The sequence below is a fragment of the Sebastes fasciatus genome, chromosome 7 (assembly GCF_043250625.1).
Source record: "Sebastes fasciatus isolate fSebFas1 chromosome 7, fSebFas1.pri, whole genome shotgun sequence".
NCBI classification, from domain to species: Eukaryota; Metazoa; Chordata; class Actinopteri; order Perciformes; family Sebastidae; genus Sebastes; species Sebastes fasciatus.
This window is the reverse complement of record NC_133801.1, coordinates 17792314-17849188: the sequence shown is the minus strand read 5'-3', so window position 1 is coordinate 17849188 and position 56875 is coordinate 17792314. Positions and strand designations below refer to the sequence as shown.

At 40.8% G+C, this 56875-nt stretch overlaps 1 protein-coding gene across 6 annotated transcripts; it reads left to right on the top strand.

Moving 5' to 3' along the window:
• Window positions 1-1803: 1803 nt before the first annotated feature.
• Window positions 1804-56190, top strand: septin4b (septin 4b). Of its 6 annotated transcripts, XM_074641964.1 has the most exons (12): window positions 46027-46137; window positions 47041-47373; window positions 47790-47886; window positions 48009-48095; window positions 48212-48335; window positions 48510-48644; window positions 49476-49593; window positions 49754-49855; window positions 50966-51062; window positions 51319-51481; window positions 52611-52710; window positions 54425-56190. In XM_074641964.1, the coding sequence occupies exons 1-12, from the start codon at window positions 46042-46044 to the stop codon at window positions 54491-54493; spliced, it is 1521 nt and encodes a 506-aa protein (XP_074498065.1). In that variant the 5' UTR covers window positions 46027-46041; the 3' UTR covers window positions 54494-56190. The 6 variants fall into 6 exon arrangements, with proteins under 6 accessions (XP_074498067.1, XP_074498070.1, XP_074498071.1 ...); XM_074641966.1 differs by lacking the exons at window positions 46027-46137; window positions 47041-47373 and adding an exon at window positions 1804-2096; XM_074641969.1 differs by lacking the exons at window positions 46027-46137; window positions 47041-47373 and adding an exon at window positions 7779-7783.
• The last annotated feature ends 685 nt before the right edge of the window (window positions 56191-56875 follow it).

The following is a 56875-nucleotide window of genomic DNA, read 5'->3' as shown; positions in this document are numbered from 1 at the left end:
CATTGTTAGTTTTGATATTTTAATATTATTTTTGGTCTTATTTAATTTTTTTTTTTTTTTTACACAAGCTGTGAAAACAATTCTGCACTTTAATCCTGAACGTGAACATTTAGACTCTGAGGAGGCGACTGCTTTTTTTTCTTCTCCTTTTGTCACAGCTACAAATAAAACTGTTGCTTCTAAAACAAACCAAAGGCTCAAAGTGTTTGTACATTAATGATGATAATCTCTCATATTCGTTCTATCACTTTCTTCTACATTTGTAGCACACAGAGAACAAGTATGACAGCTCCAATAATATGTGCAAAATCTGCTGAGTTCACACTAGAAGAGCACTGCGTTATTGGCAGAGAAAATGTGTGGGTTACATTACAGTGATAAAAAAAAAATGTGCTTGCATTTGCTTGGAAAAGAAAAGGTGAATTCATTAGAAATGTGTTAACAAATTGACCACCAGATGTCACTATTCATCTTTGCTGTTCATTTCTATGGTGAAATGATACATAAGAAGTAAAAGAAAAACACAAAATACAGCTGCTCATCTCTCAACCTGATGGACAGTATGAATATACTCTGGTGTCCTTTATTCTACTACTCCAAAATTGCAGTACAGAGGTATTATCGGCAAAAATATCGTAAAGTATCAAAAGTAAAAGTACTCGTAATGTCGAAAAATGTCCTGTATATTACCATATTTTATTTGATTACTGTTATTGAAGCATTGCTGTGTAAGAAGAATTTGTAATGTTTTAGTTGAGGTGAATCCATTTTATTTTTATAAAATGCATCTCAATTTTATAAATTTGTTATATATTTTATTTGTAAAAATCTATTTTGATTTCAAAATAAGTAGTAAATAAGTAGTAAGTGGAATGAAAAAGTAGGCTAAATGAATATAAAGTAGTGAAATGTAATAAAACGAAGGTAGGCTACTCAAGTCAATCACAAGTACCTTAAGAATAAATAAATAAATAAAAACATCAATATAAAGTAGTGAAATGTAGTAAAATGAAGGCAAACTACTCAAGTAAATCACAAGTACCTTAAGAATAAAATATATATATATATATATATATATATATAGTAGTGAAATGTAGTAAAATGATGGTAGGCTACTCAAGTAAATCACAAGTACCTTAAGAATAAATATATAAATTATATATATATATATATATATAAAAGTAGGCTAAATATGGCGATTGCCATAATCATTTATATATTTATTTATTTATTTATTTTTAAGGTACTTGTGATTTACTTTAGTAGCCTACCTTCATTTTACTACATTTCACTACTATATATGTTTTATATAGCCTATATATATTCTTAAGGTACTTGTGATTTACTTGAGTAGTCTGAGTAGTATACAGTAGTACTCTCTGTATTATACATATATATATATATATATATATATATATATATAAATATGCTTCAATAGGGGGATAATATTGAAGCATATCAACATTAATACATAGTTTTTTTAGCTGTAGCCTTAATGATAAATCATAATAATACTCCAACAATAACCCTGTAAACGCTGCGTGTATAGAGATCAGTAATAGTATTTTCTTAGTATTTATTTATGCCTCTAATGCTAACAATTATTAATTGTCGTGAGGAACGGTGCATTTATTTCCTTGCAGGTGCACACTGACCCCTCTCCCATCGCATCCACGTGCGATTGTTTTCATTCCGACGCTGCTGCTGCTGCTGCTGCTGCAACGGCTCGTGACGTCAACGGCCTGGCTGGCTCGTCAGTTCTGCTAGTGTGTGTGTGTGTGTGTGTGTGTGTGTGTGTGTGTGTGTGTGTGTGTGTGTGTGCGCACAAGGGGGACGGACAAACACAACACACGGGCTGTCATTTCATTTCACCGCAGCAGTTGTGTTCAGGATACAGACAGAGAGGAAATTAAGGAAATACCGAAGAAGAAGAAGGAGAAGAAGACGGATAAAAAGACTCCGTAGTAGAAGAAGGTCTCAACGGCGGGCGGTAACTAGGGTAACTAGTAACTAGGGTAACTAGGGTAACTAAGTTTAATAGATGGATCACTCGTCCAGCAACAACAACCGGTTTCGGTCCGCAATCTTCAACCACGGTGAGTAACGTTGTCCTCACTAACATGTGGGACGTTTTATCACTCCGGTGTGATGCTCTTCTCTTTACGTTGAGCTGACCTTAAATTAAGCCTTAAACCGTCCCTTTAAATGGTGTTTTTATTCATTAAAGGGGCTGTTAACGCCTAGCATGCACCACTTAAAAACACATAAACTCGTCCTGCAAAGTCCAATTATATCCAGATATCTAGAATTATATCCAGATTTGTTGTAAGCCGAATGATACAGATTGTTAATGTGTGCAGGGAAATTACACTCTCGCTGGACCAGAGGGTACACTTCGTTCTGCTAAACGAAAATCCCTGAAAAGCCTGGTAGTTTGAGCAGCAGCAGCAGCAGCACTGTATAATCTACAGTTATGCAAGAGTGGTACCACCAAAGGCTAGCCACAATAAACTATTTCTGGACCACGAAGATATATAATGTTAGCTGGATAGCAGCACACTGCATTAAAGACTCGCCCCATCACCACCCAGTTGGCTTATTTACCCTGCAGCATGTGGTTAAACAAGCACTTCTGGCTGGGTTTGTTGTGCCAGGAAGCTTTACACACATACCTCAATTAGATGTTTTCACTGCCTCACTCACATGCTACTACAGCCTGACTACTACTGGATTTTTACTTGAGGGTTTTTATCAATCAGTTATTTATATATTGGCCATTTTTTAAAAAGGAAAATCATAACATAAACAAACATTTTAGATGAATAAAATTAGTTTTGTTTTTTCAAAGATTTGTGATCATAGATAGATAGATAGATAGTAACTTTATTGATCCTCAGGGAAATTCAAGTTTCCAGCATCACAGTTCCATAGTGCAAAACATGTTAGTAAAAAGGCAGTAAAAAAGTTTGTAGTGCAAAGTACAAAAAAATATACCAGATATAAAAATACAAGGAGATGAAGAAAACTGTTAAAACTGAATATAGTGCAGGGTGACAGCTGTGATACAGGACTATTAAAAAAAGTGAATGTAGTGCAGAATAGAGTGTTAAAAATGAGTATAGTGCAGGGTAACTCCAGTAGCTTAGTCTATGAAAGTGCACTGTGTGATCATGATATGCACTTAATGGAACATTTTGCAGGTGAAAACTAACTTGTCAGTGTTTTAAGGTGGATCATTTCTTACTCTCTTTCTCATTCAGTATATAGGCTACATACACTCCTATGATGTGTCCGCAACAAGCTAATATCAGTTGATATATTGGCCTAGCCTATTAAACAGGCTAGATCAGCTCCATACTACCTGTCTAGTGGCAACAAAGAGATTTAGTGTCCTCTTTCAAACTGTATGTATTGTCCATAGTTAATCGCAAATCAATCGCACATTTTTTAGCTGTTCAAAATGTACCTTAAATTGAGATTTGTCAGGTATTTAACACTCTTATCAACATGATAGTGAGCAAATATGCTGCTTTATGCAAATGTATGTATATATTTATTATTATAAATCAATTAACAACACAAAAAATGACAAATATTGTCCAGAAACCCTCACAGGTACTGCATTTAGAATAAAAAATATTCTCAAATCATAACATGGCAAACTCAAGCCAAACAAACAGCTGTCAGTGTGTCAGTGTGCTGACTTGACTATGTGACTTGCCCCAAAACTGCATGTGATTATCATAAATTGGGCGTGTATGTAAAGGGGAGACTTGTGGGTACCCATAGAACCCATTTTCATTCACATATCTTGAGGTCAGACGTTAAGGGATCTCTTTGGAAATGGCCATGCCAGTTTTTCCTCGCCAAAATTGAGTGTATGTTTGGAGCATTATTTAGCCTCCTTCGCGAAAGGCTAGTATGATCTTGTTGATACCAATGGATTCCTCAAGTTTTTTCTAGTTTCATATGATACCAGTATTTTCACTCTATCCGTAGATCACAGATCACCTGTATCTTCTTATCGTGTTAAAACTATGTCAACTCCCACCCATTCCCCATCTTATGAGCTAGAAGTTTATTTTCAGGCAAATCAGTGTCATGATATGGAGCACTGAAACCTCTTGCTCATTGAAACTGTTGTCCTGTGGTACTGTATATACCACTGTTGTGTTGGAGACTAAAAAGAAGGAGAGGAGATTGTGGGAGGTGATGACAGCTCTCACTATGCAGATAGTGAACAAAGATAGTGCTGAACCTCCATGTGGTTTTCTTTGCATGTACTGATCATGTATTATGTTACACTTCAGATGTGATGATTATGTTTTTTTACAAACACAAAACAAAGTTGAGAGAGAGCTCAAATGCTGAAAAATCTGTGGTAGAAGTTTGTAATTTGTCCATTTATGTGTCCAATTGCTCCCTTTTACTCGCACACTAGTCCTGTATTCATAAATATGACTAAAGTACATGAATAGATCTAAATATAACTATTACTGCATTGGTTTAACCAGAAACCATGAAAATACCATGACAAACGGACCTATTTTAGATCCATGTTTGGTCGTCTTATCTTTTCTTAACCGTCAAATGAAATTATACGCCCTGAGATTCACCTTTAGCATCTCTGTCAACTCATGTTTTTGAGGAGCCGCTTGAGATTTTACATCTTGGTGATAAGTTCAAATGTTAGTTTTTCCATGTCTGACTTTCATGTCTTACTAATGCCTGTTTCAGCTCACTGGAAAAATATTATCAACATGTCTTTCGTGATATTTCTTTGCAGGACTGTTCACACATATCAGTCAGGGAAATGAAAACGTTGCAAACAAGACATGAAATTGTATTTCTCAACTAAACTAATTTTTTTGCAGCTGAACTGCGCCATGAGCTGTAAGGTGGAACTAGAATCTAGGCCTGCTTCATCAAGAGCCCATAAACCATTTAACCAAAAAAGCAACATGTTCCTTTTCTACACAAGACAACAGCCCAGACTCACTTAAAAACAAAGTCTGTGAATAGAAAGGCACCCAGTAGGAAAGTGAGTGGTGTGGATGGGAGGCACAGTCAGCAGTAGCTCACATTCCTCAGGGAAAGCTTTGTGGAGAGATGCTACCATCCTTCGCCGCTGTCTGTGGCCGCGCTGACAACATCACTGGTGGAAGACCTCAGCATGTAGGTCAAGAGATGAACCACAAGAAAAATTAACAAGTCAAGCAGCAAGTAGCCATTATACTGTAGCACAGCACAGGAATATAACGTTGATCACATGTTCTGTATCTCTGTAATAAGATGTTTTCAGCTCTAAATCTGCAGCCGTTTTTGGAGAGCTGCGGTTGTGGATGTTTAATTTATCTATTCATTTGTTTGCTGTGTCAACAGTGCGCAGGAGACTTATTTGCATGTGGTCCTGCCACGGTAATTTCACTCAAAGTGCATCTGGAGTGATGCATACTGATGCCAGTTCTGTTTTAAAGAGCAGCAGCAGCAATATACAGCTCCTACATTATAAATTGTCCATTTGCAGGGACTACTGCCTGTTCAGCTGTAACATTTCTGCTGTTACTGAAGTGGTTGTAAATGGTGGCACAGGTTATGATGATCTTTCAGACCTGCGTCTCAGCATAGTCTGCTCTGTGAGCTGACAGGCAGTGATGGGTCCTGAGTTTAAAGTAGTGAATCAATATTTGTAATCCTGCCAGTAAGTTTCCCAGGACAGGCAGCTCTGGAGTAAAGAAATTAGTTTTGCCTCTTAAGAACTGAAAGAATCAGTAAATGGCAAACATCATGAATAATTTGGACCAGCGTCTGCTGCTCCTGACAAATTACTGGAGAGGCTATCTGATCTGGAAGTGCCAGACTTTGAGATGAGTGCCAGTTTCATTACTGAGCGTGCCACAAAGCACATGACTTTTACCGTCAGAGTGTGGAAATGGTAGTTTTCCAAGTGTGTTCAAGAAGAAGTGACTAATCTCCCACTGTTAATCTAGGAACCTAACAGGAACCCCTGCACCAATCTATTTGGGGAACACAGTCACGCTCGGCCTTTGGAAGCTAAATTTCACGCACTCTTTGAAGCAAGCGTACTTGGATACTTTTGCAACATAATCACTCAAGCTTTATCACAGACATATATTTAATAGATCTAGGGATATTGAATTTGTTGGTAGGTTGTCTGATAAGTAGTCAATCGCTTAAAGTATTTAATGATGATTAATCACATGATTGTCCATAGTTAATCGCGAATTAATCGCACATTTCTTCATCTGCTCAAAATGCACCTTAAAAGGAGATTTGTCAAGTATTTAATACTCTTATCAACATGGGTGTGTACAAATATGCTTGCTTTATGCATATGTATGTATATATTTATTATTGGAAATCAATTAACACAAAACAATGACAAATATTGTCCAGAACCCCTCACAGGTACTGCATTTAGCATACAAAAATATCCTCAAATCATAACATGGCAAACTGCAGCCCAACAGGCAACAACAGCTGTCAGTGTGTCAGTGTGCTGACTTGACTGTGACTTACCCCAAACTGCATGTGATTATCATAGAGTGGGCATGTCTGTAAAGGGGAGACTTGTGGACTCGTCTTGAGGTCAGAGGTCAAGGGCCCCCTTTGAAAATGGCCATGCCAGTTTTTCCTCGCCAAAATTTAGTGTATGTTTGGAGCGTCATTTAGCCTTTAGTATCTTCACTCTATCTATAGATCACAGATCACCTGTATCTTCTTATCATGTTTGAAAACTAGGTAAGCTCCCAACCTGTCCCCATCTTCACTCTAGCTTTAAAACTGAGCCCGCTTCAACCTAAAAATTGCAAGTTATGTTAATGCGTTAAAGAAATTAGCGGAAATAATACAAATTTGTGTTAATTTTGACAGCCTTACTGATTAGTTAACTAGTTGCTCTTGAGAAAGACATATTTAAGTGAGTCTCCATCACCAGTTAGTGTAAAATACGTTTCTTGGCAGTCTTATTATTGATGAAGCATAGATGGTTTGTTATGCCTCATACTTGTAACTAATAAAGCCTAGGGAGGAATGTACAGACTTAACCGGTCCATGACTTGTTTTTGTGACATGTCTAGACCTGCAACGATTAATCACTTAGTTGTCAACTATTAAATTAATCGCCAACTATTTTGATAATCGATTAATTGGTTTGAGTAATGTTTTAAGAAAAAAAGTCAAAACTCTCTGATTCCAGCTTCTTAAATGTAAATATTTTCTGGTTTCTTTACTCCTCCATGACAGTAGACTGAATATCTTTGAGTTGTGGACAAAACAAGACATTTGAGGATGTCATCTTGGGCTTTGGGAAACACAGATCGACATTTTATAGACCGAACAACTAATCGAATAATCGAGAAAATAATCGACAGATTATTCAACAATGAAAATAATGGTTAGTTGCAGCCCTAGACATGTCTAAACAAGTGGTAGGTTTACCCTTTCTTGAAAAAAAATGATCATGTCATGCAGATCCTGAAACTGGATGATCCAGGTGTCAAACACTATTACCACAAAAAGGTCAGATGCCATCCCAGATGTTAACACAGCGTGTCAGCACCGATCAGTTGTCTCTCAGATTACTACCAGCATGTTATTCACATAATAAATGTTCACCTGACTTGTTTTCAGATGACATATTTTCAACATGTTGACAGTATTGTGTTTCTGTTCCTTTCTTATGTGTGTGACCTCCATTGGATGTGGATTTTGAAATTATTCCTCCTGCGGATCAATCATCCTCCTCTAACCAGACGATGAGGTAAGAAACCAGAGTTTTCCTCAAATCTGCTGCCTGAGACGAAGTAGGTCACTGGTGGAGGGAGATTTGGCCTCGATTGTCTCACCAAAATGAGGACATTGTGGTTTGTTGATGTCAGCCCATTTTACCCCTGATAGCCACTGCTATTCAGGCGGGTGTTTGTGCAGTTTGTGTTCATTTGAGAGGAGTTTATGTTTTAAATAAGTGGAAAAGTCATTAGACCTTGAGTCTTGTGGAAGTTTTGGCTGAAGTCACAGACCTACTGTTGTTGCTTCCTATTCACAAAGTGTCCAAACTGAGCATGTGGTTTTCGCTGTGAATAGTCTGAGCTTGTGTGACTTCTCTGTGCTTATGTGCTTCAGGGTTTTACTTGACACCAAAGAGGAATAGCTGCATGAGAATAGGTGTGTTCTCAAAGCCCAGATTTTCTTGTTCCTTTTCTCGATAAGTGACAGCTCAGGGTTTGCCGTTGTGTCAGCTTTGTTTGCGTACCTGCAGGGTTTCACTCTACATTTTTGTGGTGATAGTTGCCTTTTCTCTTCTCTTGAACATCCTTCAGCAGAGTCAGCAGCTCTCCTGAAGCATATCATAGTGTCAGAGTGATCTGTTATCGGTCTTCCAGTAGCCACCTCAGTGTCAAAACTGCCCCCTCCCTCTTCTCTACTACCCTTCTCCACTCCCCTTCTCCATGTCACTGTCTACTACATCCGAAAGCCCAGCAGCTGTATTTGGCCCGTCTGAGTGGGGATAGGGGGGCGTGTTTGTTTTTAAGCCCAAACAGTTCACAGACGGGTGGAGAGGAGTGGATCCGTATGGGTGTGACGAACCCCGGTTCCTTCCTCAGCAACATTCCTAGCCTATGTGACAAAGCTGCAGTGTGTGCTGACGGAGGGAACACCTTGTGAGGAGACTTTCAACATCTGTCCAAGCCTCAGCAGCAGCCGCTGCTGCTGGCTGGGTGACAACATTCAGTGGTTACTCTCATGATGGTCTGGCACACCTCTCTCTGGGTGTATGTGATTAAACAAGCAGATGTCCAAGTCTACATAAATTTCGTTCCTGCTCTTCAAACCACACCCATTGTGTGATTCTCATTAAACACAACGTACGTATCCTCTCCTCTGAAAGCCATCAGGTTGACATAACTGAAGCGCCCTTCCCTTGCGCTCGCAGCCCCGACGCTGTAAACCACGCAGGACTCTGGGGTGTGGTGGGGCAAGAGGGTGGCTGTGGCTTCCTTTTGTTAGCCTGAAAATGCCACATAACCTCACATACATGTACACAGACAGAATGAAGTCACTGTTCATGGGTAGTGCCAGCCGTGGACAGAGAAGCAGAGGAGGGGATGGTTGTCTCTCTCTCTCTCTCTCTCTCTCTCTGTCTCTCTCTCTCTCTCTCTCTCTCTCTGTCTGTGTCTCTCTGCCTCTCTCTCTCTCTCTCTCTCTTCACCATGGTGCATTCCTCTGTGGCTTTTACTCAACTAGCCATTAGCTTCCTGTGCCTTCAATTGCTGCTTGCCACTGCAGCCAAAGTGTAGGCAGTCTATACTTGGACTTTATTAGCCCATTAGCTTGCTAGCTCCTGCAGTGGATGCCGGTTTTCCCCTTTCCTCCGTTTCCCTTGTAGCCGTGTCTGTTTTTCTCGTTTGCTGCTGTCACTACTGGTGTGTGTACACTCATTGCATTAATTTGCAAACTGGAATGGCAGAATCTGGAGATATGCTGCACCACACCCGTCTGTGCACTGATTGACATTTCATTGTTGACGAGACACATACAGTACATTTTATTATTGTGAACAAAACATTGCAACAAGCCATGAGAATGCCAAATGATGGGTGTGAGACATGATCTGATGACATTTACCACTTCATGGTTCGACACATTGTGTGTTAGATAAAGAGGAATCAACACAGACTCAATACAACTTCTCTCTCTTCTAGGGCTGCACGATTATGGCCAAAATGATAATCATGATTATTTTGATCAATATTGATATCACGATTATTTATCACGATTATTCATGGATTTTAGCAACAACATGTTTTATTGTACTTTCACATTAAAATAAACAGAGCACTGTTTTCACTTCCATGCTGTGCTACATTCCTGCTAATGTACAAATTAGGGCTGCACGATGTTGGAAAAAACTGACATTGCTATATTTTTTTCCTGCTATATATATTTCAATATGAAAAAATACAGGAAAATTCACCCTACCCCTTTATTAGGTATATTTTAAAGTTAAATGCTTCAATCTGGTGCACTTCGAGAGCAAAATTGGCAACAATAAGAGCTAGATAAACAATATTATGCTCTTCATTTAATCATAAACACATTGGTTGTATAGATAATATCTATATCCGAAAGTGAAGCCAACACATCTCGATAACCGGCTGGTGGCTAGCTGTTTAGGAAGCGCTTGATTTTATATACTGCATAGTTTTCTATGAGCAGAACACACATTTTAAACGTCAATATCTCAGGTCATCATGTTCATTTAATTGTTGCAAACCAAAATTGTGATCACGATTAATATTTGATTAATTGTGCAGCCCTACTCTCTTCCTTCACATATCTAGTCATATTCATTATCATGCGAATCTTAACCACCACACAGTATCAGGTGTTAACATTATACTTTTGCCTGTGCAGTGATCCTATCATCCATTACATTATCTCAGTGAGTCCACACACCAACAATAGTGCCACTCTACTCCGTGAGCCATTCAGTGAGGGAGGGTGGTGTATCACTCATCAGTGGAACCTGACCCATCATTTTGTATAACCCTTCACTTGGTAAAGTGTGTGGGCTTTATGCTCTGAGCATGTAGTGAGATCCACTGTGTGGTGATGCAGACACAGAGGCTTTAGCGGCGGGGTTTAGGCCTGTGGGGCTCGGCTTTGACAGGCGGCCCTCTGGGCATTTTCAGTTTGATGCGAGGGCAAACAATCGGGACACGCAACACTTCACTGAATACGAGGCCTCCGTAAGACAACAATAAAGAGATGGTGAAAGATGAGTGCCTAAAGAGGGATTTGTTGTGAACGTTAGGCGCCATCATGTGTTCAGTATTCTTTTGTAAGAGCCAGTTTTTCCACAGGAAGAGAAGCTGTATTGTAAGGTGAATGTACCTTTCAGTCATTGTGAATTATCTAGGTTAATGTTGACTATACTCATCTAACCCCATCACAAGGGACATAATGTGTATACATTTTATTTGTTTTTGGTTTGTTTTTTGGGATGCACCAATTGCAAAATTATGAGCTGATACTAATACCGATGTCATTTATTCCCCCTTTGGTGCCAATGAAACAAAGACATCTTCATTATATAAAAATAACTGAATTGTCTTTACTCTTAAAGTCATTCAGCCCTTCATTCATATCTTGAATCAGCACAAATTAAATCGTACAAGTTTATGAAACAAAAGAACTTTAAACTTTAAAATAACCTTCTTTCACATGAAAATATAACTGTTTCAAAAGCCCCATTAGCCTGTATGCAACTACTACTCAATGAGAGGAATTTATTATTCAGCACTTATCCCAACAAAAACATTTTGTGAAACATAAATTAAATGTAATTAAATCAGCAGCTAACAACACAACATTTAGCCGGCACAAAATGAATGCAACACAACATATAAACATCGGCCACTTCCATCGGTGAATGTCATCTTATTTGCCGATAGGCCGATTGCAGTCAATGAGGCGAAAATCAGCCTAAATTCTAAATAAACAAAATAAATGAATTAATATATTATGTTCGAAAAGGAGTAGGCAGAAGTAAACACTTATAAAGTCCTACACCGGCCTTTTCTATAACTTGAATAACTTAAATAATCATCTTAATATACAAAACAACATAATAAGGTTAGTAATGGCAGTTTCCAGGTCCTGGTATTGTGCATGGTGGCTCACTGTCACACTGTCATGACGTACTGGTTCACTTGAATAGAACAGAGCCATTGTTAATGTTAGTAGTAGCACTTGTGCTTTTCTTACTGTGTCTGCTGTTAAAAAGACGTGCAACAACACCACCAACTACAGTACAGCCTTAAAATGATCATACTGTAGAATTGATGCTTGGTCACACAACAAATAGTCAATGTCAAAACACTTTTACCAAAAATGCTGTTAAAGGAACAATGTGTAGGATCTGGCGGTGTCTAGCAGTGAGGTTGCAGATTACAACTTCTCCAGTGTGCCAGTGTGTAAGAGAACTACGGTGGGCAACGCGGGCTAATGGTCCTCTCTAAAGCCAGTTGTTGTAAGAGAACAGTGCTTAGAGTGTGTGTACGTGGGAAGTGAGTGGTAAAGCAAGATAGAGAGAGAGCAGCGGTGACGGGAGCGAATAACGTTATTGACTCCTGCCCAAGCAGGAAAAGTTAAGTCATTCTAAGCTAACAAAAACACACAATTCTTATTTTCAGGTGATTAAACACTAAAGAAAACATTGTTATTAATATTATTTTCCATTTCTGCCAATAGATCTCCCTAAATGTTACACACTGGCCCTTTAAGAAACACACAAAATCTACACACATACAGACGTAGGCAAAGTTGTCTTTAAACTGACAAAAGTAATAATAAATAAAAATTTACTGAAAATTAACTAATGAAAATCAGCTGTTGCTTTTGAATTGTGGTTCAACAGAATCATTTTAAAAAACAAACTGATGAAACTGGCCTAGACAAAAATGATGGTAGCCCTAGAAAAGATTGAAAATAATTTGACCATAGGGACATGTTAAACTAAGGTGTGTCCTGTAATTAGCATCACAGGTGTCTTCAAACTTGTAATCAGTCAGTCTGCCTATTTAAAGGGTGAAAAGTAGTCACTGTGCTGTTTGGCATCATGGTGTGTACCACACTGAACATGGACCACAGAAAGCTAAGGAGAGAGTTGTCTCAGGAGATCAGAAAGAACATTATAGACCTTCATGTTAAAGGTAAAGGCTATAAGACCATCTCCAAGCAGCTTGATGTTCCTGTGACTACAGCTGCACATATTATTCAGAAGTTTAAGGTCCATGGGACTGTAGCCAACCTCCCTGGACGTGGCCGCAAGAGGAAAATTGATGACATATTGAAGAGACGGATAATACGAATGGTAACCAAAGAGCCCAGAACAACTTCCAAAGAGATTAGAGGTGAACTCCAAGGTCAAGGTACATCAGTGTCAGATTGCACCATCCGTCACTGTTTGAGCCAAAGTGGACTTAATGGAAGACAACCGAGGAGGACGCAAATCATAAAAAAGCGAGACTGGAATTTTCCAAAATGCATATTGACAAGCCACAAAGCTTCTGGGAGAATGTCCTTTGGACAGATGAGACAAAACTGGAGCTTTTTGGCAAGTCACATCAGCTCTATGTTCACAGACGAAGAGATGAAGCATCCAAAGAAAAGAACACTGTACCTAATGTGAAACATGGAGGAGGCTCGGTGATGTTATGGGGCTGCTTTGTTGCATCTGGCACACGGTGTCTTGAATCTGTGCAGGGTGCAATGAAATCTCAAGACTATCAAGGCATTCTGGAGCGAAATGTGCTGCCCAGTGTCAGAAAGCTTGGTCTCAGTTGCAGGTCATGGGTCCTCAAACAGGATAATGACCCAAAACACAGCTAAAAACACCCAAGAATGGCTAAGAACAAAACATTGGACTATTCTGAAGTGGCCTTCTATGAGCCCGGATCTAAATCCTATTGAACATCTGTGGAAGGAGCTGAAACATGCTGTCTGGAGAAGGCACCCTTCAAACCTGAGACAGCTGGAGCAGTTTGCTCACGAGGAGTGGGCCAACATACCTGTCGACAGGTGCAGAAGTCTCATTGAGAGTTACAGAAATCACTTGATTGCAGTGATTGCCTCAAAAGGTTGTGCAACAAAATATTAAGTTAATGTTACCATCATTTTTGTCTAGGCCAGTTTCATTAGTTTGTTTTTTTAAATGATTCTGCTGAACCATAATTCAAAAACAATATCTGATTTTCATTAGTTAATTTTCAGTGAATTTTTATTTATTATTACTTTTGTCAGTTTCAAGTTATTTCAGTGACCATTGTGGGTTTTTCTCTCTTTAACGGAACGTTACCAACAACTTTGCCTACGTCTGTATGTCTTACAGCTGTAGAGTTATTATAGAAAAGGATGTGATTTTTGGCCGTTTAAACTATCCATGTCTTCTACTTTTAAACATTCCCCTGCAAACCTCTCTGGAATATCTGCTTGAAGACTGCTGTTAATAGTCTTTGCCTCATTTTTGTAAACGACGAGCTTTAGAATGGCTTTTTGAATTTCCCTATTTGGTCCTCCTCTGACTTCCTAACTTCCTATGTTCACTGCTTCCTTCCTGTCCCTGCTGGGCCAGCTCACCAGACCCTCAAGCTAATTGGCTCGTGCCTTCGTCTCTGCAGATGTCCCACGTCAGCCCGAGCTAGCCTCCCAACCTCCAGCCTCAGCACTCTGCAGAAGTTCTGGTCAGAGGGCGACCCTAGACATTCCTCTAAAGCCTCATAGAAGTGGCCTCTGCTAAGCCCCCCACCCGTTATAAATAATCTCAGCCCAGTTCCCATGGCCCCCACCGAGGTCTCCGCACTCAGCTAGCAACGCATGATATGCTATGGCGACACCAACCTGATGATGATTAGCTTTCTGGTAGGATGTGTGGCAGGTGTTAAGGTCATGGCAGCGGCTATCAAAGCGGTCTCACCGCCAGGATCAAAGGGAGTAAAGGATTCTTTCTGTATACAGATAATTTGTGTTGTGCTCCAGCTGTTTATTTGAGAGACTTGGATTGTCCGTCTAAGGACTGCATGTCCTCTGCAATGGTGACAATCTGTGATGCAGCTATTGAGCTGACTGCATGGTTTGCATCTCTAGTGTGGCTGTTGTAATTTTGGCATACTCTTGGCATACTACTTTCCTGTTGCACAATTATAGTATTTGCAGCATCCATTTCTAACCTCTAACCCCCGTGGGACAACTCTCAAATTCCTCCAGTTTTTCAATCTGTGGTTTGGAGTGCAGCCATGTCTAATCCTATTGTATTGAAAACATATTTATAGCAGGGGTGTGCTTATAGTTTGGCTTAGTTCATGCAGTCATTAAGCCATAATTCAATATTTGGTGACTACAAGTAATACCATAAAAGGAAAATTCACCACAACGCACTGTAGCTCAGCTAAAACATTAGTACACATATTTTCATTTTGCATTTTTGTATACGGTTCATCGTTTGATGGTTTATTAGTCTTAGTCACACTTATTTGTGATAAGATGTTGAAAAAGTGACACAGTATTTCCACTGCTGCTACTGTGGAGATTAATAAAGGAAAAGGCCTAATAAAATGTCAGTAGTAAACGCCCAAGGTTTTTCACCAACATTTAACAAGCATATGGCAAGTATTCCATGGCACAAGACCTAAAGATATAAACTTCTGACTGAAGGCTCAATAGGCAAGAATACAATGAAGTAGTCTCAAGACATGCGGTGTGTTTAATAAAGGACAATGACTTTTTCTCCAAAGTCACTGTCATGCCAAACACGTTCTCATCCCAACTCCTCACATACTGCCTCTTTGTCACTCCCCTTGGCACAACCTTAGGTTTAGGCAACAAAACCACTTAGTTAGGTTTAGGGAAAAACTACATGTTTGGGTTCTAAACTACTATGTGTGTAAAGTGAAAATGACACTGAACGTTGTGAACACGGGATACGAACGAACAGCTGATTGTAACGTGAAAGTGAAACTTAAAGGTCACATATTATGCAAAATGCACTTTTCCATGTCTTTTAAACATCAATATCTGTCCCCAGTGTGTCTACAGGCCACCATAGTATCATAAAAGACCATCCTCTCTCTTTTTCTCCTCCTCCGTTTGTCCGGAAATGGGTGCAGAAATAAAAATTCGCTTTTTTCCTAGTCTTCTGACGTCATTAGGCAGAAATGCAAGCCATATATGGCTTTCCTGTTTCCAGTGAAACAGAACAGCACCCCCCTCACCCCATACCCCGGCTTGGTAACCCCGCCCACGGAGTAGCCGGCTCAGCAAGCTGCGTCCGCCATTGTTATTTCGACTGTTTACTAGTAAACATGCTGAAAGGAAAACCCGCTTGTTCTGTTGTTGGCTGCAATACTCCACACAAAAGCTTGCACCATGTACCCACTTCGGATCCTCTGAAGACCCAGTGGATGGACTTTATTTTCGCTGGTGCTGTGCCCAGGTTTATAAACTTTATTCTAGCTGCTATCTCTCCACTCGTCTCTCAGAGAGAGAAAGAGAGAGAGAGAGAGCTGCTCCGGGAGGGAGGGGGAGGGTGACGCTGTTGTTGTTGAGGAAGTTTGATTGACAGAAAACGCTGACCAATCAGAGCAGAGTGGGAGGAGACAGGCTGTGAATCAGTGGTTTTCAGACAGAGGCTGAATTAGGCTCTGAGGCAGGCAGACTCAGGCTGCAGTATGAAGAATAAAGGGTTTTTTGAACATTGCAGCATGTAAACATGTTCTAGTGCAACATTAAAATACATCTATGAACCTGGAAATGAGCATAATATGTGACCTTTAAGGCACGGGACATGAACAACGGTCTCCTGGATGAAAGCCCTGTGTCTGTTGGACCCATCCATCTCCCCTCCCTCCCTTAATGTGTCTTTTCGCTCTTTAAACTGAATCACCACAGTCACTTCCATTGCACTTTTCTCTGAATGTTTACTGTTGCCGCGGATGGGTTTCAATGTGGTGGTGCTAAAGGGAGCTTTTGCAGGGGTATCACACGCTGACAAAGCCTCAGTATTTGACACACTGGGAATGAGAGCGGGCTGGACATGCTGTTACTAAAACCTATAGAGTGATGAAGCAGATATAGGCTTGCTCTATACATGTTGAAATGCATTTTAGGAAATGTAGGATATGTCCAAACTCTGAACTTCAGTATATATTGTGGAGTTTTTCTCTTACTGCAGCGTCCCATATTTTGTGTGTTGCAGTGAAGTTCCACACAGCTCAGGCGAAGTATCAAGAAGCCTGATGTTCGTTAGGACGGACAGTAGCCTGGGCCGAGAGCCAAGACGCCTTGATTTAATCTTTGTGCTTCTGGGAGCAAAGTCAGAGAGTTTACGCTAACTGCATGGCACTGTGAAGACAGAGCCTCGCATCAGGCAGATAACAAATTGAGACAGTCGTTAAAATATCGGTATCAGAACAGCTACTTACAAATGGTCGTATGGGAAAGCATCCAATGTTATGTGATATGACGTCTGCAGAAACAAAAATTGCTGTGTTTTCTTACCCAGGGGAGTGATGAAGTAAAAATACGTGTAGGAGTTTATTTTTAGGTGGATAATGTTTTGCAGGGCACATTTTAAGCCCCCAAGACCATAATTTATATAGTAGAATAGAATTATTCCACATCATATTCAACACATGTTAACCCATCAGCAGTAGCAGACACGACATTCAGCCTTTTAGTTATTTTAGTTACTTAAGATTTAAATATTACATGGGTTTGATATGAGTGCTGAAGTCTCTGCATGTGTGTGTGAGTCTGTATATGTGCTAAATGCATAGAGATGACAGTTGTGCGTGTCCAGAGCCGGCATGGTCCTCAGCTGCAGCGCCGTCCACTCCCCTTAAGAAAACACTTCCAGATGCTCCCACCATGCTGCAGGACAGTGAGAGGAAATGCCAGGCAAGCCAAAAGGAAGAGCAGAGGAGATGGTGGAGATCTTCTCGAGGACAGAGGGATGTTGTAAAGGATGGCTAACGTTCCCAGAGGACATAAATCCTTTATCTTGATTCAGTTTGTCAGTGGAAATGAGCCCCTTATCTTCAGGATCTGGGTTTTAGATATAAAAGGATATTGTATAGTCTGAGATAATGTGAAGTAAAAGGGAAGATGCTGTGGTGTTGAAGGGTTTGTTGATGACCCAAAATGTGAAAAGTGTGAGCGGTGATGAAAATCCAGCATGATGGCAGTATAGAAACCTACTGTATTTTTGTATCCACACCATCAGCATCAACACCACCAGCAAGCACACAGACAAAACAGATACAGATGGTGGTATCCGATTCAAGCACTTGGGTGTAAGTAAAGCATGGAATGTGTTAGCATGCTGCGACACGATGATAGATGGAGGAGAGAGGAGGCTGGGAGTTTAAGACACTTAAGACAAAACCACAATATTTAGAGAATGTCACTGTAAGTGGGATTTAGGAAGTGGTTCAGTGAGACGAGGTAAGAGCGAGAAAGAGGAAATCGGTGTTTGCAAATCAATCAGTCAGTTATTTAATCGTGGATGTGGATTTGAATGGCCTTTTGAATCTGCTGTTTCCCTCAACATCACAGACCTCCGGACCGTACGGCCAACATAAGCAGGAGACGCCAACCTGCAGCAGATAGATAGGCACTACACAAACAAACACGGGTAGCTGCCCACACAGTGTGGGTAAACAGTGTCAGTAATGTAATGGGTGGCAGGCAGAGACCAGGTGCACTTTTATTGACCATCAGCTTGCACGGTGTGTGAATTGTCCTTCCTCTGACCCTTTTGTGTGTGTGAGCATGTGTGTGTGTGACTTAATACATATCACTCCACACTGCAGCCCTTTTAAAAACCGGATGCTAAAATAACCATAGCACTGGCACGCCACCATTCAGTAAATATTTACTACTCTTTAAGCGGTTTTATGCAAATATTTTCTAAAGTTCCATAAGTTTCTTTTTCTCCATCTGTACACAGATTTAGTATCCAGTTGAGCAGCAGATGGCTTAGCAGCATTGTAGGTGATACCCATTTGGTGTTTTGTAGAAATATAAGTAGCACGTAATATCCACAGAGAATCAGTTGTGATCTGATCTGCTCCTTCCGCATACTGGTGTTACTACCACGCGCTAAAATCTCTTTCATCTTTCTTGGCATGTCAATCTGTTTTCTTTTAAAAGATCTGCACAACTATGTTTGAAATCTGACAGCTTTATTGAGACTTTTACTTCTTTCGAAACGGCTGTTGGAAAGAAATACCAGCTATTTTTGATATTCCCATTTAAACAGGGTGTCTTGGGAAAAAAAACGAATTATCAAGTAGCCAGTATCGACGAGGATCATCGTATGTTTGGATCATCTCATGACATGTTTGGGTACTTGTCTGGGTATTGATTGGTTTCATGTTGCTTTGTGGTAAATGCTTTCAAATATGAAATGTTTGGGGAACCAGCGATTGAAAACGGTACTGTTGCTAGTGTTGGGATTTGGGATGGAAGCGTCTGAAATGTGCTTCTGTGAGAATTGGGATCATACGAAGTGGGTGAAAACCGCAACAACATGTGCATCTCATTGAAGGATCAAAGAGGAGACTCGTGGCTCCTCCAGCTTCCTTCGGTCCCTAGAGTCTGCTCCCTCTTTCCCCCTTCACCTCTTTCCCCTTTCATGTGCTCCCTTCTTTCTAAACTTGTTTTTTGTCTTCCGGCGTACGAAGGAGCTCCCCCGTCTGTCTAAAATAGCCCGTCTCGCTTACAGGATTGGCTCCCTCTGGCTTCCAGGCTTTCTCTCTTTAACCTCCACATAAACACACTCGCATACCAGTGGCATGTTGACCTTCCTATTATCCAGGAGCTAAAAAACCCACGGGCATCCCTCTTTCTACCCATCTCTTTCCACGAGTCTCCACCCTCTGAACCAAAAGTAAACAGTAAGAAGTTCCGGGAAAGAGCCTGCTTTAGATCTTCATAACTCATGCAGTATGAATGTGATGTATTTTACAGTAACATCCATCAGACAATATCAGAATTCTTCCCAGATGGTAAAAGTCACAATGCTCAAAGATATTTTTTGTCACTTTATCTATATGACAATCTGTCAAAGGTGGGTGCACTGGAAATGTCAACTAATTAAGGCTGTTTTAAAAACACTTTAATCCGGTGATTCTCAAAGTGGGGTCCGTGGCACTCTGCTTTTCAGATTCCTTCATTTAAATCCTCATGATTTTTTTTTTTTTACAAAAGGCTTCATAGTTCAACAAATATTTACATGTTTAAATCTATAGTATAATAGTTCATAAATTAAAAACTATAAAATCTGCAAATATGTCTAATTCATTTCTAATATATTTCTCTTTTGTTGTTCTTTCACATAACTAAGACTATAGATGTGTAAAAAATAGGCATACCTCAAATAATTCCAAGGGACATACATGAGGTCCCCGGTATATTCTCTATCTTGTAAGGGGTCCGTGGAAAAACTATTGAGAACCTCTGCTTTAATCCACTATAAAACAAACACAACACTGCCTAAAAAGATTGATCTTACATCCCTTATACCTGTTGTTCTATTTATATTTCCTAATGTAGGGGAACTCATCGTAAATATACAATGATATTACTTGAGATTTAACCAAAATTGCTAAACTATAGAGTAAGAGAAAAACCTCTGACTGGCAGGATACCACAAACTCATTTACTGCTGCTCTGTGTGAGGTAGTTTTAATTACAGGTGTCTATCTTATCGTGTGTGTGTTTGCAGACATGATCTTCAAAGGTTAAGAGGACACAGAGCATGGATGCCCATTACTGACTGCTTTATGAAGCTGGCCTCGGTATTTAAGCACCATGAGGAGCTAATGACTTCCTTATTTTTACTGTGAAAACCTCTTCCAGTCTCTTCTTTAGACTCCTGGTCATTGAAAGGAAACAAGAAAACATCCGGTAGTTTTAGCACATTAACAGGTTACCACGGGCAACTCTTTATGAGGTGATACACACTGGCAGTGTTAATTCTGACCTTTGTCTGAGTATCTCTAGTATTTGTTTTTATTGGTTTTTTTTTAATGAAACAAACACAGAGAAAACAAGGATTTCACAGCAGGTGGGCCATAGCTTTAAAATGCCTGCACAAAAGAACGGGGTCACATTCACCTCTGAGGATATTTTTAAAAACAGGAACTGAAGAGACACTGAAAGCCGGAGAGACAAAAACATTCTATTTGTCTTAAAATAACTATTACATCAGAATATCTGTGTTGCTGAGGGTGACCGCTTTATTTCCAGCTAAATTAATCAAATCAATTTCCCATAAAATCCAGAGCCCTCCAAGGTCAAACTAATGTTTACCCGTAGAAGTGGACTGTATTTCCAGCCAGAGACAAGTTCCCGAATAGCTGTTAACTATACGGTGCATGTACACCTGCTGGACTTGACCCAGGTTTTTCCCTGTTGCAAGAAAATCTAAATCAATGTCATACTGAGTCTTTAAAGCTGCAGTCAGTAACTTTGAGCAAATATGATAAGAAGTTATTTTTTATAAAACTGTCACTATATCCTGACAGTAGTGCATGAGACAGGTAATCTGTTAAAAAAACATGTTCCTCTGCCTCCTCCTAGTGCTCCTATGGCATTTGCAAGATCTGAGGGGTCTCTACAGTCTCTACAGCAGCTGTAGAATCAAGATTCATATTTGCTCAAAGTTACCGACTGCAGCTTTAACTGACCTCATTAGTCTGTAAATGAGTGCAGATTCATATAAAAAGCCTGTTGTGTTATTCCCGTGATCTGTCTCATTATCACCAGTTCCTTCCTGCAGGGGATAACTTTGAAAAACCAATGCTAAATTGAATTTTAATACGCAGCATGATGTGATAGAGATGATATCATCATAGCGCACCTCAGTCTTTATTCTGTATATGTGCAGAAGAATTCCTTCAAAAGAGTTTGTTCAACCAGAAGATAAGTTGACCTGGAACTGTCTGTCTCCTAAAGATGCCAGGGGAAAGAACAGAAACCAAACTCACTTCTTGCTGGCAGAGAAGCTGGAGGAAACTGGGATGGGATTAAGCTTCTTATTAGCTAATGTGGATAATATTTTAACTACTGGAGGTCCGTTCCCTGCTTTACTGATGCAGTGGCAGCTTCTTGGCTCACCTGCAAAAGGCTAGTAAACTAACATACCTGGAAAGAAATACCAGTGGCCAGATAACTTTTTTCAGTGCAGTGCTACAATTTGTTTTACCAGCAATTGCTATTGATTTTTGGACCCATACTGAATGCTATTGAATGTACTGAATGTATAAGGCTCCTATAGTCTCCCACCACAGAGCAGACCACTGGGCAGTACATAAACGCCCTCAGTGTCCTTGCCTTTCCACTCCACCTGTTAACCACTGCCACAGTAGACTACCAGGCAGCAGCCCTCTCATGCCGCCTGTTTGTGATATTTATGATTGTGAGGAATGTGACATATTTTAGGAGCACCCTGAAGGAGGGGGGAAAGTGTTTAACCTTTGATGATATATTGGATCAAATTACAAAACACACACTGAGGACTTTTGAAAATTGGTGTTCAAAATATGACCTTGGCACAGTGTAACTTCTCATTTAAGCAGTTAAAATGTCTCTCAGAGGTGTTGCATGACATTGTGACTAAAGTAGACGAGTGTGTATTTCAGGCATTGTCAAACTGGAAGTAGTGCAGCTTTCTTGTCATTTTGGTTCCAAGACAACAAGGAGAAACGTTGTAGTTGGACAGTAAGATGTAGCTCTGACACCATGTTTATCTAAAATGACACTTGTGGCCTTTTCCACTCAGCCACTTTGGTTATGACATTGTTTTCACTGGGAAGATTACAACATGAGTGGGCCAGGAAAAAAGATATCTTGACATTGCATAACATCCCAAGACAATGTTCATTATACCAGTCCCCCGGTGCTTTAAAGAAAGCAAACACATCAGTAGGAGTTCCTGTGTGACACAAAGAAGCTTGAGCTGTAAATTTCTGTCACCATAAAACACCAAGAGTCAGTTTATAGCATGACAGAAGTTTGGCGTGTCTCAGAAGCCTGTCAAACGTTGTTCATCTTTTTTTGCTGGATTTAGGCAAGTTTTCGACTGATTTACAACCAGCTCTTGTTAGTGTTGGAGCTGCAGCGCACCAGTATTCTCGTTCTGTTTTTCAGAGTTTGTGGACACAAAAGTTTCCCCACTCTGAATGAGCAGTCTGGTTATGGCATAGCAGCATCTCTCTCGCATTGCTGCCCAGTTTCCCCGGGAGTCGTGCCAAAATGGGTGCCCCCTTCTCTGCAGTATTAGCATTAGAGGGAGATGTTGATGGCTTGTGCATCGTCATGTTTAACCATTCTGCTTAAAGAGACACAGGTTTTATCTCAGTGCAGTAACAGATGTTGATATCTAGCATTGACTTAAATTTAAGATCTTTGCCATGTTTGAACTGTATCGTATATTTTTTGTTGCATTATAATTTTTCTTGTAAACGCTGAAGAATGACAAACTTCAATGAGTTCAGATGGCGATTCGGGAGCCGTGTTTTTCTTTCTAATCAACAGCCTGGTCCATCTAGAGCCAGACTAAAGCAGGGCCCGGCGAGCGAGCTCTGGCTGCTGACTTAGGAGTCTTGCGCTCGCTGGTGTCTGGGCTATTAATAGAGCTAGCCTGAGAATTCAGACTAAGGTCAGCAATCAGATTCCTGCTCCCAACTAGTGGACGGGAACAAGAAGGAAACGTTCCTCCCCAAAATTATGCATTTTTCACATTTCTATTCATGTATGTAAACGTCAACTCATGCAGAAATACTGTGAGGTAGGGGTACCCACCACTCATCCTGCTCTGCCAACTGTTGTGTCCTGCTGCCTACATTAGCTCACTGCTTTAAGCTTTTTATATGATTCACACAGCGGAAAGTACTTTACCCATGGAATTGTGTCCACAGCGTGTCAACTACATTATGTATTTTTAACCCAGGAAGAATAGTTGTTACTGCAGTAATAATTAAATAAAATAGAAAAAATAACAGTAAAAAATAATCATGAGGTGAAACATTTTTATGCACTGGAACTGTTCTTCAATCTCCTTCCTCAATGTCCTCCTTAAAGGTTCTCTATAACAGGGGTTCTCAAGTTTTTTGGGACCAGATACCCCTTACACGGAAGAAAATTTCCCAAGGACCCCTTCATAATTGAAACAGCAATTAAGCATAATGCTTACTACCATTTGTCCTCTTAGATGTCATTGGAACTATTTGTACTCTAAAACTTTTCAAACTAAATACTTCCGACCTGTTTGATAATGATAAACAGAAACCTTGAATCATGTTAATACCACTTTGTTTTGCTCTTATATTCCGGGTGCTTTGTAATCAGATATCACTTTAGCTTGGCCGGCTTCATAGCTTTGTTCGCTAGCACCTGAAGACACATGACACATTGTGGTCTCCCTTCGCTGCTCTCAAAAAAAAGAACTCAACTGATTCATGACATATTGACATGACGTGTCACAATCACGTCAGAGTTTCTATTGGCCCAAAACTAATGTGGGTGGTAGTAATGGACACAATATGCTTGTTTTTTGGTTGCAAATGGTCCTCATCTGTAGATATGCCCTCTTTAATGATACAACACAATTTTATAATATATAGCAAATTATTTCACGGACCCCCTTTGCAGTGTGCCACGTAACCCTGGGGGTCCTTAGAATCACTGCTTTCTACGATATCCAGAACATTAATATAGCAGCAAACAACTATTGTTTATGTAAAGATATTGAGGTGTAATGTTTACCTGAGCAGAGAATGAAGTCGCTCTCCCTCTGTGTGTGTTGTAATGCGAGCAAAGATTGCTTTGCTGACATTGCCGGGCCGGCTGTGTGTGCCTTTTAGTGCATGTTCGTGCATGTGAGCGTGCCCCACACGGTTAGCTCATGACCACCTCTCTCCACTGCTCTCATAGGGCAGTTACAGCTGTTAAAACCATCCAGACCAACAGTGTCATCACGGAAGCGTAGCACCTACCCTCCGGTTCCCCCCCCCCAGGTTAACAATGTTAGCTCTGTCAGCAGTGTTTCCTTTGCTTTCACTGTTAGCACTGCTAGCACCGTTAGCTACAAGCCGGCAGCTCAGCTGTTGCAATGTTGAGAGCCATGCGGAGGCAATCGAAACGCTCCCAATCTCGCATTTAGCACCTTTAATCGCTTTAACATGAGTTTTTGTTTGAGTAGTAAGAAAATGATGTAGATGTAAACAAGCGACAGACGTCTATATTTTGGTTCTGTGTACTACAGGTGCACTCCAATAACCCTGTCAGCCTTATTAGTGAACATTATGGATTAACACCAGTGGCTTAGGTTAGTGTGTTTATAGTAAATTAAATTGACAGCGTGACCAACACTTCCCACTAAACCCCTCTGGAAATGAAGAAAAATCCTTTCCCTGCAACAGTGCTATCAGATATCACTCACACAAGTCAGAATTTGGACTGAACTATAGGGCTGCACATTGTGGAAGTGCACGTCATGTCCTCTGTGTATTTTTGTAAGCTGATGCTGATCTTTCTTGGTGGCATTTTTTAAATGTTTTTCATGAAGGAAATGCCCCCAAAAACCACGGAAAAATATAATAACCTACCATTTATTAGTATTTTTTCATAACGTGCAACAAGTATTTTATTTAACACGTTTTAGTTTTTATTAAATGTTTAGGTACATTATGTGTAGTTATTTAACTTTCTACAGTGTAAACATGCTGTGAATTTACCTTAAAATATATCTGGCAAATGTCAATGTCTTTCAATAATTAATATAAAAACGTTTACAGAGCCTTATAATTCCACTTGTGACGTTAGTGGTTAGATGGCATTTAATGTATGTCTATTCTAAAATAGCTGTGGTTTTCTTTACATTACACAGATCTGGCTGACTGGATTATTGTTATTAGCCCAGCACAGCTGCTGGCTAGACGATGGCAGCTTTGTCAGCAATCTGTCCACTAACACAGAATAGATAAATAGACACACGATCGTCCGTGAACATAAACACACACAGTCACACACATCTGGAGTTTACAGCTTAACTCAGAGCCACACATAGCCCAGCTATCACACACTAATTTAAACAAGTATCAACACAAGACCGCTTATTTCTCAGTCACAGATGGCCTGCATGAACCTAATGTAGTCCCCACCAGATTAATGTCTGTCCATCATGACCCACACAGATTACAACTCACTCAAAATCTACATGTACGATGGGTTAAATAGTGTGCGAGTGTCAGTTTGACCATAGTTCACCATCTTTGACATCATTATCTGTGTGTTTGTTTTCCATAGCATAGTTTAGTGTGTGCCTGTGTATTTACAGTGACAGTAATTTGTTCCATACATTCTTGAGTGTGTGCTTCGGTCACTTTGTGTAACATAAATCTGCTATTTTTGGTTTATAGAGATTATACTCTGAACATCTGGTGGAATGACTTTTTGAGTGTCACAGTGAAGAGCCTCTGCAACAGATGCAGAAACGGAACAGTTTCTAAAGTGCTGGAAGCCTTTTGCTGTGTTCAGTTCATCTATTTTTATGTTTTTTTACAGCCATATTTAGGTTGAACGAAATGCAGGAATGTGAACTCCATCATAGGCAAGCTGATCATTTTTGTCCTTTTGGGGTCAGGCCCTGCGAAGGATAGAGTGAACAGAGCCAAAGGAAAAAAACAACAACCCTGGTGGATTGTTATGAGATATCATTTGATTCTGGGCCTCTGATCTCTGGATATCTGGGCATCAGTCTCTACATTGCTCAAAGCTTTTTCTCTCCCCCTCTCGCTATCTTCCTGTCACTGTTGTTAATTCTTCCCAACTTGCCCTTCACCCACATCCTTCTCTCCACATCACTGTTACGTTGTGCCATGGTGGCTCAGTCCCTGCTGTTCCCAGCAGCCATGAAGACCCCAAGGCTGTTTAACACAGTGGAGTTCATCACTTCATTCAGCTTGACTCACAGAGTGTTTCTGACTGCAGCTCCCTTAAAGAGGCTTCTTACTGTCCCAGATGAGTTGAAAACATCTCTCCTGGAGGTCTGTGCCATTTAACATTGTCCCTATGCCAAATGGAAATTATTTATCGCCCAGGATAAAATTCACTTTATCTCCAAACTCTGCAGCCTTGCCAGGTTTGTGTGTTTGTTTTGGCTGCTAAATAAAATCATCCAATGATTAAAAGAAAAAGTTGTCCTTAGAGCTGCAACCATTAATGGATTAGTTGTCAACTATTAAATTTATCGCCAACTATTTTGATAATCAATTAATCGGTTTTGATAATCAATTAATCGGGTTTTGATAATCAATTAATCGTTTTGAGTATTGCAGATTCTTAAATGTGAATATTTTCTGGTTTCTTTACTCCTCTATGACAGTAAACTGAATATCTTTGAGTATCTTTTGAAGACGTCATCTTGGGCTTTGGGAAACACTGATTGACATTTTCTGACATTTTATAGACCTAACAACTTATCGATGAATTAAATAATACTTGATTTAACTCTGAATTAAAAAAAATAAATCTGAATAATAAATGTTTTTCTCTATCATTATAAAAAAAAAATATCTCAATGTTAATAGTCTGCTCTGCATTACATGTATACTAGTGGTGCAACGGTTCAACAAGCCCATGTTACGATTTGTATTGCGTTTTTTGGGTCATGATTTCGGTTTCGGTTCGGTTTATTTTGCACTTACAGGAGAAGAAAAATGTCCAATGTGTTTGAACTCCAAAATATATAAATTGATTGACTGATTGATTGATAGTAATAAATTATATTTATATAATATATGAAGCCATAACACTGATTTTAAACATGAAATAAGGCCGGCTACTTAATGGTCAAGTAGGCCTATGTTCAGATAATTGCCTCTTCTATCTTCTTCTCGCATTTTATAGTGGTGCGATGGTTCAACAAGCCCACGGTTCAGTTTGTACGTCATTAAACGGTTTGGTTTTGTATCCTTAATGTGTACACTGTGCATGTCCACCACTTGCTGATGCTTTGTGAGGTATTTCCTACCTTTAACCACACTAAATCCTGGATTTACTCAACCATACACAGGTACTCTCGGATGGTGCAATGACCCACTTTAAGAATGCTTTTGATTGTTTCTTCCACAGAAACGTGGCCATGACAGTTATTGACTTACCTCTGGGTGACAAGTAACTCATAATATAAGGCTTGCTTCTGTCTGACATTTAATGCTCAAATATTTTCACATCTACAAAATCACAATGTAAAACTCAGTACATTTACCGGTGGTCAAATCCAAATGTTGATATTGAAACATAATATTTCCAAATTAAAAGTTGGCAGTTGCAGTTAGCGGTTGCCAGTAGAGCAACCACTTAAACTTTAATTCAGCAGATAGTGGTATACATGTTAACTTCAACACAAATGAAAAATAGCCAACATAGATTAACTCTATAATAATATCATGATATTCACAGCGCAATTTACAATTCATTTCCAAGTGTTGGCCCTGGGTTCTGGGTTCATCACGCTGTGTGAGACCCTGCAGGATGTCATGTGTCTCACTGAGTCTGCCATTCTCCTTTTGACGCTCTTCTGACACCTCGTTTACTTGAGGTGTGAGTGCTGCTGATGCACACCATGTGCTGTGCATAATTTCATGCTCTTTGGATTCAAGAGTCGTGCAGCACTCTCCGGAAATCTGCAGCAGTACTCTTCTCACAACTTTGTGTGCACTTGTACTGCTTATTCTTTGGTTCATAGATAATTGAACAGTAAAGCTCAGTGGAAAATGGTGACAGTGAATATTTTAGCACAACTGAGGCTACAAAAATGAACGCGATCCGCAAAAGAAAAAAGGTTCCAGCTCACTCATCACTGTGTTTTACTTAAAAAAATCCAGTGACAAGTTTGAGCTTAAAGGGACAGAAGTGCTAACTTTGATGCTGAAACCATCAACCTCACCCTTAGCTACTGTTCTGTTCATGTGTAAGTGAGGGAGCAGGCTATGCACAGCCTAAATAAATGTTATCATGCCCCACTGAATGTACCCAAACTCTCTAGCCAGGGCAGCAGTTACCTAAACAAACCTGAGGTGACAGCCCTCTCTGCAGCTCTTAAACCATAGTGAGTAAGCTCATTGCAAAAGCTGGATGTAGTGATCCCACCGCAGTAACTATAGACTTTATTATATTCATTGGGTTTCAATTAATCATAAAATGTGTACTGTGTTTCTGAGATGAATTACTTAATAAATAAAGTGGTAAAAAAAATCCCGTCAACACCAATCACAAGTATGGAGCATATGAACAACAACAATTCTTAGTTTCAGGTGATTTTACACTAATGAAAACATAGTTAGATCCTCCCGCGATGTTACACACTGTTCCTTTAAGGCAATGGAACAATGTTAAGTATGTTTTTTGAGCTGTTATAGGGGCTCCAGGACCCCAAACACAACACTAGGGAAAAATGATGATGATGTTTTGTTTGATACTTAAATATTAAGATCAATAGAGTTTGGTGATTCTAGTTTTGTAAGTTAAGTCACAGCAGTGTGTGATACTGCAGCTCCCACCTGTTTTCTTCATGAGGTCTGTCAGTAAGTCTGAACCACAACAAGCTTCTCCTTCTGTTTGACCTTCACACTCAAGCAATTCTCTCCCTTTTTTCTCCTTTCCCACTATCGCTGCTCCTTTTGCAGCAGAGCACCAGCCAGTCAAGCCCGGGATGCAGCGCATGTCCGTGTGCAGCATTACGTTATTAATGTCTGCCTGTAAGACTGTGTAGCTCTGCTGGAGCTGGTTTGTCCGCACAGACCTGCTGGAGCAGCTAACAGTCGGTCGCTGTCCTCTACTGGGTCGTGTGTGTGTGTCTTGGCCATCTGCAGAATGGTAAGTGCAGCGTGTCATCTGCATTGTGATGAGAAGTGAGATGAGCTCAGTTGCAGGCTACCTCTCCCTGTCTGTCATGTGAAGAGGGCAGACACACCGGTCATGTGTTCATCAATCTGCCTTCAGTTTTTGACAGTCTGATGCTCTGACCAGATGTTTATCTGTGTTTCTAACGGCACAGTGTCCTCCGAACCAGTCAGGAGTCTTTTATTAGGATAATAATTTGCTAATGGCTGTCTGGAGTCACTTTGTCTACTCTACCTGCATGTCTTGAGATTGATATGTTCTTGTTGGCAGTGTTACTGAGGTGAAAGCGATGTACAGTAGTGTGAGAGCTGGGGCAGATGTTACTATAGTTTCATTCCAGTTGTGCAGTATTTAAGGCAGCTGTAAACCACAGAGGTTAATCAAATCTCTGGCAAAGGAGTGTGAATCCCATATGAATGGGTTGCATGCTGGTTGTACATTAGTTAGCAGCGTATGTTTGAGCTGCTAAAGTCACTGGCATCACAGATGAGTCAGTTGGCAAGGCATCCCATTCGTATGTGTGTGTGTGTGTGTGTGTGTGTGTGGGGGGGGGGGGGGGGGGGGGGCTACTTGTGTTGAGGTTTCCAAGCTTTTTTGTGGCTCTTGGTGTGTTTGGGCATCAAGATTAGAGAAGCGGATTACATCCGGGAGGAGGGGAACAGATGGAAAAAGAAAGAGGAAGGGGACAATTATGTGTAGTTCATGTTGGAACCCAGGCCAGCCGGGCACCACCCCAGAAGTCACCAACGCCATCTGTTGAGGGAACATGAAGTCACGGGGTAATGCATATCTCTGAATCCTTATTCAGAATTAGCAGAAATCATTTACCTTTTACTATTATTCTGGGTTTGTCATGTAAAAGAGTCGTCTAAATGGAAATGTTACACACACTCACAGACTTCAGTTCAGACTCATTAAAACTGTTTAACCACATAGGAGACTGTTGAGGCCATGGTGGGAAATCCGCTCTAGTCGGCTCATTAACAGGTGAAGCCCAGATGTAACAGCCTTTATAACAGCTTTTAGCCCCAGTGTGTTGAGAGAGATATTCTGAACTGCTAACCTGCTTATTATGCTAACAGCTTCATAACTCCTCATGTGGTGTCTGGAGCATCTATCACAGGCTCTTGCAGGCTCAATTTGGGGACTGCCACTTGTCAATCAATGATGCCGTTAGGAGCTTAACAATCTTTAACGTACGAGACAAACCGCTCAGTCACCACGGAGATGATAGCCAAGGAGGGATGGCACAAAATCCAAGGCAGTTTGTCTAGATCAAACATCATGATCTTGTTTATTTGGGGAAGAAATGTTAACTATTGTATTAGAGGTGGGGGATTTCTGTATTTCAGAGGTTGTAACGGACTTAAGTATCACGCTGATATTGCTTCGTGGGTCCTCTGGTGATTCCCACCGCTACCATTTATCTCTCCAGACTTTATTCATGGAAGTCTACAGACCAAAGGATGTCTATGTGGTAGATTTCTAAAATGGTGCATTCTTTTGAAAGGTGTTGGTACTGAGGATTATACCCTCACACACTCTCACACACTACTTTCTGCTTTATAAGAATTCAACACTTTCAAATATCTGACTTGTTCTCACTTGAAGTAACACTTTTACTGCATAGTGTTGGTGATAACTATTGTGTAATGGCTGTACCAAGAGTGTACATGTACACTGACCATCTGCTTTAAGGCCTGTTGTGTGTATTCAAGCATTTGTGTGATAACATTGTGCTCTTCGCTCATATATATATTACTGTTGACCGCAGCAGTCTGAAGCCTGTTTGTGCAGCGATATGCTACCTCTTCTTTGGTCAGTATATTTCTGATATCAGAGACATATTCTCCAATAACGTGCATCGTAACACATTCCTCCTTTTGAAATTGACAATCTGAGTTATTGCAGATGTTGGGTTGAGGGTTTTCCTGTGAAAGGACATTATGAAATGAAAATGTGTTCAGTGCTGTGTGTGATCCTATATGTGCTGACTTGCAAATTGTACCATCGTCAGCCCAGCATAGTGAATCCTGTATCCTCAAATGGCAGAACGCCCTGTATAGACTATTGACCAGGACAAATGTTTTATTAAACATACCGTCTCTCAACTTTCAAAGGATAGAATTACATACAGATTACATTACCACTGTGGAACTGGCCTGTGATCCTTACATGTTGTTGATGTTTTTGACTATCTGCTGTCCTACAGATCTCTGAAATTAACAGAGATCTATTTGTCTAGCAAAACCTAACTAGATTTGACCAGAAAAACTTAATTCCAGTTAAAATGAGACCTGATAAATACCAGTTCTATCTTACAGTTGGTTTCATTTAAAAACAATGGCTATCCACACCAAGCTCAATAAACACTTGTAATCAAACACTTCCACACATCATGCCCATTTCATAACTGAGCTCTCCCTCCCTTGAATGACATTATATGATGATGTGTTAATGGAAAAGCCCTCAGGAGGCCTGTGGTGTGGAAGAACACAGTATCAAGAAATGGGAAAACAGATGGACAGGACTTGTTTTATCTATAGACACTAGAAGTCTACACACAAAACCTTTTCCATGAGGTAGCTCTTAATGGTAGCGAGCTACCATGCAAGACAGACACTGACCTAACCATCCAGAGCAATTTGGGGTTCAGTGACACTCTGACGTGTTGACAGTAGAAGCCAGGAATCGACCGCTAATCCGGCGATTAGTAAATTACACCTTCTTCCTGCGGCGTTACTTAAAAAAAGGGATTGTTCAAGGTGGTGTTTCTAGTTGCAGAGATGTATACTGGTTAGATAGATACTGGGAAACAGTTTTAAACTGCCCACACTGCTGGTTTGGGTTGCACATTAAAGGGATAGTTTGGGTGTTTTGAAGTGGGTTTGTATGAGGTACTTATCCATAGTCAGTGTATTACCTACAGTAGATGCCGTGCCCCCAGTTTGGAGAAGCAGACAGGAGTTACTGCACAGAAGCAATGTACTGCTGTGGACGGGGCGGGCAGCAAAATGTATTTTAGCCACCTAAAATAAAGGACCGCCTAAAAAAATCAGTATCAGTTTAAGTGCACGCTATATATTTAGAATATTTTCACTGCTTTATCTTGTCGTGGGACAGCTATACAGTTGATGTTTCCGACAGGGCTCTGAAGTTGTTGTCTATGCTCTTGCTAAGCAAGGTTTTTTTCAATGGAGTCTGGTGGCTTTGGCGAGAGCATAGATGGATACATGCTGATATTAATTTATTTAGGTGTGACTTTCTTTTAGATGGCTATAATACATTTTTGCTGCACAGTGGTACATTGCAATGCTTCTGTGCAGTAACTCCTGTCTGCTTCTCTAAACTGGGGGCATGCCGATCGTCATCTACTGTAGGTAATACGCTGACTATGGATAAGAAGCTCTTACAACCCCACTTCAAAACACCCAAACTGTCCCTTTAAATTGTTATTGTTACAGGGCTCAACAAAAGCACATGTTTGCATTTTAAGCCAAGCTCAAATTTGACAAAATAGGGCTAATAATGTTAATGTAGTAAAGCTGCAAGCTGTTAAACTTCACAGACTATCTCCCAGGCGTGTGTTTTGTCTGTAGTGCAAACTTATACTGTAGTTTAACTTTTTAAGTTTATTGCACATGATGTAATGAACAGTCAACCTCCAGCATTGCCTGCCCCGGGTACCGCCAACTGCTGTTTCTTAATCCACTCTTGCAAAAGTAATGAATCTGAGAATAGTTTAGCTACGTTCTATTGTTTCCACTCGATTGGCACCTTTGGCAAGACAGGAAACCTAGTCCAGACGCTGATGTAATTTCTCTTATTGAATCTGTTCAAGACACAATGCCAACACTGTTTCAGCAGATCTGTGGCTCCGACTTCAGACTTCAGTAGCATTGTGATAAGACCCAGCAGGAGCCAGAAATCACACAAGGTGATTTTGTGTTCATGTGATGTGGGAGTTACGCTGGCTGGAAGTCAGTGTTGCAGAAGCGAGGCCACACAACAACCCAGTGACTTCCTCTCACCCGGGCAAACTGAGTTCACCACCCAGCAGATGTTGGGCTTGTTTTGTCTGCGGTCGCCTTTTGTCACACAGGTGTTGGTTTTTCTTTTCTCTGTTTGGGTGCAACACACCACGCCTAACTAAATATTAATAACACCTTTCTAGACTGGAAGTCCGTTTGTTCTATGGTATCATGATTCATCTATCTTGAAGTCAGTGGAAACCAATAATAGACATAATAATTCCTGGTTCTCATTTTGAATAATGGCGGAGAATAAACAGTACAAGTCATTAAAATGTTCAGGTGTCTGCCAAAGATGGTGGAATAAAAGCATTTAGGGGAAACGGGACCCTTTGTTGTGGCCTCTATAGAGTAATTTCAGCGTCTTGTGTGTGCTTGTCTGATTTCGATAAGCTCTAAATCTGCTTGCTATTTTAAACAATTCTTTCTTAAATTAGCCAGGTTACATTACACCATCCATGCTTCTTACTAATGATGCAGTTCAGACTGTTGGAAAAGATTACAAACAGAACAGTGCAAACACCCCGAAATTGAGAATACAGTTCATAAGGGCCATAATTGCCTTATTTTCTGCTGTTTTCCCTCTGATTATTTTTGTAGCTCTCACAAGAGTAATGAGTAAAATAGAAAAAAAGGTAGCTAAAATGATCTTGAGACAGATTTTGGGCCAGCTGGAAATCACATTCTCTGCAGGCAGAGCTGGTTCATGTTGGGTCAGTGAACAAGCCACAAGTGACTGCACCTGGCATTACACGACATTTAAATCTAGCATCCCATGAACATACTGTAGATACCAGCTAGGGCCCTTCCAATCCTGTAAAGCTTTAGGTGACTGTTGATTGTATGGTGTGATTAAAATGAATTAAAACGAACAAAGGAATTCCTCGCTTTAATCTGGAAAAGCCTCTCCCTTTCTTTAAGTCGTACAGCAGAAAATGCCCCCCCCTCTCCAGAGCCACATGAGCCTTTGTTGCACCATGCCACCTTTTAACTGGGGGGAAAAAACAAAGTGGGAAAATGCTTTAGCAGCTTTCCAACAGGAATCTCTCTCTGTCAGATAAAGCGCCTTAATTGAATGGAGGAGGAAGTGTAGGAAGTGTAAGTTCAGCAGATCCAGCGTTCCTTGCTATTGTTGAACAATATTTATGTTCCTGGTGGATATCTGCTGCTTCAGAGGGCGTCAGCGTCCACTGACTGTTACTGTACTGCTGAGACGTTTCATCCACTTTCTCAGGAGAAAATGTATATCCAATTCAGTGTTTCTGCATATTTTCTGCCTATTTCCTGTTGGCCTCAAACTAGACAAGTTCTCATTCTTTCATGGATTTTCCTCTCGAGAATTCACTTGCACAAAACACGTTGCTGTAGATAAAGTCACAAGACCGCTCGTGCTTGGGGTGAAAGTTGTTGTTGAGTTCAGAGCTGGTGTGTACAGTATGTTTCTGCAATATCAACTTTTAGTGGAAACGGCATTGTGAGGATATGATATGTGTTACTGTTTAAGAAAATTCTGTTATTTAGATTTATCATTAAACATCAACATTAAAAACACTATTACATATCTGTGAGCATCTAGATCTTTACTGATTGAATGTTAAAGGCTTTCTATACGTTATCTAGAGCATTAATATAGCACCAAAAAACTATTTGCTATAAAAAGATATAGAGGAGTAATGTCTACCTGAGCAGAGAATGATGTCGCTTTCCCTCTGTGTGTGTGTGTGTGTTGTAATCCGAGCGTCTTTGTGCTTTGTTGACATAGCCGGGCCAGCCGTGCGTGCCTTTTAGTGCATGTTCGTATGTACGCTCTGCACTGCTCTCATTCAGCGGTTACAGCTGATAATGCCGTCCCAACCCATGTGGTCATCGCGGAAGCGTAGCACCCACCCTCCGGTTCCCCCTCAGGTTAACTCTCTTAGCTCTGTCAGCACTGTTGCTGTTGTTTTCACTGTTAGCGCAGTTAGCTCCGTTAGCTGCGAGCCTCCGTCTCAGCTGTCGCCATGTTGAGAGGCAATAGAAATGCTCCAAATCTCACATTTAGCCCCTTTAAGGTTGTGAATAGTAGGCCTTTTTCACAGTAGACATTTTGACATGTCACAGTTGGAGAAGCACAGGTGTAAATGACAACATTAATGATAGCTGGAATCCATTTATTAACACCTGTGCTTTTCTACTACAAAAAGTCCAATGACACATGTACATGCAATAAATACTATTCATGAAACACAAAGACTTGTATGCACATCTACAGCTGTACATCTACAGTCCAGCTGTTTTGTTTCCAGTCATGAGCAGCAGGTGGCACTGCCATCCCTTCACTTTCTGCTCCCATGGGGCACTGCAGAATCCTCTGCAATAAGTAAATGACATTTTGCGCTCCATACACAAACAACACAGACAGTCATGGTTTGTGAAGAAGATGCACTCAGTAGATCAGACTCCTCTCTGGCTGGTTGGCTGGGGTCTTTTTTTGAATACCAGCGTTTGTCGGCTGCAGATGTTGGTCCGCATGCAGTGGCTTTTATCAAGCAACTCATTCCAGCCCTGCTGTTGACAAAGAGACATTTTAATTACGGCCGTCAATGTGATTGTCACAGTGGCATAGACAGCGCTTTACTGTCATGTCTGGTGCGTCTGACCCTTGTGTGTGCAGGCCAACATACAGTATAAGTTGATGCATGTACATGAATGTGTGCGTGCAGCCTGAGATTGTATATCTAAAGCCATCCCTTGGGCACTGTCAGCCCTTTCAGACAATCCATGATAATCACCCTCATGATGAGGACCAGCCAGAGAGGATTAAAGCAGACCTGAAGTCGTCTCCCCAGACACCATCTTTCCTTACAGGAAGTAACCTCTCCTGTTAGCCTACGTTCAGCCCCTTCTCATCCACGCCAAATTCTTTACATGTGTCACATTAAGACGGGGGTTTAAGTGAGATTTGCCTACTGTGTGGTTTGTCAGACTGGCATGTCTGTTGGCCTGATACTATTTGTGTTACTCTCTGTCTACTACTTATGGTAGTTATTACTGTTGTATGAGTTGGCACACTTTGCAGTGCAAGCTATTAAGATTGGGATCACGTTACGTTTAGTTCTTCCTCCCATAGGCAGAAAATGAATTCTCAGCTGAATTGTGCCTCTGTATTTTTTCTTTCTCCCTTTCTTTCTCATGTTAAACTGAAATACTGAAGATTAGATCCCAGACACAAGCTGAGTTCTTCAAGCTAGATCTCTGTCTTTGTTGTTTAAACAGTGTCGGGTTGTGGTAAGTCAGTCACAGTCTCTTAAATGTCTCTTTTTATAAGTCATACAGTATATAGCTGAGACCCATTGAGCTTATTCACTTCTGTACTAATTTAATCACAAAATCCTAGTTCCTTAAGAATGAGTGAGTATTATAAGCGTTGCAAAGCGCAGAGATCCATCGAGATTAATGGAAAAGCTTTGTGTTCTGGCCCACTTATGTGTGTGTGTGCGCGTGCGTGCGTGAGAGAGAGAGTGTGTGTATGAGATAAAAAGATTATTTGTAGCATGTAGGCCACAAGTCACCTCCCCACCATGGACACACACGCTGATTCTTCTTGTACCACTCTGGCCCTGGCGCTGCCAGCTGGGAGGTCTGGGTTGGATGTGACGGCCATTGTAAGAAGTTATGTGCATACTGCTGTTGTGTTCCTCTGATGCTCAGACCCCATATCATTGATTTTATACCATTCTGATTTGATTCATGTTTCCCCACCTTTTTATTATTCCAGTCGTAGTTCATTTCTGTATCAGTTGAGACATAATACACTCTTCATTCATGCACACGTGTGCTAGTAATTTGTTTGTGCACTCATTTGTGCGTTGTGATCTCACATGCGGGGCTTTAAGATTGAGGGCACGACAGGCTTGTAGCAAGGCGACGAGGCAGATGTTGTCGACCTCCCTACAGAGCGTCACCTCCTCTGAAGTCAGGACGCCTCTGCAGACGCGATCCGCCGTCACTTCAGCTGCAGCTCATCTGCATATCAGCTGCAGATTGGCCCACGACACAAGAGCAGGGTGGAGCTATATATTGAAATGCTCCAGATGCAGAGTGGCAGAGATCGAAGGTGTACCTGTTTTAAAAAAGACATTTCCAGTCCAAGTGTGTGGGGGTGGGGGGAGTTGGAAAAGAAAACTGGATGCCATCTGATTGGTGAAGCAGGGAAAATAGGTGTGCTTATGTAACGTGGGGTGCCCTGAAACTAAAGAAGTGACACTCAGTCTGAGGAGCTTTCCAAAGGCCTTTTTTTTACTGGTTTCTGTCTCTTCTCTGGTGAAACTAAAGGAATACTGGTACTGAAGGGATAATATGGCAGCAAACAGTGATACAGAGGTATGTGCTCATTGCTTTCCTTCTAGCTGACCCTGCAATTAAGTGTATCTCTCTGTTTAAGGCTTTCTCTGTGTTTTTTTCTTTCGAACTGGCCAACATAGTATTTCCCCTATGCATGTACAGTACACATGTATCAGAGTATAGATTATCCACACTGGCTGGACCGTTCACATGAATGCATGTGACCAGGCTTTGTGCTCAAATATGAACATACAAGTAATGACAATTTTCTGCTAAGCTACTGAGAGGAGTGTCTGTTTCCCACATGACTGCAGAGCACAGTGGAGTTGAGCTTTTTTCTGTCCACCTCTGAGATGTCAAAGCACACGTGTATTGATCAGATGTGACAGCTTAATGCATTGAGAGTGTGGTGAGTGTCGTAGCCTCTGCTGGTGGAAGACACTGACGGGAATGCATTTGGGATGGAGATGCACGCACCGTTAGTGTACTTGCATCTTTTATCTTCCTCTGAGTTAAAGCACAGAGAAACTTCTTAATTGTGTTTTCTGTTGCACTGAATATGTGGAGTTTTGGTCACGTGGAAATTCATCAGCTCCATAACTGTGGGAGTATGTGGTGAAATGAGACTATTTCTGTCCCTCTCTCTCTCTCTCTCTGTAGTGAGCCAGCTTCACACAGAGCCCCGCTATAACTATCCAAACAGCCACAGCATTCACACAGAGCGCACATGGCTCACTTCACCACCTGCTACTGGCCTCGCCACAAGGGGAAACCTCACTGGTATTCAGCCGGTGAATTCCACGACATTCACTTTTTAAAGAGGATTAAACACTGAGCGTTGTTTCTGGTGTGAATGCCTTTGAATATCCACATTTATATTCCCGCTTCTTTGTAAGGGAGCTTAAAGGTGCTCTACACGATGTCCAGAGCATTAATATAGCAGCAAACAACGATTTGATGTGATATAGAGGAGTAATGTCTACCTGAGCAGAGAATGAAGTCACTATCCCTCTGTTTGTGTTGTGATCTGAGCTTCTCCATGCTTTGTTGACATAGCTGGGCTGTCCGCATGTGCCTTTATTGCACGTTTGTGCATGTGAGCGTGACCCACTGGCTAGCTCACGGCCGCCGCTCTGCACTGAGCTCATACGGCAGTTAAAGCTGATAACGCCTTTCTGACCGTTGGCGCTGCCCCCCTGTTGCCATGTTGAGAGCTGTGCAGAGGCAATAGAAATGGTCCCAATCTCGCATTTAGCACCTTTAGGATCCCAGTGTACAAATTGGTGACTGCAACCACCCCACTGTATGCACCATCTCCCACACTTAAGCAGCATATAGTTAAGTAAGCATCCCTGCCAACAGGGGCAAAGCCTGCCAAGACAAAATTATTTAGCATTCATTGAATAACATTACAGTAATTATTGTAGCTGGATTATAAACGATTCTGTCGACTGCATTTCCTCCCTGCTTTCATCATAGAAGGTCAATAACTACACGCTGTATAGTTTCTTTATGACATCTGGCAACTTCTTATTGCATTTCCCATGTCATACAGGGAGCATTTGAAGTGGGCTTTCCCCCCCGAGAGCTGCGTTTCATGCAACAAATCATCATCCATCAGCACTGTGGCAGCCAAACCCACTACCATGTTCCAACACTAACAAAGCAGCGAAGTCAACCACACAAACTTGTTTATATTGAATTGGGTTTCATGTCCTTCAATTGTTTCTCAGGGACTGCATGGGCTTTAGTCCCACCGTAAAATATGTCCCACATCTCTCTGACATACTCAAGAGGCAACTTATAATGGTCTCCTTGATAAGCTTTGACTAAAAACTATTTGTTTCTGTAGTTGTGCAGCAACCTGCCATTTGCCCCTCAGACTGCTTATTAAATTTCATTAAAAATATTGAATCCCTTGATACTGTACTGTATATGCAATAAACTTCTCTGATGTCAAATTGCTACTTTAGTCCCACTTTACTTAATTCACATGACAAACAGGACATTCTAGGTCTCCTCTAGAGCAGAGATCTGAGACTGGGCTCAAGATGAAGTTCAGCATGTGAGTCTGTTAAGAGGCATCAACCATGGATGTATAAAGAGAACTGGATACAGCGTTTGAGGCGGGGTCACGTTCCTTCCTATAAAAGTTGCTCAATGGTGCACGAAGCAAGAAAAGCTTCAGTAAAGAATTACCCATATCATCCGGCGATCTTCCGCATCCATTGCACCGAGGGTGAAAAGAGGAAATGTCACGCGCCATCAACGCGTCATATCTTTGGGTTACGACACGTGCAGTAAAATCTGATCTGCACTCGTCAAAATTGAGCCAATCGGAACGCACGTCGCAGCTCCAGTTACACTGCGCATGTGTTATACCCCATACCCCGAGACCCGTGTCCAAGACTCTTTCAATAGGCCTTGATCCATTGGGCCCATAGAGCAGGCGCTGTAGCGTTTCCTCCAAGCAGCTCAGTCCAGCCTCGGTTTGAGTCTCATTCACATGAACGGAGGAAGCAAACAACTCTGGATTCGGCTATAAGAGTATTTTACAACTTTTGAGACCCAATGATTTAAATATTGGCTATTCAAGAAAGTGTTCATACTGGGAAATTGATTTACCTCAAAATTGGGCCCGATGGCATCACGTGACAGACACAGAGGTTGCAATTCTGCGGTTTGGCCTCTATGTAAAATTTGCTTCAAAGCCCAGCGCTCTTCCTGGGGGCTTGGTATCAACACATGTATTGCAGGAAATGCCAAAGAGGCAGCTGCTGACAAAGAAAGATATGTTGTCATTAAGACGTAACATTCCTGTCCACATACCTTTTGTTTAATTTCCCATTATGTCTCATTTATTTGGCGCTATGTAGAAAATGTTTTAGGTTAATGTGAGGAAGTCTTTAAAGCCAGGAGGACTTCAGTTGTCTGACTGTACTGTATATGAAGGCTTATTTGTCACAAAGTAGTCCTGAAGTGTTTTTGTGTTTTTAGCTTGTCTGAGGCATTTCCAGCCATGTGTCTCGCTCCAGGGCCTCAGCTACTTTATGCCAGTCTGAACCTGAACCACCCACATAGTGCTTTCACCTGGTCTGAGGCTTTATTGCTGACAAACTCTGCATGCCATCGCTGCTGATAAAGGTTGCTCATTAGTCAGGATGAACTAACCCTCAAGAGGAACTGAAATGTCAGTTCGGCCAGTTATGGAAATTGTAATTGGTTCAGGTCTCAGCTGTGACTCGTTCCAGTGGGAGACTCTGTGTGGCCGCTTAATGAAAATGTGTGAAATGGATGTCAGAGCCCATTAGGTTTTAGTCTAGTTATAGAAGACTGTTTAAGGATGAGGGAGTGTTCTGTAAAGAAAATTGTTGTAAAAGAGGTCAGGGCCATGGAGTATCTTTTTTTGTTTGTTCTCTTTCCAAACTTTTAATTGACTAAACATGTTTTATTTTAAAAGGAATAATGACTCTGCATGCCTGGTAAGGCTTTTCTGTGTTGGTATGGCTCACCAGAGCAGGATTGATGTTGTATGGCCAGTCAATCATGGGTTTCACAAGTGTATTGATTTATCTGCTACACACACGATAGCCTGACTTTGGTTTTCTATTGGCTCTGGTCTGGAAGTGGCCGTGTTTTTTTTCAGTTTGAACAGGCTGATATATAGGAAATGCCTGCCTTTGAGATTTGTAAGAGGATGTTCGACTTTGGATGATATTAGAACGTTCAACATTTGACACGTAACTATTCTGTGATATTAGTTTTTGTCTCATTTTTGGGAGACCCTGCGAAGTCAGACTTCCACCTGCATTGTGGTGGATCTGTGGAAAACTGGAGTTCAGTGAGTGACGCAAAAGAGCAATTTAGTGGGATTAAATTCATGCAAAGGATTGAGTGCTACTGCTTCTGTGTGACAGGAGAAACTGGATAAAGTTCTGGACTAGTGGAAATGTTTGCATGTGGAAAAAAGTGTACACAGTAAAGGATCTGATGAAATCTCTCTCCTCTGTTGAACTTCTAAGATTACTGAAGCGTAATAATTCCCCCGTAGCCTTTTTCCTGAAGGAGGGATCCCTGAGCTTTTCCTACCTCACACAGCTGTATGTGCCAGGAACACCAAGTAGATCTGATTGGAAAGCATGATGTCACCGATAAAACCCTCCATAACAAACAGAGCTGTGTTCATCTCTGTTCATCTTGTGCATATGCTTTCTCGTGTGATCCATTACATCTTCTTTCTATTTTTTCCTCCAGCTGATTGTCATGATATCAAATATAGAGCTCAAGAGAAAATGTGTTTTTGGCCACCTGGGCAGGCATGTATAAAAAAAGAAATCTTCCATTAACATTGAAATTCCTTCCCTTCTTGAATGTCTTAAAGCCTTTCAGTTGTAACTGTGTTTTTTTCCAAAGACTTAAATATCAAGACTAATAACATTTTGGACTAATAACCTGGCTGGTTCAGTAGGAGAGGAAAAGGTTGCACCGTGTTCCAGTTTTGACTTTAGAGTGCTTAGTGGAAAGTGAATCTACTACTTGGCCTGCACACAGTAATGCCTCATCAGTATCAGTGTAACCAGATAGTATGTGTGGCTTAGAGGGGGAAAAAAGCTGTGACCCAGCTTAAAAGGTAGGGTCAGCATTCAGGAATGCTACTGAAGGAGAGTGGTTAAACTTAGCTGGACCGTTTTCACCATTTTTGCGTTTCGTTTTTTTTGGGCAGGCCTGAAATCATGGCTCGATGACACACTGGAGCCATCCTTAGCATAACCCCTCCCCAAACACTATAGAGAAGCAAGCCCTCCTCTTCTGGTGGACCACCATGGGACCATGGGGAAAAAGTGTTCCGTAGTTAACGATGAGAGAAAAATAATGTTTTGATCCCGTTTGAATTGTGCAATGAATCACACATATGATATTGTTTCAATTGAAAAGATAATTTTGCAAGTTAAGAAATTCACACTTTGTAGTATAAGACTGTGAAAATATGTAATTAGAAAGACTATACACACCAAAAGTCACGTAAAGCTACGATGCTTGTGTGTTTTGTACTTGGATGTACTCACACGAGCAACGAGCCTCGCTCGTTCTTTCACTTCCTGTGCGTGTTCCAGGACTGGGCTCACTGGCCAATCACAACCAAGTTAGTTAAACTTGTGCTTATGTCATAGGCTCCTCCATAGCCTACTCCGTCACTGCTGTTGTGGCTGGAAAACGGTGGAGAAATTGTTTTGAGCAGCACAACCAGGGTTGGAAATTAGCACCAGTCACCACCGAAATGCTGGTAAAATATGCAAGTGGCTGCTAGATTTGCTTCACTCCCCAGCCAAAGAAACAATGGTAATCTATGGAGCGGCTGGTAGACTTTGGAGTCCACCAGCCACAGTGGCAGGTGGACAAAAAAGTAGATTTCCAATCCTGAGCAAAACCCCCGCGAAATGCCTCGTTTCACTATCAGCATTTGATCGATTCGGTCTGATAACATTTGGAAAGCCTAGAAGAGCCGCACAATTGAATTATTTTAACCTCATTCAAGTTAGTATAGGGCTAAACCGGAAGTTAACTGCCTCGGCCGGCGGAAGTCTGTAAGATGGCCAACAAGAAGGGTCATATATACTCTACATATGTAATCAACCTTCACCTGCCATTGGGCGTAGTTTCAGAGCCTTCAACGGACAAGCCCCCAGAGTCTCAGAGCAGAGAATAATGCTTATTTTTTCACAATTTTGAAACCTAATTTTATATACTTAGCGACACATATTTGTTTTTGCTTTACCAGGACTTTAAGTTTATAATGTTCATATAAAAGATGAAGTAGGAGAAATGTTCGAGGACTAGCAAAGTATTACATCTGGTGAGGCTGTTAAACATTTATGATAACTGTGTGAGTGGTTTTATCCCAGACATTTTGTCATCATGGTGCTGTGTGTCTTGTAAAGACAAACACCCCGTAGAGTCGATAGTCGGGCTACTTTTTGGAGCAACTTGCTGCTTAAATTTGCATTTGAATGAGGAAATCTCCTTAATCCTTAATGTGGTATGTGAAGAAGTACGTTGTTATATAAATAGTTTCTAATGAATTCATTCATTAGCTTAATTAGTGAACTCATTAGCATAGCAGGTTATGTTTAATATATCATTTGTGATTATGATGGGAGCAACTCCTCCAGTGGCTCGTCTCACAGTTTGGTGGATACTCAGGTTGCACCATACAGGTTTGTTATAACTCTGCCTTTCCTGAGCCATCAATGTGTGTCTGACCCAGTCGTGGCTAATATTAGCCATGGAGAATCATAGGTCTGAATAGTGTTAATTGTCTATGTATGTTGTGTAATGTCTGATAAAGAGCTCTACTGCTACAACTTGTAAGTAGATTCAGCATTAGAGCATGTACTGGGTGTGTAGCCTGTGAATGGTGACGCGTGGCTCGTCAATGCTACTGATCAGTTCCCCGGGGGGCGCTGAGCGGCTCAATGGGGCTGAAGGTCGCTGTGTCCTCTGGGATGGAGGAGTATAAATGCTGGAGCCTCTGGCCTCTGTTTCCTGCTGCCTGCTGGAGAGGGCATGAAGAGCAGTGTACGCAGAGGCAAGAGGAAGAGGCTTTACGCGCTGGTAAAAGGTACCACAGGTGAGGCACCGCAGGAGAGGAGGTGAGGCTCTGTGTAGATGGAGGGTGGGGCTGGTTTGTGAGTTTGACTTTTCTGATCCACTTTTCTAAAGAAGGCGGCGTTTGTGTTTTAATGTGGTTCGTGTTTACACTGCAGTTGTGATTTCGGCAAGCGATTACTGATTTTGTTTAAGATCTTTCTGTCAACCAGCTCTTTTTAACACTAAAATCAAGCAAACAGTTGGATGTTGAATGATAAAGTTGTTAGCATTTCTATTCCAAAAGTTGTTAAAGCTTTTCAATCGACCATCTGTTCTATGTGGGTCACAGGATCCGCCATGTTGGACATTGATCTCTGTGCTTTGATTGTAGCACAGGAAAGCAGGTCACTGGTTTCCTAAACTGTGAAACTATCAATTTCTCCTCTGCCCTAAAGCTTTAAATCCCAGCATAATTAAAACTGTAGGCCATGGATGGAGGACATAAACCATGTAGGGGTGACATAGATGATTTTGAAGGATTACATGAGAAGCTTTTTTTTTTTTTAAATCTGGTTGAACAGTGATGAAGGGATATCACAATAACATAAAATAATCTGTCAAAATTTTGCTTCAGACTTAAAGTACATTCCAGTGGGATATTAAAGGGATTATTCAGGTGTTTTGAGGTGGGGTTGTACGGACAGGAGTACCGACACTGGAGCAAAGCAATACAGTAAAAAAGTGAAAGTAAGTAAGTAAAAAAAAGAAATCTGTTTAAGTGCACGCTACACTTAAATGACTATCGATTTTTTTTAGGTTGGCCTTTCTTTTAGGTGGCTAAAATACGTTTTTCTGCCGTCCCCGGCCAGCACACAGCACTGTATTGCTTTGCTCCGGTGTCGGTACTCCTGTCTGTTTTTCCAAGCTGGGGGCGTGCAGACCGTCATCTACTAAAAGTAATACACTGACTGTGGATAAGTACCTCATACAACCCCACTTCAAATAATCCAAACTATTTCATTTTAACTTTGCTGTTCATCAAACTTTCAATGACTCCCTGCATTATGTAACTGCAGCTGGTACAGATGATCTTATCTGCTGGCACTGACATTAGCTGGACCGGTGCATTTTTGGTGCCTGAAACACTAAATAGAGTGATATCAGAGGAACTAATAACATTAGGCAGTGCAGTAATGGCAGGTGGCCAGATTGGACCAACATTATATTGTTACACTATGGAAACAACTGCCCTCACAATGCCATTATGCATCGTTCAGTCATCTCTCTGGTTACTCCTATCTGCGCTGCAATCATACCATTTCCTGTGGTAAATGGTATGTCGTTACTTTGGCTTTATTTAATCATTTGATTTTTTTTTTTTTTTTCATCTTCCGTCTTGTCTTCATCTGTCTTGCCTGAACACATTCACTCCTTTTGTCACATCGCTCCCGGCTCCTGAACCTAATGCACCTAATTTCCTCATGGCGGACTCTCTGATACTTCCTCTCCTCACATGACCCTCCCTGTTATTCACCCTGATACACCCCTCCACATGTGTGCTCCCTTCGGGTTGGAGATTGCAGAGTGCACTGTAGCCCCAGTCGCAATGGAGGACAGTGACCATGAGGTTCACTCTTCATCAGACGAGCAGGACTCCTGCCCTGCCTCCCCTAATCACAACAGGGACCATGATGTTGAACAGGTACCAGTGACACCCCCCAAAAACTCCCTATTTAATTCCCCTTCTAGTGGCAGTCAACTGTTGAGCCTCAACAAAAAGCAATATACTGTATATGTATTTTACAGATTTTTACAGACCAAAGGTTATAGTATACTTTTACCCCTCAGCTAATGCATAGTGCATAATCATAACATGAGTGCAGAGTCACAGTATGGGCCTACAGCTGAATTTAAATGGCCTCATTGCTTTCTGAACGCCACTGCATTATTTATCTTTGTGCTCGACTAGCAGGGAGACTTTAGTTTGTGGTAACTGGAGTCCAGCAGCCTACACTTCAGCTGTGTATCCCCTTACAGGAACTTTGTTATTTTTTATTTTAGCTTTGTGACAGCTTAGTGTGGAAATCCAGAAACGTATATACCCTAATGCCTGAAATTGTCCTTGTCCTCTAATAACAACCATAAAGAAGGCTTTGTTGCCTCACATTAGCGCTGCAAAATTTATGAAGTGGTCAGGATATTTATAATCCATGATGTAGGAAAAACTCCCTCTCTGCTTCCAGGAATGAACAATTAAATGTATGCCCAAGTATTACAGCTCATTCATTATTAGTTTCATAGCAATGAAATAACGCACAAATCCACTGAGATAGATGTTTGCTATTATTATTCACCTCTAACATGATCCATCCTCTTTGATTATTGATTATAAATTGCACCTTACACGTTGCCTATGTTGCATTATTTTTCGTCAGCATAAAATATTGCGACCGTTTCTAAAAGTGTGCATTTTCCACCCTCTGGATCTCGATCCCTTCCCCTCCACATCGACACTTGACCTCTCCTCCACCCAATCTTCGCCTCCGCCCTGTATTTTGTTTCCCACCCGTTCCTCTGCACCTCTTCAACCGTGGTGTCTCTCTAGCATTCAAGCCATTCAGATGACTCCGAGGTGGAGAACATAATGCAAGACCCTCACCACCAAGGAGGGCACGGCGACCATGACCACGAGCACCACCACCACCACCATCATGGCCATGAGCCTCATGACGCAGACAGGGAAGCTGAGGGCGAAGACCGCCCCCACACCCCGTCGTATTTGCGTCCCCCCGTGGCGGGCAGGGCGCAGTCGGATTCGTTTTCAGAGCCCAGTTTACCGCAGAGCAGAAGTGTGGAGTTTGACTTGTCGTCAGTCCCCATCAGTCCCACCAGGCCCAAGAGTCCCTGGGGTCGATTTGACCCGTACGGCAATAATGAGGTAACATGAGGAGGAGAAACCCAGAGAGGATGAACGAGATCTGTGTGGTTCAGTTCTGCTAAAGGCGATGTGGTTGTTGTGTGCTGTAATGTATTGAACGATACAAAGACAGTTCATAGGATGTGACTGAGCGTGTGCCTAAAACGAATATGCTGCTTTATGTGGTTAAAAGGTTTATTTGTGCTCATTTTCCTCTGGTGGATCAGGGTGTGATTGGAGCTCTGAGATGGTAGCGATGCTTTTCACGTTTGTTGTTTATTTAGGTGTCAAACTTTTTGTGGGAAAGTTAACTTACTGTGAATGGGACAAGCACATTTTGGTTGATGCACGAGCTGAATAATTACTTTTACACAGTTATATATATGGTAATGTGTGCTTCCCTGATGTATCATTTCATCTTTCTGTGTATTTTCCAGGACCACGACAAGGAATACGTGGGTTTTGCGACGCTGCCAAACCAGGTGCACCGCAAGTCAGTGAAGAAGGGATTTGACTTCACGCTCATGGTGGCAGGTAAATCCTTGTTTGCACATTCACAGACATTTGATCTTAAGCCCACCTTTTACTTTGAAGAAGCTGCTAATCACCAAGTCTTAAACTTGGCTCTATTCGTCTTTGTTGTTCTTTGTTTGAAGGGGAGTCTGGCCTGGGAAAGTCCACGCTGGTCAACAGTCTCTTTCTCACAGATCTTTACAAAGATAGGAAGCTGCTCAATGCTGAAGGTGAGGGAGCCACAGCTTTTGTTAAACTTTTTTTCTGTTTTATTTTATAAACATTTGCCCTACAATATGTCAATTCTGATATTAAGAGCAGTGGCCTGTTTGTGTCCTCTCCCTAGAGCGAATCACACAAACAGTAGAAATCACCAAACACACAGTGGATATAGAAGAGAAAGGTGTCAAACTGAAGCTCACCATCGTCGACACCCCTGGGTTTGGGGATGCTGTTAACAACACTGAATGGTACATGTCTAACATCCTAAATGAATAACTTGAAATAGAAAGAAAATGACCAAAATGAGCAGAGCTCAGCAAGATAACCTAATTTTAGCTGTGCCGTGTTTAAAAAGTCATGTGCAGTATTTAGGCTGTTGCATTGCCTCAGAGACTGAATGTCCCTGTGTGTTTCTGCTCTAGCTGGAAGTCAGTGGCTGACTACATCGACCAGCAGTTTGAGCAGTACTTCAGGGACGAGAGTGGCCTCAACCGCAAGAACATCCAGGACAACCGCGTACACTGCTGCCTCTATTTCATCTCACCCTTTGGTCATGGGTACGGCAAATCATCAGTGCATTCTCTCTCTCTGTTATCACTCCTAATAATGGGGAATATTAACTCCTTTCTACTGCAGTATGTATGGTCTGTGCTGCTGGCATTTGCATCAGGCTAGTGACTTTACTTTCCCTAAATGACATGCATGCTCATACACAGCTTTCTTTCCCTGCACACACACACACAACCACCTGATTTGTCGTAAACATCCAGCGCACCAGTATTTACTTGTAGTGCATTCGGTCTCGTAAATTGTTAATGCAGTGGGCTCCTGCCCGGAGTTAAAACAGTTCTCAACTGCCTTCAGGTGAATTAACATCTAGTGCAGAGCTTTCACTCTAATCAATAGTTTGTGCTGATGTGGTGCTTTTTGCCGCAGTTGTGCACATGCACCGTTCCACATCACTGGGCTCATTAAAGAACAACTATGCCATCAACCTCAAGTAATGCTGCAGTGCATTTTTAAAGTCACATTGATGGAGAAACTGCTCCCTCTGTTGATGAGCTTCAGTCGTTACTCATCAGACACCAAGAGGTCACTTAGAGAGCACACCTCTGCCACTGCCTGATTGGCCAGAGACATCATCCTATTAAGTCAAATCAATGTCCTCAGGCTGCCAACGTATAATTACAGTCACGCTAAAAACAAACATGTTTATTGGTAGAAAAACACACATCTTGATTATCATGAAGATAAATGACTTGTCCCTTGATTACAACAACTGTCATTTATGGAAATCTGTTCCTATGTTTTCAAGATAACCCACTGATTTGAGGGTATATTTAGTCTCACCGTACTTACCATACATGTATGTTTCGTGTCTCTTCTAGCCTCCGGCCTTTGGATGTGGAATTTATGAAAGCTCTACATGAGAAGGTTAACATCGTCCCCATCTTGGCCAAAGCAGACACACTCACCCCTACTGAGGTCAAGAAAAAGAAAATCAAGGCAAGGCTGATCTCAGTCAATAAACTGTTCATCTATACATGTGTTTCATCCCATAAATCAATCTGTTATTACGTTGCAGAGAACTAATTTATCATGTCATTTACAGTCCAAAAATACATATTTTCACGCTGTACTTTCTTTGTCATCTGTTTCCCCGTAGATCCGAGAGGAGATCGAGCAATATGGTATCAAGATATACCAGTTCCCTGACTGTGACTCTGACGAAGATGACGACTTTAAGCAGCAGGACCTTCAGCTGAAGGTGAGAGGCAGAGCTGCCAGGTATCTTTCTCTCTGCTCTTTCTGTCCATTGTCTTTCAGTTTGGAGTTTGCAGGCTGTCAAAGTCAGCACAACACTTTGTTGACATGTGCAAAACTGGATGCTCAAATGGATCATTCAATAAACAAGAATAGACATCGCTAATAGCAAGTATAGTATGATACATTTTTATGCCTCTGTGTCGATGACAGCTGTGGCCGGAGGCATTATGTTTTAAGGTTGTCCCTCCGTCCAACCCATTCTCATGAACGTGATATCTCAGTAAGGCCTTGATCGAATTTCTTCAAATTGGGCATAAACGTCCACTTGGCCTCAAGAATGAACTGAGTAGAATTTGGTGGTCAAAGGTTACTGTGACTTCACAAAACACATTTTTGGCCATAACTTAAGATTTCACATGCTTATTATGACAATTTCACACAATTGTCTAATAAAATGTTTAATTTTATCTAATAAAATGATGAAGTGATGACATTTTGGACAGACATGGATGTTAACTGCAACTTGCCTGGTTGGTGAAGGCATACAAATGCAAGGCGGTAATTCTAGTTTTTCATTTTTAGACATTGAAGAATTAGAAGATTAGAAGAAGAATTAGAAAATGATCCACTTAATGGAGTATAGTGATGTTAAATGAATATACAGAACCTATAACACAAAACCTTGGCAGTCAGTCCACTACTGACTACACAGTCTTGATGAGTCAACAGTTTTTTTGCTCTCCTGGCATCATGAGCTGGCAGCGAGGACACAGTCAGTGTGCCAGTATATCTCTCTTTGCCTCTGTCCTTGGGAAGCCTCTGATAAGAGCACTTTGTGTGTTAACTGCGGCAGAGAAATGACAAATGGGAATAAAAGATGAAAGAATTTAAATAATGAATGGGAAGTTAATTCAGATGAGAGTAAGCAGAAATGAGAAAGAAGGGTAAGATGGCACTGAGGAGACAGATGTGGAAAGCTAAAAACATAACAATAAACACATCTGTACTGCATCACTCACTGGTCGAACCTTAACTAATCTACACCCTCTCCTGCCAGATATCTTTGAAACATCGTTTTGATTTCACAATCCTTTTCTGTTCTCCCAACAAGGAAAGCATTCCCTTTGCAGTGATTGGCAGCAACACAGTGGTGGAGGCCAAAGGGAAGAGGGTGCGAGGCCGACTCTATCCCTGGGGCATCGTGGAGGGTAAGCCCATTCTCCTACTCCATCACAAGTTAATCATTTTAGTAACAAAATGTAAAATAGCCTTTAGAGATGCTGCATACATGTTGTATTGATGTACATACAGAGAAAGTTGCTATTAACAATGATTGTGCTTGCGTGTGTGTGTTCATTAATCCTTCATTCTTTTTCCATTTTTATTCTGCATGATTCGGTATCAGCAGTTTTTGAAGAATGCTAAATATGTTGTTGAAATTGATCCTCACTCTGTGGTTTGCAGTGGAGAACTCGTCACACTGTGACTTCGTGAAGCTGAGGAACATGCTCGTTCGCACACATATGCAAGATCTGAAGGACGTGACCCGGGAGACCCACTACGAGAACTACAGGGCCCATTGCATCCAGAGCATGACCCGCATGGTTGTGAAGGAACGAAACCGCAAGTAAGCTTACATTGAAGCACGGGGACACCTTTACATACTGCAATGAAGTGTAGAAGAAATATTAGACATTTCAATAGAGAGGCAAAGTCCTTTTTCAAATATCTTTTTATCAGCCGTGAAGTGAAAGAACTTGCAAGACCATTTGCTTGTGTGAGTACATCCCAGTACAAAACACACAATAACCATAGCTTCGGCAAAAGAGATCACTTGTGCGACGTTTGGGTGTGTAGCCTTTCTCATTATGTATTTTCACAGTCTTATACTTCAACAGCTTTACAACAAACTGAGACTTTCTTGACTTGCAAAATTTTTAAATTGACAAACATCATTCATGGTTCATGATTCATGGTGCAATTCAAACGGGATCAAAAAATATTTGTCTCTCGCCGTCTCTCGTTGACTACCGTTCATGGTGGTCAACTAGAAGGGGCGGGACTTCCCCTCTCTATATCAAGAGATAAGAATTATAGAAAATATAGACATATAAAGAACAATATTTTTTAAGAGAAATCAGTTAAAAATCTTGTAAAAAACTTTTTTTTCCTTGGAGTGCTAATCCATTACTTACATTTATTTTAGATTTATATCTAAATTTAGGTAGCTTTCAGTGTATTTGATAGGTTAAGATTACTCCTGTTTTTATCCTCACAGGCGCATGTAAATTAGTTAATCTATTTCCTGATTCTTTTGTTAGTTTAAAAGTGATAAGTAAAGTGGTAATGAGATCTGTCAACAGCATTAGATAGACAGCAACTAATTACCGAGTGCCCGAGGCAGATTTAAATTACTTTATCTGTTGTGCAGATGACAGTTTTTGATGGTGATTGTGATAAGTAGACTTACAACACTGAAGATCAGCCACAGCTCTGATGTCAGTGTACGTAGTTTCCTCTCAGACATTGACGTCTCTGGGCACCATGATATTGCTATACTCTACACAGATGCACAGTATGTTTATCTGCTACCAAACATATTCCATGTTTAGTGTCTTTTACAGATCCTCAGTCAAATCCCTCATTCACTATGATTAGCCAATGACATGTCAGATCCAGACCCACCCAGCATTTTAGTCTCGCCCTCTGTGTTACAATAAATGTTGAATTTCTCTATAACGTGTACCTCTCCGCAGTAAACTAACCAGAGAGAGCGGCACAGACTTCCCCCTCCCCCCGCCGCCCGGAACGGCAGACACCGAGACGGAAAAGCTCATCCGAGAGAAAGATGAGGAGGTACGGCACGCCGAGCAACAACCGGACTCACACCACCAAAATGATCACCATTCTGAACACAACTTTGCCCACCATGAGCACGCAGAGCCTCAGCCCAACGCAGAGACACACTCAGAACACAGAGATATGTCTGATGAAGCCCTCTGAGTGTCGTTAGCTCGCAGATTTTGTTTACCCGTGAGCTTTCTGTGAAGTACATTCGGGTCATGTTTTCTGAGGTTGACAATGAGTAGCCTCAAAAACATGAATGGGTGTAATTGTACATTCAAACCCCTACTCCCCTGTCCTCGCAAGTCCTTTGAACCTTTGAAATGGGTACAGTAGGAAAAGAGCAATGTTTAATAATCCCACTTTTGAGACTGATTTTAACCCTGCGTTGGTAAAACTTGTTCCATGGCAGGTTCTACATAGACAGTGCGTTTTAAAGTTACTAATATTGTTAGAATTCAACAATAATTTCTAATACCCCAGCGAATATATTCAAGGGCTAAATAAAATTGGTATGAAATATGATATAAATTGTTTCTTTGGTTAGAAGATATATTCTTAGAGGAAATAACATTAGATGAAATATTATTCCTTTTATTTTAATTCTTTACATACAGTGTGAGGTCACTGTGATTACTTCCCAGTTAAGGTAACTAAAGATGAACTCAGCAGACTTACATAATTGTACATGGTGTTAGTTTAGATTATAATCAAATACAGCTGATGACAGATCTGTTCATGGTGAAGGAACAAACATTACCCCCACTTCCCCACTAAATATATTTATTTGATCAAATAAAGAGATCGATTCACCTCAGTTGTTTTTATTTTTTGTGTAGCCAACATTAAAATGTGGTTAAACATGACAATAGAGCTGCAACGATTAAATAATCGATTCATCTGAAACTATTTTCATTATTATTCAAGCCCAAATGCAAAACAATTAATGTTTCCAACTTCTCAAATATGATGTCACTGTGGGCTGTAGGAAACTGTGACTGGTATGTTTCCTGTTGTTGTGTAAACCCAGTGTGTAGTCGATTATTTTCATTATTGATGAATCAGACAATTAATAGAAAACGAATCGTCTGACTCATCGATTATTTTCATTTTCAATAAATCGGACAATTAGTTTTCGATTAATTGGTTACTCAAAATCGTTTTTAATAATCCGTGACACTGTACTGTCTCACAATGTGTTGGGAAAGTGGAAAAAGGGAAATGTTTTGCCGTTGGCTGCTATATTTAACACATACAGTACTACAAAAAAGCACAATCACAACACTGCATGTGTTTGTTGCTCCGACAGTATAGCTGAATTCCAACAATTGATAAATCTGAAAGCAAATATTTGAGTTTAAGTCTTTTGATTCCCCTAAAACCAAATAACTCAACATGATTAATTGATTAACCACATATGTTGCCATAATATTGAATACATTGTAATGTGGGTGAAGAGGCAGGTGGAGGAGCAGCCAGGGGTTCCCTGCAGTTGTTCAGCTCAGGTCACGTGATCTAAAATGAACAGTCTGACCTCCAAAGTTATTATTGATTTGGTGTGTGTGCAGTAATGAGTAAATAATTAGTCTGTATAAAAAGCTGCACCGCCTGTTAACATCCCCAGATTTTACACCATCATACATTACACATAACAGTAGATGTGTAAACTTGTGGATGTGTCAAATCAAACCGTGGCACTAACACTTTTTCTCCTCTCTTTTAACAGTTGCGGCGGATGCAGGAGATGCTGCAGAGGATCCAGGATCAAATGCACACTCAGAAAGAAGGCTATTAACACAGGACAGCCCCGTGTACATGTCTGTCTGTAACTGGGATAAAAAATAAACCTTTATTCCTCTCTAGAACATTGACATCCCTATGTGTCCACCCAACCACCACTCAACCTCATCAACAGCACGTTACACTTGGATCAGGGACCTGCGAGGAGGTGGTAAGATGTTCTGACATTTGCAGCCTCCCTTTATCCTCTCTGACATTAAGACACCACTGCTGCAAAACACTTCACCCTCCACTCTTCTGTTTTCTGTTCTGTAGACTTTAAAATAATTAAAAAACAGGTTTGTTGTTTGTTTGAATAAACTTTAATGGTAAGGAAGGAGGAATAGCAGCTTGTGTTGCGATCTGATATCTGAACTTTATTTAGCCACATGATCACAGGGTTGTTTTATTTTATTTTATACATGAGATCTGATATGAGGTTTACATGTGGTGACCAGCTCTTTTTAATTTTTTTAAAGCACACTTTTCTGGTGTTTATTTTTATTATCTCTAAAGGTCAACATGCATACTGTAATAATTTAATTTTCTATATTACTCATAAACATTTGTTCTACTGTTTTTTCATCTTTTATGTGTTCCTGGTTTTATTTAAACTACACTTATGTATGGATGGTTGTTTTATGTATATTTCTCTTCAGCCGAGGTACCTGCTGGTTAATTTGGTTTAATCTTAATGCTAGGATTGTTTAGATTCCTTTAAATTTAATTTTGATCAGTTCTGCATGTTTTTCACAGTTGCCACCTCTGCTGCCTGACAGCACGGATGTTAGTGGCTCCGCTCAATGCTGGCCAGTCTTAACTCACTGCAATGCTTACTGACATATCAACATTTAGAATAGTCCAACTTTTACATGACAAAGGAGTCTATTATTATTATTTGCAGAATTCCCCCAAAACAGAGTTGTTTCAAAGTCAGTTCATCTCATGACAAAACCACCAACAGTTCACAATGTGAGAGCTGATGATACCTGTTAGTTGTTAGAGATGATTAGGACTTTGATAAGACGAGACCTGCTGATTTGCATGAGGTGACTGTCCAAGGCAAGGGTCGCATCAAAGGCCATGCAGCGTATTTATTTTTGCATGTGTTGTGTGAAGGTTTCTCAAATTGCAGATCAATTTAGTGATCATACGGTTATTTATGGGCAATGAAAAAATGTAGCTACTTGTTGGGGAAAATATATTGAGAGGAGGTGGATTTTTTTATTATTTTATTTTGGTTGGTTATGTCCTTAATTCAAACTCAAATGTTGGATGTGTGCTAACTTTAACGTTTATCTCGTAACCAAAGCCAAACTTAATTGTCCTAAATTTTTGATTTTCCTTTTCAAAGTGTGAATTTTGTTTTGTATTTGACAAGCCAAGCGTAATGAACAAAATTTATCGGATGAACTTGATTCTCTGTTGTTCCAAGGACAAACTTTTTTTTGGAAATTTGATGACTCTGCCATGTTGTCTGACCTTTGTTATGTAAAAAACAAAAAGAAAAAAGACATTCCTCGAGCTTCTGTCCCTGAGTCAGGTATTACTTTTGTTTCTGAATTTGTTTTATATTAAATTTGTCTTTTGTTATTCTACTTTTTGGAGTATATTTATGTAATAAATTTATAAATGAAATGCGGATGGAGAAGACAATATGTACAAATTCTAATATTGTAATAAAATATGAATATAATTTCATTTTCTCCATCACACATTGGGTTTTGCTTTCATGTTGTGGAAATGTAAGCAGAATTGAATGCTATGGCTTGATTTTAATAAATGAGTTTAACTTGTAGAACATTTTAATCAACTATTAGATTTTCCACCATTTACACAGTGTGTGTTAGGCGACATACTGTAATTTACAGTCAAATTAGGACTTTTGTTTATGGAGTTCTGAATTAAAGGCAGCTCCAGGTGTGGCCATGCCTCCTCAGATGACCTGCTGCTAACTAACAGCTGGAGTCAATTGCTAGTTTGTCTGTGGTGCATCTCTAGAGATCTCCCAAAATTAATCTATATTGTTAGCTATGTGTATAAGAGGCTGTTTGAGTGTTAACCTGTAAAGTAATGAGCCTTTGTTGAAGCTAAGGGCACCCTGACTGCTGATGACAGCTGATGCCATCTTGTCCATGGAGGGAGGGCTCCTGATGAAGCTACATGAACACAAGAACTGTGAGTCAGCTTTAACTTTTGTTTAATTACTGCTTCCCTGGTTTTTATACCTATTACCAAATTACACATATTTCATATCAGGTATTAAGGAAAATGACATAAGCATAATTTCTAAGGTAGGCTTGTTTGCCAGGTAACACAGCCTTCCTTTGAAGCTGATTACAGCATCTCAGGTAATGTGGCCTCATCTTTTTTAATAATGGGAGTCATGTTTTGTATG

Excerpts from the sequence above, each read along its gene's own strand:
- septin4b (XM_074641964.1), top strand. The coding sequence starts at position 46,042 with ATGGAGGACAGTGACCATGAGGTTCACTCTTCATCAGACGAGCAGGAC. Across the intron at positions 48,096-48,211 it reads GAAGCTGCTCAATGCTGAAG|AGCGAATCACACAAACAGTA; the intron begins GTGAGGGAGCCA and ends TCCTCTCCCTAG. Across the intron at positions 48,336-48,509 it reads GCTGTTAACAACACTGAATG|CTGGAAGTCAGTGGCTGACT; the intron begins GTACATGTCTAA and ends TTTCTGCTCTAG.